At 33.8% G+C, this 71333-nt stretch overlaps 6 protein-coding genes and 2 long non-coding RNA genes across 13 annotated transcripts; 4 read left to right on the top strand and 4 right to left on the bottom strand.

Moving 5' to 3' along the window:
• The first annotated feature begins 5022 nt into the window (after nucleotides 1-5022).
• On the top strand, nucleotides 5023-5448 carry LOC112292123 (uncharacterized). Its single transcript, XM_024540273.1, has one exon. It carries the CDS (start codon nucleotides 5023-5025, stop codon nucleotides 5446-5448), a length of 426 nt encoding a protein of 141 aa, XP_024396041.1.
• Nucleotides 5449-5551: 103 nt separating this feature from the next.
• Nucleotides 5552-8798, bottom strand: LOC112292569 (S-adenosylmethionine decarboxylase proenzyme). Of its 2 annotated transcripts, none has more exons than XM_024541168.3 (2): nucleotides 6577-8798; nucleotides 5552-6267 (listed from the first exon to the last, which is right to left on the bottom strand). In XM_024541168.3, exons 1-2 carry the CDS (start codon nucleotides 7810-7812, stop codon nucleotides 6238-6240), a joined length of 1266 nt encoding a protein of 421 aa, XP_024396936.1. In that variant the 5' UTR covers nucleotides 7813-8798; the 3' UTR covers nucleotides 5552-6237. The 2 variants fall into 2 exon arrangements, with proteins under 2 accessions (XP_024396936.1, XP_090112600.1); XM_090256474.1 differs by having other exon boundaries at nucleotides 6430-7843.
• A 13840-nt stretch (nucleotides 8799-22638) lies between these two features.
• On the top strand, nucleotides 22639-26171 carry LOC112292822 (S-adenosylmethionine decarboxylase proenzyme). The gene is made up of 4 exons (XM_024541667.3): nucleotides 22639-23295; nucleotides 23526-23671; nucleotides 23836-25284; nucleotides 25565-26171. Exons 3-4 carry the CDS (start codon nucleotides 24049-24051, stop codon nucleotides 25565-25567), a joined length of 1239 nt encoding a protein of 412 aa, XP_024397435.1. The 5' UTR covers nucleotides 22639-23295; nucleotides 23526-23671; nucleotides 23836-24048; the 3' UTR covers nucleotides 25568-26171.
• Nucleotides 26172-42326: 16155 nt separating this feature from the next.
• Nucleotides 42327-43197, bottom strand: LOC149987753 (uncharacterized). The gene is made up of 3 exons (XR_016506738.1): nucleotides 43056-43197; nucleotides 42733-42856; nucleotides 42327-42465 (listed from the first exon to the last, which is right to left on the bottom strand). It is a non-coding gene; the product is annotated as an uncharacterized LOC149987753 (long non-coding RNA).
• A 4654-nt stretch (nucleotides 43198-47851) lies between these two features.
• On the bottom strand, nucleotides 47852-51366 carry LOC112292163 (uncharacterized). Of its 5 annotated transcripts, none has more exons than XM_024540358.3 (7): nucleotides 51061-51366; nucleotides 50513-50811; nucleotides 50077-50164; nucleotides 49492-49647; nucleotides 49078-49183; nucleotides 48702-48816; nucleotides 47852-48510 (listed from the first exon to the last, which is right to left on the bottom strand). In XM_024540358.3, exons 2-7 carry the CDS (start codon nucleotides 50669-50671, stop codon nucleotides 48487-48489), a joined length of 648 nt encoding a protein of 215 aa, XP_024396126.1. In that variant the 5' UTR covers nucleotides 50672-50811; nucleotides 51061-51366; the 3' UTR covers nucleotides 47852-48486. The 5 variants fall into 5 exon arrangements, with proteins under 5 accessions (XP_024396126.1, XP_090112597.1, XP_090112599.1 ...); XM_090256471.1 differs by having other exon boundaries at nucleotides 51105-51239; XM_090256473.1 differs by having other exon boundaries at nucleotides 50513-50826; nucleotides 51105-51217.
• A 6-nt stretch (nucleotides 51367-51372) lies between these two features.
• LOC112292600 (uncharacterized) lies at nucleotides 51373-63359 on the top strand. The gene is made up of 27 exons (XM_024541254.3): nucleotides 51373-51485; nucleotides 52963-53254; nucleotides 54108-54167; nucleotides 54323-54415; nucleotides 54796-55030; nucleotides 55178-55284; nucleotides 55598-55663; nucleotides 56270-56370; nucleotides 56543-56637; nucleotides 56900-56920; nucleotides 57266-57361; nucleotides 57464-57584; nucleotides 57699-57905; nucleotides 58056-58258; nucleotides 58384-58649; nucleotides 58886-58987; nucleotides 59098-59265; nucleotides 59595-59783; nucleotides 59915-60156; nucleotides 60350-60496; nucleotides 60816-61023; nucleotides 61222-61353; nucleotides 61460-61573; nucleotides 61671-61745; nucleotides 62170-62334; nucleotides 62597-62656; nucleotides 62917-63359. The coding sequence occupies exons 2-27, from the start codon at nucleotides 53039-53041 to the stop codon at nucleotides 62983-62985; spliced, it is 3558 nt and encodes a 1185-aa protein (XP_024397022.1). The 5' UTR covers nucleotides 51373-51485; nucleotides 52963-53038; the 3' UTR covers nucleotides 62986-63359.
• LOC149987752 (uncharacterized) lies at nucleotides 63329-64473 on the top strand. Its single transcript, XR_016506737.1, has 2 exons — nucleotides 63329-63464; nucleotides 63944-64473. It is a non-coding gene; the product is annotated as an uncharacterized LOC149987752 (long non-coding RNA).
• An 85-nt stretch (nucleotides 64474-64558) lies between these two features.
• LOC112292601 (uncharacterized) lies at nucleotides 64559-65407 on the bottom strand. Its single transcript, XM_024541255.3, has 2 exons — nucleotides 65160-65407; nucleotides 64559-64688 (listed from the first exon to the last, which is right to left on the bottom strand). The coding sequence occupies exons 1-2, from the start codon at nucleotides 65393-65395 to the stop codon at nucleotides 64595-64597; spliced, it is 330 nt and encodes a 109-aa protein (XP_024397023.1). The 5' UTR covers nucleotides 65396-65407; the 3' UTR covers nucleotides 64559-64594.
• Between the last annotated feature and the right edge of the window lie 5926 nt (nucleotides 65408-71333).

The raw sequence follows: 71333 nt of genomic DNA, 5'->3' as shown, positions 1-71333 counted from the left end.
TGAATTTGTAATGGCTTTGTAAGAGCTTTGCAAAGTTAGGATTATTTTGAGTGACCTAGTTTTTGTGAAATAATATAAGATTGATATTTAAGACAATTTTTTAATTTTTATAATAGATCTATAAGTAAAAATTTGTAGATTTGTGAGTATAATTTTGCTAAATATGTGTTATATATTTGAGCTAATAGATAGATTGAAGATTATTGAAATTCAAGTAGGTTGAAGTCTCAAAAATTGGAGTTTGAAGGTTAATGAGAGCTTCTAATATCTTGTGCAATCTATTAATTGAATTGAAGTGAAAATTATTTGTATGGATAGTTGACTTAATTTCTAACATTTGTATAAATTTTGAATAAAATTCAATGGTTTAAAAAAGAAATATTGGTATTTAGAGCTCCATATTAAGGATAGAAAAAGAAACCACTCGACACCCAAATAGATTATCTTATATTTCTTTCAATTAGTAAGTATAATTGATTTCATTTTTTTTTTTTTTGCTTGTTTGAAATTGAGTTGTTGAAAAGTATAGAAATTTTGAATTAATATCAATAATTCAATCATTAGTTGTTGAGATTTCAATCTACTATAGGATTTGTTAAGAGTTTGTTTAGGATTTATGATTTAATTAAATTCAATCTAAAATTTAAGTTTTACTTAGGATTTATTTAGGATTATCTTAAGATTTCATCATGATTTGGTTTAAGATTTTATTAAAATTTAGAATTTATTTAGGATTTAGTCTATAATTTGATTAAAATTAAATTGATATTTATTTTAAGACTTGATTAGAATTTGGTTAGGATTTGGTCTAAAATTTGATTAGGATTTTATTAGGATTTAATTTAAGATTTTTTTAGTATTTAGAATTTATTTAGGACTTAATTAAGATTGATTTAAAGCTTCATTAGGATTTAATTAGGATTCATTTAGGATTTTATTAGAATTTGGTTAAGATTTGGTTACGATTTGGTTTAAAATTTTATTAGGATTTAATCAAGATTTAGTTAGGATTTTATTAGAATTTAATCTAAGATTTGATTAGTATTTAGAACTTATTTAAGAATTAATTAGGATTGGTTTAAAGCTTCATTAGGATTTGATTAGAATTTGTTTAGGATTTCATTAAAATTTGATTAGAATTTGGTTTAAATTAATTTAGGATTTTATTAGAATTTTTTGAGAAATAATTAGGATTGGATTAGGATTTATTTAGGATTTCTACTTTTATTATTTCTTTAGAATTTTCTATTTCTAATATTTTTTTTAGTAGTTATAATTATTCTTTAAAGTTTTATTTTTATATTTTTTATTTTATTTTATTTTTCTTTGAAATTAATTTATGATTTCTTTGTGCATCTTTTGCAACTTCTTTTAAATTTATTTTAGATTGGTAGAAGTTTTATTAAGGTTATTAAGAATTACTTAAAGTTTATTTTAAAATCTATTAGACTTGATAGGATTGTTGTTATATTTCTACTTATCTTTTTTAGTCAAGTGCCTGGTGTATTCTCAAGCAAGAATACATGTAATACGACAATGTCTATGAATTTTTTAAGAAGCTTTTCTATAAGATATTATATTATTTATGAAAATTTAATTACTTCTCTTTAAATCTTCTTATTTAGATAATTATTAGTATTGATTATGTCTATAAAAAAAAAAAAAAAAGCATTAAGACAACACCAATGACACAAAGTTTAGAATTAAAAAAACTCAATGTAAAGTTTTATATATATATATTATAGTATATTTAGAAATATATAAATTAAATCATTCATTTAGAAAATATAAATTATATATTATATATTTATAAATTAATAAATTATATTATAATTTAATATTTATAAATAAAATTATATATTCATAATTTTACAATTTTATAATTTTTAATTTTTAATCTAAATATTATATATACACGTATATATATACATATATAGTTTTTTTATAATATTATGAAAAAGATAGTTGTTTTAATAAAATTTAGATATGAATTGGAAAATTAAGTATTAAAATTTTAAAGATATATACTCTTAATTTTTTATTTTATAATTATAATTATAAAAAATTATAAAATTTATTTTAAATAAAATTTAAAAAATAAATTTAAATATATGTATATATTTATATAATTAATAAAATAAATATAAAATAATATAAAATATTTTAGTCATATAAAATATAAGTATTATAATTATTTTATAATATTTAAATATAAAAATATGTATTATTTTTAATTAATAGGATTAATTTCATTCTTGAATTATATTTATTAATATTTTAGAATTACATAATATTAATCCTAAATATATAATTTCTTATTTTGGTCTTTATAATCTAATCTTTTTAAATAGTTATTTAATATAATTTATTACTATAAGATGGATAATCTAACATTGTGCTTTAGAAGAAGAAGAAAAAAAAAAAAAAAAAAAAAAAAAAAAAAAACTTGATAAAAAAAATGTTTTGCATATTTGAACATCTAGATTCTTATACCTTGAGAGTCATAAGATATCCCTTTTATGTTTCTACATAGGAACTATCCTTATTCTTATCTCAAATCCTTATAGCTCTTATTTTTGTTAAAGTCAAGGTCAAACAATTGAACCTTAAATCTATTATCAATATATTAGTTAATTTTGTTTTGTCCTCTTCAACCTAGTCTTTAAAACTTATACATTGAGAACAACTATATCTTCATGAACTTCATTTTGTCTTCATCTTCTTCAATCTAGTCTTCAAAGCTCTTGCTTCTTGCTTTTGATGAATATTTATACTTTCATGAACTTCATCTTGTCTTTGTATTCGTCAATCTAATCTTCAAAGCTCTTATATTGAGAACAACTAAATCTTCATGAACTTTATTTGGTCTTCATCTTCTTCAACTTAGTCTTCAAAGTTCTTATTTCCCTATATTGATGAACATTTGTATATTAATGAACTTTTACCTATAACTCTTACAACTTAATAATAGACCAAAAGTGTATTATGAAATGACATGCAAGTATGAAATGACATTCAATTATAATTTCTTTATTATGATTTTCTTTTGATAATTATATCATAGCTTTGAAGCTATTTATAGCTCCTTCATAGTGACTTTCTTCCAATACTATTTAAACATAGGAAAACTAATTTATTTTTAACTATCATAACTATCAAAGGTGGTTTTAACCACCTTGTCTTTTAAACACATGGATGGCTAACTCCTTTGCCTTTGTATACTCTACATTTTCCTAACCTTATTAACATTTACTTCTATAAGTTGTTTTTTTATACCAAGTTTTGTCTTTTTCTTCTTTTATACTAATCTATTTCCTTCCTATTTCTCTACTATGCACCTTCTTAACAAAATAATTTTTTTATTTCATTAATTATAATTTCTAAGGTTAGCAATATTTAATGTGGAGCCTTCTCTTCAACCAAAACCACTAAGGTACAGAATTTCAAAGACTATGTATTGTTAATTTGTTTCATTTATTTATAAATTTATAGAAATTGCTCTTGTTCTTTGATTGAGATGTCTTCAAAAATAAAAAATATAAAATAAAAATATATATTCTCAATTCAGTATAGGTTACTATTTACCACACTATGTTTATGAAGTAAAATTTACATAGAATTTCAGAGAATTACATAGAATATTTCAGAGAATGGACAAAGAATACAAAAAATAAACATTTTCCTTTTGATATATCAACTAGGGTATTTACTTAAGTTTACTGGACATGTCTATAAATTAGAGAAAACATTAGAATAAGTTCATATGATGTATCCCAGAAAACTTTAAAACAAAAATTAAGGTAATTTTACATTTTTCAAACGTCCACTGGTTCAAAATGATATCACTCACATATGCATCACACTCATCATTTCAGTCTGCCTAAGCATGGATGCAAAGAAGCCTTATACAACCTGTTTCAATTATGTGCAATCGACATGCCTCTGTGTTGTCTTCCTGTAATGTTGGTTCAACGAAGTAATGAAGCAGTGAATGCAGAATGCAGAAACAGTAGCTTTATGTGAAAAGTTTGGTCGATCGACCCAAACATCCATTTAATGTATGACATTCAAGCACGGCAACGCAAATTTCGGTACACACACTCAAAACTTCTCCAAGCGTGTTGCAAGAATGCATGGACCAGACTCGACCTTGTTACAGCTTTGCGGAAGTCCAGAGTTCATGCTGCCAAGCCTCTTTGTTTACTGGGTTGTGCATCGGTGGAGAGCAGTAGCACGCTGTGAATCTCAGTTGCACAAATCACACGGTCAGAGCATTTCCCTAATTGTCCAGGAAAAGTTTGAGCTTGGCGTTGTCAAATTTGCAGAGGATCTGAGCATTTGGATCAGGTGTCTGAGAATCTTCAAAAGCGTTGGCAACAGTCGCAATGTTTAGTGCTTAAGAAGTTAGTAGGGATTGTTTGAGATTGTGGAGTTCGCGACCTTGACGAATGATCACGAACGAAAAGGTTTCTTCATCAAAGGTGGCAGTAATTGTGCTCGTGGATGTTGTTTGATGGCCCTGGACAAGCAACAGATGAGTTGAATTTCACTAGGTAGTCTGTGCGAGAGCCCTTTCTGGCAGATGGGTGATTTTAGAGTAAGGAAGGTTGTTTTCAGCCACGAGCAGTATGCTAGTGTGGTGGAGTTCATTCCTGCATAGACTCTGAGTGGGCGATGGCGCCCCAAGAGCTACAGTGCCTTTGAGTGGTTGCTCTCTCGGCCTCGTCTCAGGGTTTGGCGGTGCGGTGCCTTCGTTCTTGTATGCCACGACAGGATGTGTACTGTCGAGACGCAGCTTTGGAGTTGATCAAGCTGCCATCCAGTCGGCTGTGTATCCCTTGAGTGTCGTAAGAGTACCCTGGAATCCTGCCCTAGCGCCCCCATGTCCACGCGACCCTTCCTGATTAGGGAAGGTTGAAGCTCTGTTCCTCTAAAGACATGACCTAGAAATTGTGGCAAGGGTTTCCACTTCGCGGGTTTTTATTTTTTGTTTCTTTTTTATATATCTAATATTTCTAGGTTATGGAGTACAAGGTTGTTTTAGGGGACTGGGATTCTCTACAGCCTCCTGCGCGCCTAGTTCGCGATGAGGTCTTTATTCAGGAACAGAAGGTCCCAGTCGAAGAGGAATGGGACGACATGGACAAGGAGTGCTTACATGCTGTTGCGTATGACAAGAACGGTGAGACTTTGGGCACTGCGAGGTTACTGCCAGATGGCCATATTGGTCGCATGGCTGTCAGGAAGATAGGTCGCGGCTTCGGCGTTGGAGGGGCAATGCTCAAGCTGTTGATTCTGCAGGCGAAAGAGCGCGGGCACAAAGAAGTGGTGCTCAGTGCACAAATCCATGCAGAAAAGTTTTACACTCGCCATGGATTCGTTCGTGAGGGTGAGGAGTACATGGATGCTGGGATTCCGCATGTACAAATGCGACATGTCTTTGTGTAATCGTGTTCGCTATGATTGCAACCATAGCATAATCTTTCAATGTACATGTATTTAGTTTCGGATCCTCTCACTTCGATTGGTATGTTTAAAAAATAACTCGGTATCTCAGCTGGCGGAATGCCTGAAATCTCCTATTAAATTACAAACTACTCAACAATGTGTAATGTGTCTTGGAATCTTGCCAAGTCCATGTCGAACGCGTCTTTCATATAAACATGCTGCACACTGCATCAGATGTGCCTAATCAAAGACCCATACGTCTCCTTTCTATTATTGTTCACCCAGTTTTACCACTAACTTGATCTGAGATCACTCTCTCCCGAGAATTCTACATATTCATACAGTCTATAAAGTGGAGTTGTATTCCATGGAGGTTGAATGAAATATCCCCCTCACTAGCAGACACTAAACAGGAGAGAACCATTTTTAATACTGCTGGGATTGTCTCGTTGTAGGTGTGAGGTGGCATGTTCCTGGCTTCAACACCGCATGACAAGGATTTCTAAGAACAGCGGACCTTCGCAGCCAAAGCAAACTTATCCTCTTTAAAAGACTGCCGGAATTTTAGCAACTAAATCGTCATCGGTGGTTGATAATGGCCAACTTCTCCACGATGACTCCGCATGAAAACTAAGCCACTTAGAGAACACGCTACAAAGCATACCACCTACAACAACTGTTGGATCCTAGTATTGAGAATCAAATCTGTTTAAGCCTCCACTAATATATCTGATTTATCAAAAATGATAACAAGACAATATCTACATGCTTTGTCACGTATAAAACTGTTCAAAAGAATCCCATCCTTGCGTGCTGTTCCTGCAAACGCACGTATAAAAACTTTAGGCCAAAGCACCAAAAATCCACAGAAACTGCAATAACCAAATTATTTTGAACGACCAATAAAAATTTGATCAATCTCAGAGTTAACATCAACTACACTTGCCACATCACACGATTCACCCGCTCGAGATTCAAGACCTGCACACTGTTCATGCATTCAGACCCATGCGACCTCGCATCAAACTCCAAATCTCCTCCAACTCCCACTCTCCCAACACCACACTCATCCTCCATCTCCCGACCTCCCAACCTCACTTCCCCAGCGCTCCCACTCCCGCTGCTCACCATCACTGACACTGCGCTCGCGCTCGTCTCCTTCTTCAGCTTTATCCCCTTTATCGACATCTTCTTCGAACTCCGCTTCTTGCTGTACGCTCCTCTCACCAGAGCCAGAGGCGTCACCGCCGCCCCTCGCCCCAGCGTCGTCGCCTCCTGGAACGTGTGGAACACCACCGCGCTCCCGCTCGCCAGCTCCTGCCGGCTGCTCCCGTTGCACACGTACCCGCGAGGGCACGCCGACGCACCCCACGACTCCGACTCCGACCCCGCCTGCCCCCTCGCCAGCCCGCTCACGTCCACGCTCATCGCGAACGCCGCGGGCTTGAACACTCCCACCACCCTCTCCACCAGCGCCCCAAGCTCCACCTGTCCTCCCCTGTACCCCATCGCCTCGAAGCTCGCGTAGCTGAACCCCTCCTCCGGCGTCACGTGGATCGTCGAGTGCGCCGCTCCCTCGATCCCGTTCATCGAGTACCCGCACGGCTCGAACGCGAAGTCGCAGATCCGCGACTCCGGCAGCAGGCTCTGGATGTTCGCGCCTGCCGTCATCTCCTCCCCGCTCTCCCGCCCCGCTCCCTTCCAGAACTGCCCCGCCGACCGCCTGCCCAGCTTCGTCATGCACATCTCCACCGTATACACGCACTCCTCCTCCTCCTCCTCCTTCCCCGCGCCCCCACTCGCGTCTGCATTCTGCTCGCACGCCGTGTAGATGTGCCAATTCGGGAACTTGCCCCGGTTCCCCATCACGTACGCTCTGCCACCGCTCCCAATCCCCCCGAAGTACTTCTCCAGGTATCCCACCTCCTCCGAGAAGCTCCCGTGCGGATACGGCTGCACCGCCGGAAACATGAACGTCCCGCGCGTGTACTTCACTCGCCTCACCTTCATCGCCAGCCGCGCCACCACCTCCAGCAGCACCGGCACGATGCACAGCAGCTTCGTGGTGCCGCACGTCTTGATGATGATGCGCTGCGGATACACGAACAGGCTCGATTCCGACAGCACGTACGAGTCCACCTCGGCATTGCTCAGCTGCGCCACGATCGTACACTCCGCCACACACAGCATGCTATCCAATTCCGACCTCGTCAAGTCTCTCAGCCCGCGCCCATTGGGGTCCCTGAACACAGGTGCGGGCTGGAACTCGATCTCCAGGCGCTTCTCGAACCCTTCGAACCCCGGGCTGGTCCCCAAGGCGCCACATACCGGCGCCACCTCCGACACACACGCCGTGGCTCCCATATTTGATAGCCGGTTTTGTACACGAGTTTAGTTCTACCATATCTCCCTACAGAGTGTATCTACAGTTCAGGGAGAACAGCTTACTCGAGAGAAAGGAAATGGACAACAACAGTCTTCGTTCTGAAGGAAACTAGTAATTCTATCAAGGACTAATTAGTTGAATGAAGGGAATAATTTTATTCTGCAACTTCCATGGAAAGCCTCTAATTTTTAGGCAAGATTGCCCTGCAGTCGCATGTTTTCTCCAGTAGAGCGTTTGACTGGAGTTCAGCTTCTAATCATCCTACACCGCTCCTTACTGTGTTGTGCCAATCTGCGTGTGAGTAGAGTAGAATAGAACTGCGATCTCAGCATTGCAACTTCAATTGGTCGGAGTTGTAATATTAGGAAAAGGCCCAAACAATGACTTCACTCAGTGACGATCCAGTTGAATTTTCTCACAAAAATGGCACGGGTTTCGAGCAAGTTCGACTCTTCCAAAGGTAATGGAGGTTGTGCCTCCAGACTCTCTCTTGACGCAGGGCATGCATGAGATCAAATTTACTTCAAATTGGTGACGTTGCAAAGTGGGTATCTAGAATGCATAGACTTGATTGACAAACCTTGGTGGGATCAAAATCTCACTAATGGAGTCGGATTTTACCGTCGTAGGAAAAGGATATCACCAGCTGCTCTCAAATCGGTCGCTCTCAAAGCAGCTGGAAAAGGTCGCAGCCATCCCTGTGACGATTATCATCCCAAAGCATCCTCACCTATCACAATTTCAGTCACCTGGCACTGATCATGTCGAATCCACCCGTTCTTGCAAACTCTATCTGCAGATGGATGCACCACGGCGCACAAGCCACGATCACACGGTTGCTGCTCCATCCCAGCATGTTCCATCCGACAAAATTTTGAAAGTTGATTGTGACTAGCTGCAAGTAGCTAGCAAAGACTTTTCTCTCAGCACTACTGAAATTTATCGCCCCCAAACATGATAATAGGTTTGCAACTGAGCACTCCTACGGCTCCAATGTGCCGATCTACACTTGTTTCTAGACGGTCGACTGGGGCTTAGGTTATGTCTGATCGGATTTTTTAAATTAAGTTCACAAAGAGTCCCGAACAATCTCTGTGTATATACAGTGTCGGCGAAAAATTCGACGACATTCGGGACATTACCAATTTTCGACTCCTAACACCTCATGACTAATGTACAAGACTCAACGGAATTATGACTATGCTGTTCGGTAATGGATGCAGTCGACAATGAAAGTGCAGCAGGGGGGAAATGATCTATCGATACGAACGTGGCATTCCAACGTGCTCATCACAACGCAGACAAGTGGCCAGCCTAAACGAGAACAGTACCGAATCAGCCGGGTGTCACGCAGTACAAAAAGTTTCTTTAAAATATAAACTAAAATAAGTGGAAGGAAGGAAGAAGACGATATCGTATGTATCTTCTAAATCTGTAGTATATCACTCAACTTCGGCTTCAGGATTATGTATATCGTAGATTTATGCTTTGAGAGATAAGGGCAGAATTTCCTGCCTCGCATCTATTCGACCGTAGAATTACTTGTGGTAACTGTCATTGTGGGTCTGAACTTGACTTGCGTGTCCTGTTGAATGATCCATAGAAAGTCTGTGAACAAGATTAATTTCGGGCTAGTCTCATCGTCTCCCCGTTTCCCGACACATTTTGCCAAGGTTCCTGACCATGGTCTTTACTCAACCTCGACTCCACCCACCTGGTTATTGTCACTAGTTACACGCCAAAGTATTCGTTGGTGATTTTCTGATTTGCCGCCACTCGTGCGGTACCTGTGTTAATCGAGAGACCGATAGATTCCGGTGCAATGAAGGCCGAAACTGAAGCGCGTAAAAATACAATCGACGACGCGATAGCCGTGATGTGGTGATCGACCGATTCTGATCCATGGGGCTGGAGCGTTGGTGTGGTGAAGTAGCTGCTGTGGGACCATCTCAGCAATGACATAACGGAGCCTGGGAAAGAAAGCGGAAACTTCAATTGGAACGACTTACCATGCGCCGTGAGAAGGGGGTGATGCCTTTTCCACTAAATGGGGTCCCAGATCTTTGCGAGGAATCGCCATGGATCTTCCGGAGATGGCGTGTGCACCTGGCTTTCGCAATGCAGCGGTTGTTCACAACCTCCCACGCTTGCTGGGCCCGGACTGCAATCGTCATGCTTTTCTTCTTCTTCTGCCTCGGTTCTCACTCATATGATTGCACAGCCCCGTGCTCCGCCATCGATCCTCGCGACCCTACCTGGACTTGCCACTTCGAGAACCGCGACCTAGCACTCGCTCCCCTCGACACGCATCTCCTCACCCACCTGCAAGTGGCACATGAACTCTTACAGAACACCCCAGCGAAATCATCGGCTGTGGTATATTTCCCCAGCCGATCCTTTTGCGATCCCGAGCCTTGACGAGACCTCGTGACCAATCGGGATGCGCCCATTTTCAGTTTCTCCAGCTGCCCCTTCGCTCTCCCCACGCACAACTTCACGAAGCTCGGGGCGAGTGAGAGAGGGAGTGAGCGACGAAGGGAAGCGCAACCATGGTCACGCGCGATTCCCAAGGCAGGCTTTTGAAATAAACCCACGCCCTCCCTTCCCCACCCCCCCGCGGTGATGCTTGCTCCGCCGCTGGCAGTCCTTCACATATAACAAAAGCAAAGTATGTGGGCACAAAACGGATATAATTTGAACCCGGCGCCTTGCAGATAGATAGATGCACAGGATAATGTGGCAGTGTAAAATCAAGGGGATTGGTAGAGAGTGTTGGATGTGCAGTTGGAGGTGTCTGTGTGGGATATCCCATTAGTGTCGCTGCTGCTGCTCGGTATCCTGCTCTGCCATGGTTGCTAGCGAGCGAGCGAGTGAGGGAGCTTTTGACCCAACTTGGCGAGCTCCTTTTAAGTGCTTTCTGTCGCAAAGCTCATCCTTTTGTCACCAATGGCTGCATAAAGGCCATTTCTCCTTTTTGGTGAAAGTTAAAAAGTGAGGCCCATATCTGGACTTAAGATGTGGGAACAAACTAAAAAGGAAAAGGCCTTCTTGTGTGTGTGGGGGGGGGGATGACCGGGGAATCTGGTGAAAATCTGGCGTGGCTCTCTCCTACTTTGTATAAATCTGCAGCTGAGGGAAGCAACCATTGTTGGCACCAACCCTGCCTGGTACAAATCCAAATTGGAATGTGGTTTGATGACCCCCCCACCCCCCCGTGGGCCTGTTCTCTCTCTTGCTATGAAAACCCACAAACATCACATCATGCAGTATTTATATACACATATATATATAGATATAGATATATATGTATAAACAATCCTTTTCTTTCTTTCTTCCAGCAGTATTCTCATTGGAGGTGTGAATAGCAATAGTTGAACACGAATGTTGCTAAATTTCCTTGACAGTTTCAATGTTGATATATATTTACAAGTACTAAAAAAAGAATATTAGAAGAGTATATGATAGAATGAATTGTATGATATGCAGTAAACCAGTAAATTCATGAAAATAATAAATGATGTAATTATAACATGTTAAGCATGCCCACTTGTATGAACTATTTTAAAACACAATTGATCTTGTGATTTTCTTTAATTTTACTTTTTTAAAGTATTAAAAAAATTAATTTTAGAAATAATTTTATACTTATTTATATAACAATTAAAAATATATTAACATAGTTTTAATTAAATGAAGATAATAGCATTTTTCATCAAAAAAATATGATTTAGTCATACATTTCAACTATTCTATGTGAGACTTATTTGCATTCAAAATTGTAAAGGAAATAAAAGATATAACAGAAAAATAATAAATAAATAGATAAATAAATTGAAACATACACATTCCCAAAGGATCTAGACATGAGGAGAGATGCCTTACATCACTTAACAAAAAAATTGAATTCCATTTCATGTGTTGGTTTTTCTTTCTAAAAAAGGATTTATTTTGAAAGAAAAAATTTTAACACCTTCAAATTCAAATAAATAAATAAATAAATAAATAAAACTAAAACCCTTAAAGAAAGAATAAAATGAGAGAAGACAAATACTAAAAAAACATTGAGAAAAGCAGGGAAGAAAAAGAACACCTACCAAGAAAAGGCTATTGTAATATCTTTAAAATAAGTCTTGTAGATGGTGTTTTGTTGATTTTAGGATAAAAGTGAATAAAAGGTTGTATCTTTTTCATTTTATTTCATTTTATTTCATTTTTCAATTAAAAGAATCATTATGTAAAGTCAAGAAAATTACTTTAAAAATGCAATCAAATACTTTGTCCTTATTTTTTTTGTTTTTTAATTTATTTGAACTTGTGTTTTCTGTTACTGTTTGAACCAGTAACAAGCTTATAAACATTTTAAATTGAGAAATTTCCTATAAAAAAGGGTAAAAAGTACAAAAGAAAAATACCACCATTTATTACTTTTGATAAAATTAGTTGATAACTTATAAAATATAAAACTTATGCATAATCTATCTCGAAATTCTAAAATAAGTATTTATATTTAAAAAATATCCATACAAATACATAAATAAATAAAAATACATCTTCTAAATTTTTCTACACGGTTGATTCAATATAATCAAACAAATCGTTGATTAAGTTAGTCAAGAAACATATATCCCTTCATTTTTCTCTCTCTCTCTCTCTCTCTCTCTCTCTCTCTCTCTCTCTATATATATATATATATATATATATATCAAGGTAGTTACAATCGTCCATACAACAAATCAAATAATAATTTCATCAAATTAAAAAAGCAATGGTAAAAATAAAATAAATCAAAAAAATATAACACTTTACATATTTTTGGATATTTGGTTCAATAAAGTTTGAAATATAATATTATGTGCTAAATTAAATATTTTCTTATAATTTATTTTTTTTCTTATATAATAAACGAAATATACTAAACATTTTCACTTGATCAAATCAAACAATGAATATATTATGTAGATACAATAAAATTTGATACTCATATTTGAATCTATATTTAATAATAATGAAATAATGGATAAAAATTATAATTTATTTATTTGATCTTGAAAAATATATTTTTTTTCATATTAACATATATAAAGAGATAAAAATAATTAATTCATAAATAGATTAAAATCAAATTTTAATTTAAATAATAAATAAAAACATTTTTTTGATCATCTATATTACCATAATCTTACAATAATTGTTTTAAAATAAACGAATACTAGTTAAAATTTAAAAATTAATAATATTTTCTTAGATTAAAATTAATATTATTTAAGAAGTTTTTGGATCTACCAAAAGTGTAGATCTGCATTGTCTTTGGCAAACAAGCATTTGTATAAAAAAACTAAAAAGAATCTAATAAAAATAATAGTAATATAATAGTGTTCACACAAAAATTATGAAGTTATTATTTGCAAAATATTTGAATCTATATGTATTATTTATATATATGTTGAAAGAGAGAGAATGAACTTGCAATTATTTTACATCAAAACAGTTATTTGATGGTTTATTCTTTATTCTATTTTACTTATTTTAACTGCATTTCATCTAAAATAATTTAAACTGTAAAATCTCTAATGAAAGATATGATACAAATTAACAAAGAAACATACTTTTAACAAATTATAATTATTCTTGACCATATATTTAGCATGTAATATTTTGAAATTGACTCTCTTCCAACATACATATTTGTGTGTATATAATCAGAAATATTTGTGTACTTTGTTTACAACAACAACACAAACAAACAAAAATTATAAAAAAAAATTAATAATATAATTCGATATTAAAGTCTGCACACGTTTTTTATTTTAAAAAATAATAATCTTAATAATAATTTCATAAACTTTTAACTCAAAAAAATTGTCTGACCATTATTTTGACTAATACCAAGTTGTTTTAACAAGACTCGGACAAATTAATTCTAGCAAATTTTTTTTAGTCTTGCATTAGTATTGAATTTTTAAAAATATAATACTTTTTACTAATTAATGTATTCTTAAAATTAAATTTTATTATAATTTTTTATTAAATCTATGTTATGTTTTTATTTTTAGTTAATACTTTAATGAATAGAATATGTCTACCATGTGTATGTATGTATGTATATATATATATATATATATATAGTTAGTGCTGCTACTACCACCACAACTCTATAAATATCCCAATCAAATTTTAGTCCAACTTTTTTTTCTACTTCTACCACAATCTATTCATCATGGTTTTACATATATTTCAAATATTAACAAAATATTTAATTGCAATGATAAATCATTAAAGTAATATATTTTTAGGTGGAATTTTCAATATCTTAAATCTATATTTAAATATATTTTTTAAAAGTCAACAAGGACAAATATACATAAAAAATTTCTTTTTCTTTAAAAAATTATTATGAATTATTTTTTGACTATTTTCTTAAGATTTTGATTTATGCCAAATCAAAGCTTTTTCCAATCAATGTTGAATAAGACGTATCAACTTCTTTACCTAATAATAAACAATAAAACCTTCTATGAATTTTAAAATACAAATTAAATTAGCTATGTATCATGAATTTAAAGATTTTTTGAAACTTTTCATTTCTAATTCTATAGATATAGGAATAATTTTTAGTTTATTATATATCAACTATTCTTTATTCGAATGGATATTTATAAATCTTTTAGCTTTTTCAAATATAATTTTTATTTTCAAAAATTAATAGTTATATCAAAACTACATTTAACCACATTGAATATAGTAACTAACAAAAAGGCATAAAGAAGTTGCTTAGGAACCATGAGACTTATGAGCAAGATATCTAAGTTATATGACACTTCTTTAGTTGTTTCTTAAAGATAATAACTTTTAGAATAAATTTTTGTACATTTAAGAAATATCTAAAAGAATGTATAGTTTTAAATTGTGTCTAAGAAGTTTTGATTGTGTTTCTTAAATAAGATATGATCTACTTAATATAATTTTACTTGCTTCTATTCATTTAAATAATGTAAATATTTATTATATTATTCCTTTTTTTCTTTTTCTAATAGAGAAGAAAATACATAATTTTTATTTTATATATATATATATAATTTTTTATTATATAAAAATATTATAATATTACATGATCATGTTTCAAAATGTTTTGCTTGTATATATGTTTTGGGTATCTATAGATTCAATAATATATCTCTAAATTCAAATTTTAAAGAAATACTATCTTGTTGATTATTATTAATTAAGATTAAATCTAAATTAACAACTTTTCTTTAATTTTGAGATACTTAAAATCTAGATTATGTTTATGTGTCTAAGAAGAGACACGTCCTAGTAAAGGCACTCTGTGACAATAATTATAGTTTTCTACATTACAAATATCCTTGTCTCAAACTTGGTTGGTAAAGCCACCTTTACATTAGTTCTTAAGCCAATTTATCAATTGAATTTCCATTATTTTAGGAAATTGAATCTTTTCTTTGGCTTCTTCCATCATACTGAGATCATGGATTACCAAATCAAGTGAGTTAGTTCAAAGATTTTGATTTCACTCAAATTTTTTGAGTAGATAAATATTGATTTAAAAATGTGTTCTCCTCAATATCTAGAACAAGAGTTGGTATTATGTTATTCAATAGTAAAGGAAATTTTATGACCCAATTTAGCTTTCATTCTTGCCTTGGTTAATTTGGAGTCCATATTCTCCCTCTATGTGTCTTTGTCAAGTAAGTTGCACTTATTTTCAAACTTGAACTAAGCCTTATATTTAGCTTTTAAAAGACTTGCTTGTCTATATAGACCATATGGTGAAACCATGAAGAGTTTCAGTAAGCTCTTTTTTTAATCAAGCATAAAATCAAAGAATAATAATCAGAAAAGGCCTTTTTCATGTCAAATCTAAATTTCAACTGATGGAATGCCTAAGTATATGGTGAGCAAGTATTTCATTCAGATCCTAATCAAGGGATGTTAGGGAAACATGGAGACCAGTAGCACAATTTTGTGCTCAGAAAATGCATTCCAAGACCGATGAATAGATATGTATGGATGAAATGAAAACACCAGGTGCAGGTTTTTGCAAACATATTTTAAACAGGAGGAAAATAAGTGAAATAAAAGCTTTACTGAGCATAGCCTTGCATGCATCTGTTTTTATTTACATCTATCCACCTATCTTTCTTTGCAATTAAGTATAAAAACCAAATAATTCTTGTAATGCAACCATACAATGACATTGCTGTTCAATACAAATTCTGATTTGTGTTCTAAATACTATACAAATATAGATAGATGAATTGATGGCAGATGGGCAAGTCAGTATGTAGATAGACTGGAAGCAAATAAGGAAGGAAAATAAAGAATTTGATCTTTCAAGTGGAAGCACACATAGAAATGAACAAATAAACTTAAAAGTCTTAACATGACAATCATCATCATCATTTGTTATTGTAATCACTGTTAAAATATAAGTTATTATTTGTGTATTTTGTATGCAGATAGATCTCATTCATGGTCATTTTCCGTGTGTTCACATTGTGCAAAGGTATCTTTAATCCTGGAGTTAGCCCATCCACTTGTATAAATGTAGACAAGCATTGTCACATGGGTTGAGTGTTTACAGCCCCAGGAATTAGACTAATTAAAATTAAATTATTGATGGCTCGATCCTAATAGAATAGTCCATGAACATGAAGAGCCCAGATATTGCTCCATAATCAGCTGAATGAAAACACCCGAATGTATTCGTTTCACACTTACCTTATCATCATGCTTTTGGCAATTGTTTTATTTAAGTTTGTGCTATTTCTTTATTAAGAATAATACACAGTAATTAAAAAGTAAAAAAATTGAAGTCAATTCATTGGGCTGATTACTGTACATAAGATTCTTATTCATTAAGTGTCCTCTATTTGTGTAGACATTGAAACATATTTTTTGGGACACATTTTTGTTGCAGAATGTATCTATCTATGTGAGTGTGTATATGGAGAGAGAAAGAGAGAGAGAGGCAAATCATGGGAGATTGTGATGACTCTTTTCACTGTTTTGGTTAATTTACGAAAAGACGAACTAAACCTGGGAAATTTAACCACTTTTCTCGTACTCTTTTTAATTGGATAAAACTTACCTTCAATCCATACATTTTTGGTTCATATGTACATTCATTATAACTAAAATTAACATAAAATTCGACAAAATTTTAATACCATATATATATATATATATAAACATTGATGGTGCTTGTGTGGGGGGGGGGTTGTTGAAGTTCCCCGTGAGGGAGCTTGCTCATGAAGTTCCCTGTGAGGAACAGGGCAGGTGCAGCATGTCAAGATGAAGAACTCCCTTGTCTTGAGGAGGTATCTGCCCGTTTCCTCGTCTGCCCGACTGTCCGATCCCCCCCCGCCTGCCCCTGGTCTGTCATAATGTGCAGGCGTGGCATTGTGGATAGGGCAGTTGCGTTCCCTTCATCCAAATCATCATTCAAGTACAATTTCAACTACAAAATGAGGTTCAACAAATACCACGCTTTTTTATTATTCTAACATAAATGATGATCATAATATAAAAAAATGGTGTGAAAGTGCACACAGAAGAAGAAAATGATTCTTTTCAGTAACTGCGGAAATAATTGAAAAAAATCTTTGACACCACTCCAGTTTTTTTGATTCAATCTTTATGTAATTTATGGTGTCACACAAACACAACCATATTTTAATCCATCAATGAATGATTTTATAAGAACGAGAGTGCACACTAAATTGAACGAAATAGTGTGGGTTGCCCATTATTCATGACTGTTTTGCCACATTTGCTTTGCAGCTGACAGCCCTTTGTTTTGGTTTGGAACCAGACCAAGCCCAAGCCTGGTCTTGTGCTAGGCATGGGAAGGGTCCCAGCATTGTTGTAGGCAAGGGTAGACTCGGGGCTTAACGAGGCTCATGTGGATGAAAGTGAAATATGTTAAATTACTTGTGTCCAAATTCAAGACCATCTTGAACGAGTCAATGTGAAGGATAGTGTTTATTTTTGTGTATACACACACACACACACACACACACACACACACATATATATATATATATATATATATATACATATGATTAGCTATTTCATCCTAAGGACCATAAACTAATTTCACACAAACTATATTTGAATTCTCAAAAAAAAAAAACATTTTGTTGAGAAAACTACAAAGTTTCAATTGCATGATCATATTCTATTTATAAAAAACGTTAATAAGGTTATACTTATACATGTATTATTTTTTCATTTTTTTTATATATTTTTAGATGAGACTTTTGTGGAATTTTTTACAAAATAAGTTTTTTTCACTAATTGTATGCTTGATCATGACTTATCATTTGAAAATAATTGTTGAGTAAAAAACGTCATTGAGAAACAATTCTTTAAGATAAGAAGCCGGTTCAAGTGCAATGGTTCTCCATTGTAGCATGTCATCTCAAATTCAAACTTTGGTAGAAACATTATATCATATTTTACTTTTTATGATTGCTTTCTATTCATGCATGGTAAGCCAACACTTTTACCATGGAAAGTAATTGGGAATGAAATCAAGGGTTTCTAGTATATCAGGTTTTTAATAGTCTGTAACGTATTAATTAAAAATGACTGAATAAATAAATAATGCATTTAAATTGAATTAGTGATGACATTAGGGAATGTGCTACTTGATGAATACCAAATTTAAAGTAGAAGTTGTATGTTTTACCATCTGAAGACAAGACTCATATTTTAGCAGATTGTAAAGCCCCAATCAAGTCGAATAGCTAATAATTGATCCCAAATGGACTTGTTAATATGAGGTGTAAGATTGGATATGACAATGACATTATTGACATAGTTGATAATTGCATGAAATGAAATTCATCATTGAAATTTAATTGCAGAGTCAGAAGGATTGTGTATTTTATACAAATTCATTTAACTAGTAATATTTACAACTTAAAAATACTTATAATTTTATAATTTAAACACATATAAATATATACGAAAAATAAAAAAATAAAAAGAGATAGAGTTGAAGAGAATATTCCACTTATACACAGATAAGATAATCAGGTTTGGTGACAACCAATGAAATAAAATATCTGAGTTACAAAAGCAGTTTGATGCTAAGAGAATCTCTTTAAAAAATTAGTTGTAAGAAGTAACCTAAGAATGAGGTGAAAAATTCATGTAACGAAAAAAATATTAACTTGAATTTGAGATTGTTAAGTAATTAAAGTTGAGAAAATGCACTACCAGCATCAAAAACACTGTCTATTTATTATTTTTAATCTGATAATATTATGTCTAATTTTTCTGTGAACATGTTTTGGATTTAAAAGCTAACAACAGGAAATCATAGTAGTTTCATTGCATTAAGTAAAATCAAATATTTATAAAAATTGATTGGTTTTTGTTTTTTCTTTTTGTTTTTTTGTTTTGTTTTTTTTTTTTTTGGAACAAGAAAATGTATGGATTAGTTTAATACCTTGATATTTTAAATTATTGTTCACTATTATAATATTGATGTTATTTTACCAAGGTTATTAAGAAAAAAATTGATAAAAATTTTAAGACGTTCATTTAATATGTATTTATATACATAGAATTTCAATTTCATGTGTACTATCACAAGAGGAATGCCTACAAGAATTTGGTAAATAAAGGTAAAACATATATTCTATTCCTGCAAAAGCTGTGTAATAAAGTTCATGCAAAAGCGCACAAGTTGATCTATAATCATTCATAAAATCAGCTATAAATCTTTTATATTCATTTATCAATAATTTATTATTTTATGTCACTATTTTCATCATTGGGAAATTTCTTTGAGATTGTTACAACCTTTTTTTAAATATTTTTTCTCTGCTTCTATCTCACATAATTAAATACGTAAGTTTGCCACATTAAAAAGATAGTGTTTTCTAATTTGATTTGTTTGTCTTGGAATACACATGTTACACAAGAATCTAACTTAGCCCACATTTCAAACTGCTCAAATAATCACCGGTTATTTCTGCTAATCATTGTTTAATTCTAGCACGAACACCTGCTGTTGCAAAAGACAAGGAAGAAAAAGAGATCGAAACAGAATAGAGTCTTAACAACTTTTGAACAACATCAGAGAGTCACATGCTGGTAGAAGCAATATATATATATATATATATATATATTGCAAAGAAATGCCCAGTCCCATGCACATTTCTTTTTGTCTTGAATATCACTGCAAACCACCACTCCCACACAAAAGCTTCAAGGCTGGAGTCCATGCTCAGGTGGAATCTCCACCCACAAGTTTAAATAGTTTTTGGAAAAATGGGTTGTTCTCACAGTTCTGGTTTGGTAATAATACATGCCCCATGACCCAACAAATAAGATACCCTCGCTCTCAAGTTCCCAAGTCCGGGAGCTTGTAATAATAATAAAAATAAAAAACCCCCAAAGATGGAATGACGAAGAGGAAAACAGGGTGGGTGGGGGTGAACTGGGGGCAATGTTGACTTGGAACCAAATGAATGGATCTGAATGCACAAGAGAGGCAGGAAAGGAGAATGGTGGGTGATTGAGTTTGTGGTGAGACGAAGGAAGGAATCTCATGAATCCAGGAGTATAAGAAGCAGCAGCAATGGAATAAATAAATAATTTAATTAATTAATAAGAAGAAAGGGAAAGAAAAGACTTATAATCAACCATCGAGACTTCACAATGCCTTCAATTCCAACCCACTTAAAGCTCCCTTCATCCTCTCTCTTTCTCCTACCCTCTCATCCCTTCTATTGTTCTAATCAGGAGCTTTTTTCTTAATTAATGCTTTCATTAGTACTTATCACTTACCCGCAGAAAAAGCGGCGTTTGTTGTGTGCCTAAACAGTCAGTGAGTGCTCCAGACAGTTTCTTGTTTGAAATTAAGTTAATATTTCACTTACACTATTCACATGACATTCGTGTAAATTTTTGCTGCTAGTAAATCATTTCCTTGTGGAAAATCAGCTTGTGTGTATATGGGTACAGTGTTTTAGGGACTTTTCTTGTAAACATAATCTATATATATATATATATATATATAATTGCTAAAACAAAAAACAATAAACAAAAAAACACACCTTGACCTACATATATACTAGTTTGTTTATTCATTACTTGTTTATCATTTACCATTCTTTCATTCCTTGACATGTGTTTTCTTCCATAACTTTTGCGACATGTTTTTTGTATTATTTTTAGAAAGTGGTTGGAGTACTGCAGGCAGTTTATAGAAGAAAAATTATGGCTTTTATATTTATTTTGGAAGAACAGGTTTAGACTCTCCATGATTGGCCTAATTATCACCAAAGTGTTGTCTATTATGATTCCGGACAAGCTAGAGATTAGGCTGAGCACATGTCAGTTTTCTGAAGAGTGAAACTTGGTATAGAAGCTTCAAAAAATTAAAACTAATGATCATAGAATAAGAGGAAAAAAAAAAAGAAAAAAATGATAGCTGCTTCTTACTTTACCCCAGTGTGGATTCGGATATTTTTAATTAAAAAACAATAAAAGTTGTCACTTCGTCTACGTGAATCCAAACATGTGTTGGCGAAATACACAATATTTTATCCATTCGGAATAGCAAGTGTTTTAAGATGCGTCACCGAAAAAGTAAAGAGCAGCACATAGAAACATTTTCCTGTCCCTATAGTTGAGATCCTCACTACTTTTTTCTGTTTTTTTCCTCGCATGAACCGCATATTATATAGGAGACTTTTAACTGTGAAGAACTCAGCGAATCTGAAGCCAACATAAATTGGGTCAATACTGGCTGCAACAGAAAAGGACCATAGCTTTAAATGCACCAGTCATTGCTTAATAACAAATCCCAAGGGTTAACTGCATTAAAGAGCTGTCTTCAGACGCTTGATGGTTTGATGAGTCTGTTTTTTTGTCTTTAATAGAATTGGAAGCACAAAAAGCCCCTCATGGCAATCATGAAGTAAAAGACACCCTCCTTTCACGACGCGCATTTTAATCAATCCCCGTAAGGCACTTTTGCCGGCTCTTCCAAAGCTTTTTTGGCAAATTGTAAAACTGTGGCAATTGGCTTAGTACATTAATGGGCCTGTTGTTTTAGCTAAGAGGGGCTTCAAAATCTTTTATACTCACTGGGGCTTCAGGGGCTCTTGGCATCTATCTCCCCAAAACCCTAAACTCCATATCGCCAATGTCACCACTTCCATCAAAACCACAGCAACAGGCCACAGAGGCATGTTCTATGTACCTGGACCTCTTTTCATCTCATAACCCCAGTATTTATACAACTAAAAAAAGAAAAGAAAAAAAAAATGGCAGCATCAGATACATAGATTTGTCATTATTCTGGAGGTATCTGGATTGGATGCCCTCTCACGGATGAACAGCAGGTATACCTCACCAGTTAGAATTTCAGTTTCTAATCATTTGCTAAAAGCTTAGCATCAAAGGATAGAATACATCAAAGATGGAATAATAAAATAAAAATAAACAAATAAAAAAAAAACATCAAGGTCTCAGTCACAGCCCATCCACTATAACCCTTACAGCAAAGTCTCACCTTGGGAGAAGATTGTGGTGAAAAAGGCAAGTTACAGGGCTCTTTTGTTTTGATTCTTTTGGAGCGGTAACTTTGGCAGTACCAGCCATTCAATGGGGTGGCTTGCATGAGAAACACAGGCCCTAGAGATGGAGTAATACGCACAAGGGATGAGAGAATGGAGGAGCGGGTGTGGGAAATGGTCCCTGGTTTCAGTGCCAGGACCACATTCAGGGCCATGAAGATTCCCCCCTTCCTTTCGCCACTAGCGGGTAATGGTTGGTTAGATGGCCCGAGAGGAGGAATCGCAGCTAGGTGGTGAGGTAGGACCGACAGCTACGGCAACCTCATGCGCTTGTAGGGTTCAAGCTCTCACTCCCTCGTGAAGGAAAGCAATGGCTATATAACCTCTTCGCCTGTAACCTTCAAAATCCTCAAGCTGTGAATGTATCACTGTCGCTCTCCCTCCCTGCCCTCCTCCCCACTTCTGTGAGTGTGAGTGTGTGAGAGAGAGTGTGTGTATCCTCGTTTCCTCCCTTCGCGTTTGCAATCTCTTTCTCATGTGCCCACAAGGGCTCTCTCCCAGTCTCGTCTCCAGTTCCTTCTTCCATCGCTAGTGCCTCCTCAGTCCACGCAAGCCTAAGTGATTTGCTGCCTCTGGCAGCACTTGTGGGTTGTAGTGTTGATCAAGGAATCGGGGTGTCGTTTAAATTGTACCAGGTATCGCTGTTTTACAGTTAGCTCAGGACTGCTCCCTACCCTGGGTCGTGTTAATGTCGGGTGGCTGATTGCTCGCTGGGTGCGACGTTGTCTATCCTCGCCAAGGAACACCACACCGTGTGAGTTGTGGGGAAAGGAGTGGGGTGGGGTGCATCCTGGCGTGCTTTCATCGCAGGTGTAATCAATCAGTCACCACGACGAAGTCTGTGTAAGTATTGGGAGGTGTAACCGAGAGTATATGATGTGCCTGGGTTGTTGCTTCTTGGCGCATTAGCTGATTGTGAGCGACGACGAGGATTGCGTTTTATTTTTATATTCATTTTTTATTTTTTGCTGCTTGTCGCGTGAACACTTGGCTTGGGTTTTGTGTGAATATTGGATTGAGCTTGTGTTTGAGCTTCACTGAACCAGGTTCATGATCGCCTGTGATTGTTGCAGAGTCTCTGCATGTGACAATGGGAGCCAGCACTGGTAAAAAGTCCTGCGTCAATTTTGTTCAATACGAGAGTCCTCTCGGCTACGTGATTGAAGACGTGCGCCCCCACGGTGGTAGCAAGAAGTACCGTAGTGCTGTGTACTCCAACGTAAGATTTCCTAAACCACTGCATACGATTGCAGATGCTCGTCACTCTGTCGATGCGGGCTATCTGAAGGCTTCAATTTCCTATTGCGGCGATACTCTTTTCAGCTTGCAAATCGAGATTTTGTGGACCTAAATTTGGACCCCTCTGTACCTCGCAATGTGCAGTGTATGCGGAAGCCTTCCTGATATTACCTACTGCAAAATTACGCCGTCTTCAATAGGTTATTTGTATTGTGAAATTGTCTGAGCGACGCTGACTAAAATACAGACCAGCTTTGGCCCGTTCCCGCTCGAGTAGACTGTCCTCCCTGCGCTGAAGATACACTCTGCAGGGAGATATTGTAGAACTAAACTCGTGTACAAAACCGGCTATCAAATATGGGAGCCACGGCGTGTGTGTCGGAGGTGGCGCCGGTATGTGGCGCCTTGGGGACCAGCCCGGGGTTCGAAGGGTTCGAGAAGCGCCTGGAGATCGAGTTCCAGCCCGCACCTGTGTTCAGGGACCCCAATGGGCGCGGGCTGAGAGACTTGACGAGGTCGGAATTGGATAGCATGCTGTGTGTGGCGGAGTGTACGATCGTGGCGCAGCTGAGCAATGCCGAGGTGGACTCGTACGTGCTGTCGGAATCGAGCCTGTTCGTGTATCCGCAGCGCATCATCATCAAGACGTGCGGCACCACGAAGCTGCTGTGCATCGTGCCGGTGCTGCTGGAGGTGGTGGCGCGGCTGGCGATGAAGGTGAGGCGAGTGAAGTACACGCGCGGGACGTTCATGTTTCCGGCGGTGCAGCCGTATCCGCACGGGAGCTTCTCGGAGGAGGTGGGATACCTGGAGAAGTACTTCGGGGGGATTGGGAGCGGTGGCAGAGCGTACGTGATGGGGAACCGGGGCAAGTTCCCGAATTGGCACATCTACACGGCGTGCGAGCAGAATGCAGACGCGAGTGGGGGCGCGGGGAAGGAGGAGGAGGAGGAGGAGTGCGTGTATACGGTGGAGATGTGCATGACGAAGCTGGGCAGGCGGTCGGCGGGGCAGTTCTGGAAGGGAGCGGGGCGGGAGAGCGGGGAGGAGATGACGGCAGGCGCGAACATCCAGAGCCTGCTGCCGGAGTCGCGGATCTGCGACTTCGCGTTCGAGCCGTGCGGGTACTCGATGAACGGGATCGAGGGAGCGGCGCACTCGACGATCCACGTGACGCCGGAGGAGGGGTTCAGCTACGCGAGCTTCGAGGCGATGGGGTACAGGGGAGGACAGGTGGAGCTTGGGGCGCTGGTGGAGAGGGTGGTGGGAGTGTTCAAGCCCGCGGCGTTCGCGATGAGCGTGGACGTGAGCGGGCTGGCGAGGGGGCAGGCGGGGTCGGAGTCGGAGTCGTGGGGTGCGTCGGCGTGCCCTCGCGGGTACGTGTGCAACGGGAGCAGCCGGCAGGAGCTGGCGAGCGGGAGCGCGGTGGTGTTCCACACGTTCCAGGAGGCGACGACGCTGGGGCGAGGGGCGGCGGTGACGCCTCTGGCTCTGGTGAGAGGAGCGTACAGCAAGAAGCGGAGTTCGAAGAAGATGTCGATAAAGGGGATAAAGCTGAAGAAGGAGACGAGCGCGAGCGCAGTGTCAGTGATGGTGAGCAGCGGGAGTGGGAGCGCTGGGGAAGTGAGGTTGGGAGGTCGGGAGATGGAGGATGAGTGTGGTGTTGGGAGAGTGGGAGTTGGAGGAGATTTGGAGTTTGATGCGAGGTCGCATGGGTCTGAATGCATGAACAGTGTGCAGGTCTTGAATCTGGATTGGGCAGGTTGTGTGACGTCTTTGAGAGTTGCTCCAAGAGTTATTGGTATGAGCATTTGTTTTTGGTTGCTGTTGATGGTGGTATTGTGCTCTGAACTTGATGTCTTTTTGGTTGCAGTAAAGCTTACTATGGGTCTAATGGTTTCGAAAGTTCGGTAGTATCTCATGGGCGAGGGGGATTGTCGCTATTTTTGGAAGCATCAGATGGATTCAACTACTTTTGAAGCTGATTTCTGCTCACGAAGCCGGACCCTGCATTCAACATTTTTTTAGGATCACCTTTTAACGTGGGGCGCTCGTATAAGCCTCCCAAGATTCGGAAAAAGGAAGTCGGGCATTTGTGGGCCTTTTTGGATAGGCAGAAGGACTTGTGTTATGTTGCTAGGTCATCCGCTCGACTCTCAACATTACAACAATATAGGTTTAGTTCATCCTTCGTTAGGTTTACTGGAAGGCAAAGTGCATGCTGTCTTTAGTGATGGATTGGCATTTGCTGCAGTCTTGCAGTAAGTAGGAAGTATGAGTAGCTGGAGTCAGTGGTGGAACTGGATGTGCGTTTATGAAAGAGGAAGTATTAGTTCTCGATTTAGCATCGCTGATACATTGTACATCATTATGTTGTAAACAAGGGCATTTTGGACAATTGCATGTTGACAAGTCTTTCTGTAACACTGATGTCGAGTTTCACTTCGACGTCTTTCAAAGCATTTTTCTTTTTTGCATAATTTACTGTCAGCTTTCTCTTGAGATGTACAGCATCGATCTGGAAAGATTTTTTTTGTTTGATTTACTCTCGGTGTTGTAGCGTCTGATATCTGTGTATTCGGTGTCATTTGCAGGAGTAGTAACAGATTTGTGAATTGTTCAACAGTGGTTATAATGGTATGTGAATGTTATCACAGATGTGCTAATTCATTGATGTATTGAAACTTCATTCCGTTGCTCATAAGGGATCGCGCTTATTCTGCCACAGTTGCTACGGGTAGTCTTTTCTGATGACCTAGCTTATCGTGTAGTGGGAATGTGCAAGTGTGTCAGATATTGCTCTAGCTGACTTGTCTACTGATATCCCTCGCAGTTCGCAGAAGAAAAGGCTCAAAGCCGTTTGTCAGCGTTTTCATCACTTTCACGGAAATGGACTACAGAATCTCTCGATCGATACACAAATTGTTGTCTCATGTCACATGCTGACTTTGTATTTTCGATTATGTCATAAAGACACCTTACAAGCTGTCGTACCATGCCTGTGGCGTTTTCAGTTGAAGAACGATAAAATCATCCTAGAAAGTAGCAGGGATTAAAATATGTTAAATGTCTGGTAGCACTCTGCCAATGAATCGTGTCCTGGCAAAGTGCTGTGTGACCCACGTATAGCTTTGTGCCACTGTAAAGCTATGGTGAAGCATGTGCAATAATCTTTTCCTGAGGAGAATCTCTTTTACGGCACCAGGATTCAGTTATCAAGCTCATCGCAAAGTTCAAACTGTAACGGATCATGTAACAATATTCCGATTCCCGTGAACCTTGGCTGAGGATGAACATGGAATGTGTGCACACGGACTGTCGCATGATTTTTTGTAGATTTCTTCAGGCTGCATGCACACCACCTACTGACAACAAAGTTCATTCCGAAGTAACCGACTGTGCAGTTACTGTAAGAAAGTAAATATTTTACAGACGCCACTGGAATCTCGTCGCAGTCATCCCTTGTGGCTTGAAATAGGAATGCCGCTGGCACTGGATCACTCCGTCCATCCCCTCCGTACCCCCTGTTCACGGAATTTTCCTGGACGCGTGGTGCTTTGGATTGGCTTGGCAGATCAGGAAACCTGTCGAGTGGGGAGCTATTGTTATGGTCCACGTCTCGTCTCTTAAGCGGTCACCCGGGCTGTGACTAGTTAGAATCAGTTGCCATTCGTCCACTCATTCGGAGCATAAGAGTTCTGGTGTAGTTGAAGCTCGATTCAGACAAAACGGGCAAGCTGTCGTATTAGCGTTGCGATGGGAGTTAGGGGACCATTCTGGTTGCTCAAGTTGGCGTTTAGCAGGATCCACTTGTCATATTGATTCTGTGAGATCTGGGTGCGTCGTGGGTGCTTCGCAGCACTCATTTCCACAGCGTCACAACACACATTGTACCTTGGAATTTGAGAGGTGGAGAAAATCTCATGTCTCTCGGGATTAAGAGTCAGGATATCTGCTCTCTCTGTCTCTCTACTCTAGCCTGTCATATTACCTGATTTAGAGGTTCAGTAGATGCAGGTATGAAGGGTAAGGGCATCCATAATGCCCTTGTCAGATCCCTGCCCTCTAAGGCTGGGTCTCACAAGTGATGCAGTACTTGGGAATTTATACAGGAACATTTTTACTATTAATAACCATAATGTTTTACTCCATCTAGATAGAGAAACTACCCTTCGATTGGAAGCTGAAGAGGGTGGGTGGATATTTTTAGGCGATGTTCATCTATATAAATACAAAGTGTACAGGTGAGTTTAAGTGAAGACACTTCATATTAAAAAAAGTCTTCTGAATAATTATCTTTGAAATGGTATTTGATTATAGAGTTGAAGTTGATGGTTGTAATATGTGTCGTGTAAGATTGGTTCTGTAATTTGTCCTTTTACAACAACCTAAATATAAATTTAAGTTCAATTTTTCACATGGATTATTTATTATTAGTATTATTATGAGGGTATTTATGTTTAGAAGATGAAGTGAGAGGCTACAATTTTCAAATTCTTGGATTGATCAAAATTGAGAAGCCTCATGGAAGTGGATTTATATTTGGAGATATTAGTCTTAAGGTTATGAAAGGAAAAGATAAGAAAAAATGATTTTTTTTACTTTCTCATCATGAGCAATATTATTAGGTGTATCAAAATTTCTACATACAGCCATTAAAAATTAATTTTTAAAATCTTTTTATGCTTCTTATGATTTTTAGAATTAAGATAGGAGTTGATATAAATAGACTTGTAATAAAAAAAATGATTTGGTTTATTTCACAACCTCTTCTTATTTTATACTATATGCAAAGGCCAAGGCATCTAAGTGTGAGGTTTTTTCATCAACCAAGGAATCTCGATAAGGATTTTAAATTGTGATCTTTTAGAGTAGATTTTTAGTTATAACGACTTCTTAAATACTTCAAAATCTTAAAGTCATAATACTATAAAAATTATCAAGAGATAAAATAAAGAATGTAAAAAATCTAGATCTAAAATAAGTTTGGTAGTAAGATCAAGAAAAGAATAAAAACTCTCTCCATGATCTATTAATATAATTATTAGATTTTAAAAAATCTAAATGGATTTCAACTTCTTGTCTATAAAATGTAAATATTGTCTACAATTATACATAGCATCAGAAATTAAAAAATAATAGGGATTTTTTAAAAAAATCAAAAACTAATTAAAAAAGACAATACAATATAAAATATAACATGAAACTAAATATGCTTACATTGAATTTGTGCATATAAAAGACATGAATTCTACAAAAATTCTAATTGGATTCAAGTTCTTAGACAATAAATCTAGGAAATTGCTAAAACCACACTTCCATATTCTTAAAGCTATACCTCCACACTATTAAAGCTACACCCTGAAAATGTATTGTTATTGCTTGCATTGGAATTCCTTTTGGGATTACACTTTATAATTCCTTTTTGAATGATTTTGGAGAAGGTCAGTTTGAATACCAACTCATATTTGGGAAGAGGAAGCATTGGAAGTATATACAGAAGTAGAGAATAACATAAGAGAGCATAATTAGACATGAGTAAAGATCAACAAGGAAGAGCTAGAGTAGACTTAAGAAGAGAGCAGCATTGAGGGGTGAGTGATAAGAGAAGATAGTGGTGGGAGAGAGTGCTTTGAGAGTGAGAGTTGATAGAAGAGAGGGAATGTACTCACTTGGGGTGTAGCTTTAATAATATGGAGGTGTAGCTTTAGCAACTTCCTAAATCTATATTTATAATTTTATAAAATAAAATAAAATAAAATAAAATTATAATAATAAATATAATTTAATTACCACATTTTAAAAATAACATCTATAAAATAATTAAATAGAATTGATTCATTGCATTACAAACTTTTTAGTCATTAATTAATCATAATAATACATTTTAAAATATTAATTTATATATATATATATATATATATTTTATAAAATAGCTATAAATACCTTTGTCTAAAATAAAAATTGAAGCATATAATAAAGTATTTTTTTCCAAATTATCTCAAAAGTAAGTTGATAAAATATATAAAAATAGAATCTTTAAGAATAATAAGCAAAATTAAGACAAAATCAATAAATCGTAAAACTAAATTATTTTATTTTAGCAAAATAAAATATTTTTAAGTTTTAAAAAATATATTTGTAACTAAGAAATTTCTATCTTTAAAGTATATGTCTTGATGCAACTTCTATTATTAATATTATCAAAATTAAGCTACTTTTGCATTTTAAGTCTTCCCAATTGCTAATGTTATTTACATAGGTGTAGTGCCCTAATAAAGGTTGATAAAAGAAAAAATTAAAATTAATTGTTGATAAAGAAAAAAAATAAGAAGAACAAAGAGATCTTCAAGAAAAAAATATCAAAAGTAGTATAAAACTATTTATAAGAAATAATATGCTTCACAATATCAATAATATAAATCAAGAAAAAAAATAATAAAATAAAAATCTAAGAATAATATAAATAATATAAAAAACATAAAAATAAAATATATCAGTAAAATAAATATATTAAAATTTCTATTAAAAAATCAAAAAAACATATATTTACCATAATACATCCAAAAATATGATATTTTTTAAATACTAAAAAAAACTCAAAAAATTTATGTAACTATAATATAATAATTTTAATTATAAAAAGAAGAAAATACATTTAAAAAATTAAAAAATATATGCAACTATTTTTTAGTAGGCATGTTTCATTTATTTATTTATTTATTTTTATGGCTAATTAATAAACTATACCAACTTCATAAATTCTCCTCCAAAGTAACATTCTAAGTTACAAAAAATTAAGAATTATAATTTGACATAATGTATGAACACATATATTCAATAAATATACATTCTATAAAATAACATAATTAAGGAACTATCACCTAAGAATACAAAAAAAACTATTATGTGAATTATTCCAAAAGAACATCCAACCTTGTGAATGGAAGTAAACCACTAAAATAGACAACATGGATGAAATAAAAAAATTAAATGTTTACAAATTTGGTCTTATAAGTTAGCCAATATTTTAAATTTTTTAATGAGTTATAATCATATTCTTGTATATTATACATTTTTTTCTAATAATATTTATTTATTTATTATATGAAATGAATTCTATCAAGTTGTTATAACAAGAGAATAAAAGAATGATAAATATTGCAAAATAAACTAATGCAAGAGATTCACATAGATGCTAATAGAACCTTTCTATGTTTCAATAATTATACAACTTTTAACTTTAATATCATATATATATATATATATATATATATGTGCCATTTTTTTTTTTTAAATAAGGTAGTCAATCCATTCTTGACCATCTTTTTATTTTTTGCCTATAGAGTGGTATATTTTCAATCAACTTGATATGATAATACTAATCAATTCTAACACCTTTTGATTTCATATTACTTAATTTGTATTTTGCTTCAATTCTATAGCACTATTGGATAAGAAATTACAATTCATGATGCCATTGGATAAAAAATCAAGTATTTCATACCAGCTCAAAAAAATTGACTAGAATCAAGCATTTTCAATTTTGCAACAAATCACTCATTGGAATTAGTTTGACATGTATGTTTGATTTGGGTTGAAGAGAATCCTTAGTTAAAATACTTTTATAAATTTTATTTTTGAACAAAATTATATAAAAATACTGAAAATTAATTTGATTTCTATTTCCCTATATATGCATGTTTATATATATATATATATATATATATATACATACTTACAGCAGATATGCTAAAATGCTTAAATTATTAGAAATAAGTCAACTACCTTATATGAGATCATAGGGCTTGCCAAATGAGGTTTAATTAATGTACATCCATCTGACATCTCAATTTTGATTTAATAGGGTGGAAGCGGCCCTGTTCGATTTTCTAACTACATGTAATTAATAATAGCAAATAGTACTTATGGATTAACATGTAACAAATTAATAAGTTTAATTCTAAACTTTTGACTTTAGTAGGTAATATTGCCCATATTAAAGGCTTCAACAAAGCTGCCAAGTAAACATGTAACTTGAGAATATTAAAAGAGGTATTCAGAAGTAAGGCTCTGCAGAGCCTACACAAAGGGCATCCATGAATACTTCACAACTTGAAACATTATCTTCTACTCTTTCAGCTCCAATACTCCTACAAGCAACAATATTGTTGCAAAGTCGCCTACATTTTAATGAGATTTTTTACTTTAGAAGCCATCAAAAATATCAAAATAAATCACAAGAATAAAGTCATAAGCAAGCTCTTTTATTACAAAATATATGCAATAGAAAAGAAAAGAAAAAAAAAGAAAAAAAAATTCACTGTGAAAAAAATTCAAGACTACAAAAACAATACCATTCTAAAGAGCTTTGTTGCATAGTACATGGAAGTGCCAAGAATAGTATAAAGAATACACATTTTTTCTATTGATCAATAAAAGTTCAATTGCAAAAATAGTGGTAGAGTTATTAACTTGATTGATCCTTATCACATCATTAGCAAAAAAGTATTACTATGATAGAATTGTTTTGCAAAGTAGAATTATTATTTTAAAATTATTCAAGTATTTTCATATCTCATAATATAAATGATAGGGAATCAAAATGATTATGGCATTATAGGCGGATGTACTTAGGTGATGATTAGTACATGTGCCGATAGTACCTATAGTGTTGGAGATTAGTTACACGATAGAATAAGCAAAGAATGAAGACCAAGTTGATTTAGAGCTAATTGTAGCCACAACCAATTTAAGTAAATATGTGGCCATCAACCCAACTTGTACTTCAATTAGTAAAAAACTTCTTGAAGACTTAACATGCAGTTGTACTGGCTTCTTGTTAAACACCAAAGTTATTGAGGTCTGATTAAATGAAGATAAAATTAAAAAAAATAGACTATTTGCAACAATGTATAATTATTACCTATTTTGTTGGTAAGAGATTGTCATTGAAACAAGTGCAAAGTTAGCTTGAGCAATTGAAGTCAGAAGTACAAGATGAAATACAACTTGGGCATGACTTTTACATGATTTTTTTTAATTAATATACAAAGACAAAGCTACACCCTAAAGGATCATGATATAAACCCTCCACATATCAAAATAGAAAACCTCCATCATCTGATCATGGATGGCAGAGCTCAATTCAAGCAGACCAGTTGGCATGAAAATATTGATCTCAGTGACACTTAAAGTAATACTCAATGAGATGTTAGGAATACTCAAGGCTTAGCACAAAGTCTTAGTATACTGCTAGGGTGGAATAGAAAGAATATGAATGAAGTAGATTAGAAATTTTGTGTAGTTTTAATCAATGACAATCCATATTATCTCACAATCAGGATTATAAATCCAATAATGGAAAAAACAATGCATATCTAAGTAGACTATAATCACCTCCTCATCAAATGTAGGTATTGCTTGTCAACTTCATACCTAATTAAGAAATATATAACAATCTTTGGTACAAAAAGAATAGCATTCAAGAATGGATCACCATCATTAAAGTTGAATAATCAGCATAGTATTCCATAAATAGTAAATTCTTTCAAGAATAGAAGGAATCAATGAATGTCGACTATCAAGGAGATCTTTACATTTTGCACAATAAAGAAGCAATGAAGGTAGATCCAATGGGACCTTTCGATTTCCAAGCACATTAATCAAAACAACAAAAAGAAGTAATAATAAAATCTTATCATATTTAGCATCCTTGTTTAATGAATGATTTAGAGATCAAAGAATCGCAAACGACCTCTTAAATTCTACTGCCTAAAACAAAATGTCAAAAAATTCAATAATATAAAGAAATCAACAAATAAAAATTTCAAGGTGATGTTATTCTATTTGACTTAGACAATAATATGAATATGCTTGATTCCTTAAAAAAATGAAGGAAACAACTCTTAAGGTTAAATTCCTTCTACCTCTTCTTTTATGCAATGAAAATTGAAATTCTAACTTAGAACTTATAAGGATTAAACGATCTTATAAAAGTTAAAATTATTTAAAATTATTTTTAAAAATATCTCCAAAACATAGATTTTCTTTGCATACAAGTATATAAATTATATAGTATTAAATTATTGACAATTAAAAAATACAATTTGAGTCAAGGCCAACTTTTTTAGACAAGAGACAATTGTAGCATATAATTACATGCCTCATAGCATTTGGGTTGGTAGTAGAGGACTGTGCATGTAGATTATCTCTTACATGACAAGTTTAATCTAGTCTGATGGATTCTTAAGGTCTAGCCGAGCACAATGGGTCCGGATCAAAAGAAATGTAAAAATACATCTAGTAGTATTGAATGTTTATGCACTACGCATTACATGAAAAAGATACAAATTACAGAATGAACTTCTAAAATGTTTATCTATGAACTACCATTAGATTATAATTGGCAATTGGGATAGTGTAGAAAAAAAGTATGATAAGTCAAATGTGTAAGGAACAATCATTATAAAAGATAAACATACAACCTTTGTTCTGCTAAAAAATTTGTTGTAAATTAAAGATGATTATCTAGCCATAAATACCATTCACTATAGCTAGAATAATAAGATAAAAGATGGCTCTTTTTTGGATGAAATCTCTTTTTTGGACCACTTGGCAATGTAGAAACAAATCTTGATCTATCAACAATGCAACGAAAGTTGGTATATATCATGAATATCTAGTACTTAATTAACAAAATAATTTAAACTCAAATATAAAGAATATGACAATTGCACATATAGCTGCTATTCTTCAAAAAGCTTTATTAGTGTGTCAAGTTTTATTACATCTTTTATATCAATAAAGACGTGGAGCAAAAGAAAAAAGAAGAGTAGCTATGTAAGCAATTATCAAAGATTGTAATTGCACTTTAGTAGGATTCAAAGGAATGTAAGCAATTATCAAAGATTGTTGCATGTGAGATTTTTTTTAAGTCAACAAATAAAGTTGAATGGCATCTTTCATTATTGAACTTACATACAACAATAAATAAATCCACTAGTAGCCAAATAACATAGCTAGCATCTAAAAAGAATTCTATGAACATTTATATTGCATATAACTAGCTAAAGTAATCATGAATGAGATCAACTAATAAGAAATAAACAATATTTTGGGCAAAGTGGAGGCAACAATAATAGATGAATTCATAAGGTTTCTATCTCTTGAAGAAGTCACCAAAGTGTTGTTGTGATGTAATACAGCTAGTAAATAAAAGAGAGAAGAAAAAGTTATATTATAGAAGATCTTATTTTAAAATATTATAACAAATTGTCTAATAAAATAGGTAATAGTCAAAAAGATAATAAATTTAAAGGATTCTATTATTTCTTTTTTATAAAATATGCTTATACTTATTTTATAGAGCCATAAATAAGGCAAATAAAGTAGATTGATAAATTAAATAATATAGGCATGTGTAGAAAAGAATTATGAGTAGATTTTAGCAAAATTTATCTCAAGAAGCCAAAAATTGATACCCAAAGAGGATTGGTTGTTAATCTGGGTCAAAATCAAACCATGAGGTGCAAAATTGTACACCTATAGTGACTTTGGGCTCCTCTGATAGATCAAAGAGTGGAATTTGAGAGCAGACTTGTAAAGAGATTTTTGGACATTGGTTTTATATCAATCAAGTTAATATTGAATTTTGAAGAAATTTTCAAAGTTAGTAATATTCTTGGCTAGTTTAGATTTTGAGAAATAAAATTGTATTTATATATTTAAGGACTTTTTGAGTTCTATGGTAAATATTTAAGGACTTTTTGAGTTCTATGGCAAATATCCTAAATTGTATATAGAATTTATTTAAGATTTATTTAAGATTTATTTAAGATTTATTTAAGATTTATTTAAGATTTCATTTGATTAAAATAATATTTATAGATTCAAGGATATAAATTAAGATAAATAGAATATTATAAAAATCTTTTGTGATAAAAAATGAGGTATAACAAGGTTGCTTATTGGCCTTATGTTTATTTATCATTGTGATAGAAGTACTAAATGCAATAATAACCAAAGAGACTAGAAATAAATTCACTTAAAAAATTGAACTATCTATGCTACAAAAACAATAGATTATGATCCAGATTGCTCTTAATAAACTATCATATGAAGTCTTCTTTCAAATTTCATTCTTTGATTTGCAAAAAAATCCCAGAATTGCTATAGGTGAGCAATTTTATGCCTTAGGGTCTAAATTCAATCCAAGTTAACAACCAATCTTCCTTAATGTCATGATGTAACATGGTTAATAAATGAAAGAGAGAAAAAGTATTATATTATAGAAGATCTTATTTTAAAATATTATGGCAAATTATCTTAAAAATATAGATAATAGTCAAAAATATAAGAAAATTAAAAGGTGTTAATGCTACTTTTTTATAAAATAGGCTTATACTTATTTTATAGGGCCATAAATAAAGAAAAAAAGTAGATTAGAAAATTTAATAATGTAGGCATGTGTAGAAGGAAATTAAGAATAGATTTTAGTAAAATTTATCTAAAGAAGCTAAGAATTGAAACCTAGAGAGGACAGGTGTCAACCTAGATTGAAATCACATCCAAAAGCACAAAACCACATACATACAATGTTGTATTATATAATATTAAAGAAATTACAAAAGAAACAATAAGAAATCTTAAAAGAATTGAAAGAAAATCTATAATAAATCTTAAAAGAATCTTTAAGAAGTCCTAAAAATATTAAAATAATCACAAATATGTCTTAAATAATTGTCAACTAAGTTCTAATTTAATTCTAGTTAAATCCTAATGGACTTCAATCTAATCCTAATCAAATCTTAATTCCTAAACTAAACTTTAGATCAAATCTTAGATCAAATCCTAGACCCTAAATCAAATCTTAAATTGAATCTTAGACAAATCCTAAATCCTAAATTAAATCCTAAATAAATCTTAAATCTTGAACTGAATCTTAGAATAAATCCTAGATCCAAAACCAAATCCTAAATCAAACTTTAGATAAATCCTAAATCCTAAACCAAATCCTAGATGAAATCTTAGATCCTAAACCAAATCCTAAATCAAACATTAGATAAATCCTAAATCCTAAACTAAATTCTAGATGAAATCTTATATCCTCAATCAAACCCTAAATCAAACCTTAGACAAAACCTAAATCCTAAATCAAATCCTAGATCAAATCTTAAATTCTAAACCAAATTTGAAATCAAATCCTAGATAAATCCTATATCTTAAACTAAATCTTAAGTCAAATCCTAGAAAAATCTTAAATCCTAAACCAAATCCTAAATCAAACCTTAGACAAATCCTAAATCTTAAATCAAATCCTAAATCAAATCTTAAATCCTAAATCAAATCCTAAATCAAACCTTAGACAAATCTTAAATCCTAAATCAAATCCTAGAAAAATCCTAAAACCTAAACCAAACCCTACATCAAACCCTAGATCTTAAACCAAATTCTAACCCTATTCAATCTAATCCTAATGTAGTTTAGAACCTTAATATCTATGAATTGAACCATTGATCTTGTTTAAAAATTTACATTCTTTTTAATAATAAAGTTGGCAACAAGCACACAAAATTTTAAGATAACTATACTTATCAAATAGAAGAAAAATCTTAAATTCTACTTAGGTGTTGGCCAGCCTCCTATTCTAATCTAAATATTGAACTTCTAGTATCAATATCTCCTTATCAAACCATTCAATTGTTCTCAAATATCACATGTGTGTAGAAAATCAAGTCTTTTATCTTTAAATATAAATTTTACTCCAATCCAACTACTAGATTTTTGAAGATCTTAGAAATCCTAACTACCTCTCAAAGTTCAATTTTTGAGACCTCAACCTATTTGAAATTCAATAGCCTTCAATTCAACTATTTGATCAAGTTCAAACTCAGAACATACACTTCAAATAATTCTTTTCATAAAAAATCAAATTTTGAACCATAGATCTACTACCAAATTCATGAAATTTTCTAAAATGTAATACCCTTTTTATTTCACAAATTCTAGCATCATCTAAACAACTGTGACTTTGCAAAGCTTTTGTAAAGTTATTACATACTCAATTTCTTTAAAATCAATGCTCAAAGAAATCATATTAAGTTCACTTACAAATCCTATTGTTTAATCTACAAAAAAAATCCTTGAATTGCCATATGTGCCCGATTTTGTGCCTTGGGGTCTGATTTCGACCCAAGTTGATAACCAATCCTTTTCACGTACCAAATTTTTATCTTTTTGAGTTAATTTTGATTCCAATCAACTTCTAACTTTTTTCTTCTGTAGCTCATATTCTTTATTTTTCTAATCTACCTTTTTTTGCCTTATTTATGGCCTTGCAAAGTAAATAGAAGCCTGCTTTATGAAAAGGTAGCATTTAAATCTTTAATTCTATTTTTTTGTGAACTATTGTCTATTTTCTAAGATAATTTGCTACAATATTTGAAGTAAGATCTTTTATAATATAATAGATTCTTCACTTCTTTCACCTATTAGTTATGTTACATCACAACAATGGTGACTTTGAGGTTCTTTGATAGATCAAAGAGTGGAATATGAAAGAAAACTTAAGAGAAGATTTTTAAGGATTAGTTTTATATCAATTGAATCAATATTGAGTTTTTGAAGAATTTTCAAAATTAGTGATGTTCTTGATTGATTTAGATTTTAAAAAATAAAAATATGTTTACAAATTTGAGGATTTCTTAAGTTTTGTGATGTGTATATCATTAAATTTTGGGCACTATTTTGGTGTGCTAGTTTTTAATGTAAGTACAAATTTTGAAGTTAATCAAATAGTTAGATCAAAGTATGTAAAGGTTTTTGTAGGTTGAGGCCTCAAAAATTGGAGTTTGAAGGTTAGTAAGCGTTTCTAAGATCTTTAGTAATTTGTCAATTGGATTGAAAAGAATTTTTTTCGTATGAATATTAGATTTGATTTTTAAGATTTAGGTGAAATTTGAGAGCAATTCAACAATTTAAAAAGAAGATATTGACACTAGAAGTTTAACATTCAGATTGGAGTAGCAGGCTGTCTAATACCTAATCAAATTATCTTGCTTTTCTATCAATTGATATGTGCAATTAATTTCATCTTTCTTGCACTTATTTATAACTAAAATATTAAAAAAATATAAGAATTTTGAGTTGATATTAATGGTTTGATTATTAGTTTTTGAGGTTTCAATTTGCTATTTGATTTGATATAGGATTTGTCTACGGTTTGGTTACAACTTAAGATTTAGTCTAGAATTTTATTAGGATTAGGATTTGTCTTGAATTTAGAATTTTATTAGGAATTCATTAAGATTTGAGATAGAATTTGGTTAATATTTAATTAAGATTTCAATTAGGATTATATTGTAATTTCTATTTTTAATATTTCTTTAAGCTTCTTTATTTTTTTTAAAATTTTCTATTTATAATATTTCTTTAAGATTATTTTTCTTTCTTTAAAGATTTATTTTAATATTTCTTTAAGATTTCTTGTTATTTGTTTTTGAGATTAATTTTGAACTTCTTTGTGTTTCTTTTATAAATTCTTTTAAATTTATTTTGGATTGATTAAGGCTCAATTAGGATTATTAAGGTCTACTTAAGGATATTTAAGATTTTATTAGAATTGATAGGATTTTTCTTGTATTTCTATTCACCTTCCACAATTAGGTCCTTAGTGCATTCTCAAGCAAGAATACATGTAATACAATATTGGATATCAATTTTTGGTAATTTGATATAAGTTTTGTTTTGACTTATTGTTAACTTTCTTCTAAATGTCTATATTAATTTCTTATTTCATTTACTTTGATTTGGCTCATTTATACTTCTAAAAAGTATATAAAATTTATTTTCAAAAAAATAATATTAAAACTAAACTTATATTATCTTTATATAATTTATTATTATTTCTATATTACATCTTTTTATTAGGCTCTCCGATAACAACATCCATTTTTTTTTCTACCATATTGTTGTGTTATCATACAAAAATACAACATACTTGTATTAAAGTGGCATGGTTCTTATATTGTCAATCTATTCACAAAGGCTAAATCAACTTCATCAAACTAATTGATGCAACAATTACCCTATTAGTTAAATGGTTTGTGAAAGCATTAGAGCTAAATAATTCTAACCTTGACATCATAATACAACACTACTTTAGCCAAATGTAACCCTACTTGAGAAGAAGATGGCTCTCAAGCCTTGAATTTTGCACAATTAAGAAATACCAAAGTAAAAAAAGATCACTAGTATAAAATAGGATAGCTAAAATATAGAAATCATTGCTCTCTGAGCTAACAACCATCCCTCCATCTTATTGTGAAGAATAAGGTTGATACAATCTATGACACTACTTTGACCTCACAACCATTATTACAAGATTCTAAATAAATAAATAAATAAATAAAATAATTGAATGATATACAAGAGGCTTATGGGTCTATCAAGACATATAACAAAATATAAGCTTTTAATGCTTTGTAAAAGCTTAGGAATGGTGTGGTCTAAAGAAAGCAAAACAAAGAGTGCGGATGGTACTAATAGCTATCCTAAACCAATATTAACAACTATTACTCACTACCATAGACACAACATTAAAAGAAGCTAAATGGATAGGATTATTTAGAAACAAAAACAAATCCACATCAATGCTAATTTGACAAAGAATGTTAAGTTACTAGGTAGACACAAGTACCAAAGAAGTTTGGATTCTAGTACAAATCAAGATCTTTACAATGAATCCCAAAATTAATAGCCTAGTCAAAATATTATAAGCATGGTATTTCCAATAATACTAATGACATAAGAAGGGGATATATTAAGCAATGTATGCTATCAAACTACTCAAAAGAATTAAGATATTACAAGCAACAAAGGAGTTTGGAAAAGAGATTATTTGATGGTATCATAGAAGAATTGATGAACTTATTTGGAATTTAGGATGGTACCAATAGATAGGGTGAATTCTTTATTTATAATAAATATTAAAGGTAGATTGTAAACTATTCTAACAACAACATTTAATACCAAATGTTATTGTACAAAAATAGAAAAGTTTACTTCTTTTGAACTTTAAATTCAAGTAATTGAATATTTAAAATAAAGAGCTTATCTAGAAAGAAGCAAGTTTATTGTGGCTAATATGGCACTAGGAAGTAGTAGTGAATGCATGGTAAAGGCACCTTGTTATATTATATATATTCTTACTTGAAAATGCACCAAATACTAAATTATAGAAGATAAGTAGGAATGCAATAATAAAATCCTATTAAATATAATAGAATCTTAAATAAACTTTAAGTAATCTTTAACAATCATAATTAAACTTTAACCAATTTAAAAGAAATTTAAAAGAAGTTATAAAAGAAAAAAATACAAGGAAGCTCTAAATTAATCTTAAAAAAATATAAAAAAATATAAAAATAAAATCTTAAAGAAATAATAATAATCTTTAAAATATACTAAAAATATAAACTTATAAAATAACAAAGAATATTAAAAAAATATTAAAATAAAATTCTAAATAAATCTTAAATAAATCCTAATCAAATCCTAATGAACCTTAATCAAATTTAAAGTAAAATATTAATCAAATTCTTTTGAAATCCTAATAAATTTTAACCAAATTTAAGATCAAATTCTAATCAAATACTAATAAATTTAAACTCTAATAAAATCCTAATCAAATCTTAAATTCTAATTAAATCTTAAACTAACCTTAATAAAATCTTAACCAAATATTAATCAAATTCTAAATTAATTTTATTCAAATATCAGGTCAAATCCTAATTAAAACTCTAATGAATCTTAACCAAATCTTATGTCAAACCTTAATGAAATCTTAGTGAAATTCTAATATCTAATCAAATCTTAAATCTTAGATCAATCCTAATGAAATCTTAACAAAAATCTAATCAAATTCTAAAATAATACTAATCAAATCTTAAATCTAACTAATAGATATTGTCAGATCACAAAATCCCTCCTTGATTCTAAATTTTTAATTATCCAAGACCATAATCTACAAAAATTCTCATATTCTTCAATCTAAGTATTTAATTGACCTCAAATTTCTCACATACGTTTATAACAAGTACAATAATAAGTTGCCAAATTAGCATCCTTAAATATGCTATGAAATTCAAAAAATCTTCAAATTTATAAACTTATTTTTATTTTTCAAAATCTAAATCCATTGAATACATCATTAACTTTGAAAATCCTTCAAAATCCTAATATTAATCTAAATTATATGATACCATTTCTCAAAAATCTCTTTATAAGTTTACTCTCTAATTCCACTCTTCAATTGACAAAAGAACCTTGTAGTCACCTTAGGTGCATGGTTATGAGCCTTAGGATCTGATTTCAACCGAGGTTCTCATGTAATCTTATTTGGATATCAATTTTTAGTAATTTGAGGTAGTTTTTGCTTAAATCTATTGTTAATTCTTTATTAAAGATGCTTACATTATTTACTTATGTCATTTACTTTGATTTGAGGCATTTATGCCCCTATAAAGTAAATAGAAGTCTCTTCTATAAAAAGTAGTATTAAGACTAAAAATTTTACTACCTTCCTATTATTTATTCTTATTTTTCTACTATATCTTTCTAGTAGGCTCTTCTATAATAACATCCATATATTTATTTTTTACCATATAGTTGTGTTACCATATAATAGTATTTGTAGAAACATAGACCACTGTTGTCTTGTTTGCTTAGCAGATATGCAAGAAATAACTTTCCACAGATTTTGGGAGTGCCCATCTACAATGAGAGTATGGCAATGGGGCGCTCATATTCTCCAATAGATCATACAACAAAAACGGGACCAATACAGAATCATATGCACTACTTATTAGTAATTCAAATCACATTAGTACAAGAACAAGACAACAAAGGTAGCTAGATAATGCAAAGAGGGAGTCACAACCAAGGAATGCGACTTAGGCAATTCCACCCCTCCTGGAAACACCACATATTTGCAAATTGCATTCCTTGTAGATTCAAAAAAATCAAGTAGGATCTGGCTACCTCTTCGTAGCATAGTAATGTGGGTTCTTTGGATCAAAAGAACTGATGCATCTTTTAATGGCCTATACTGGCCTCCGGAAAAAAATTACCAAAAATTATGAACTCATCGACTGCAGCTCATCGACTACGACATGAACACGTGGATTAAAACTCAATGACAAATGAAGCAAACTCCACTCAAGAAGAGCGAGTTCATTAGTCAGTTCATGTCACAGTGGTGTCAAAATGATACCATAGCGATGTGGAGTAGCCATAAGCCTGAATGGAAACTAACAGGCCTAAGAAATAGCTTTGTTTTTAGTCAGTAGTTTACGGGTACGTACCTGGCCGGACCTGGCTGGGTAACTTTTTGTAAATTCATTTTCTGCAATTGAGAAATCTCTATTTGTGTCAAATAAATAAATAAAAATAAAATAAAATGCACCATGCCACTGATATGAACCACATCGTTGATAAGCTACCAATTGGGTGTTCGAAGCAGAGCTGGGGACAAATTTGTGATGCTCTCCCATCAATGAGCTAGTTCAAACGACGACTCCACCGGGCACGACTCGGTGGTTGCAAGAGAACCTCGTTCATGCCAAAGAGACGCACCGCACCACTAGTCGCCACGTCACAAATCACGTTCAACAGAGAGTTTTGAGGCGCTTCCGTGTCCATTAATGGATGCCTTAATTTCAATCAGAATGTTTTTAATATCTTCACAATTGTGAAAAAAGTGCACTACTGCCTTGGCCAGTTGGGATTACCCAATTTAGCAGAAGCTATTCTCAACTATTGCATTGTTACAAGTTTTAATTTTAAAAATTAATTGATTTGGTGGTGCTGAAGCAGCCTTATGTTTGCTTCTTGCAATACAAGGATAGTTGAAATCCGAGCATGAATGAAATTGGGGTGGCTGCTTGAATGAAGGCCCTCTATCCTTGTCTTAGCATAGTCAAAGGTATGAGCGTCCTATTTTTCTTTGTTGCATAATTCCATTATTGTTTACACCACATGATCTAGTATTTTTTGGAACTGGTTTAGTTAAGGATCCAGTCACCCTGCAGATCAAATTTGATTTCACTATTAATTATTTTCATTCACACTCAATTTAATTGTTGTCTTAACTGATTTTATTTGTTTTTGTTTTTGTTTGTTTGTTTGTTTTGTTTTGTTTTGTTTTTTTTTCCAAGTTGGGTTCTAATTTTTATAATTTGATTTTTATTCATGGATAATTGCATTATTACAAGTTTTTGTAATTTAGTAGAAGCTATTCTCAACTATTGCATTGTTACATTATTTATCTTTTTTATTTATTTATTTATAAACGTTGATTGTTTCTACCTTTTGTAATTCTTGTGATTTGTTTTTAGCTCTCTTGCAATCTATTAAGAATTCAAAAAAATTTACATTTTGTTACACAAGTAGTCACAAGATAGAAGAGCTGATGCACAATTGAAATCCATTTATAAACTTTGTTTTGTTTATTAGACATATAATATGAATAGTTAAATTTAGTATTAAAAATATAATATCATGATATTACTATATATTGATAGTTTAGTGTTAAAATGTAAGTTCTTTCTATACAACTTTTATTTTAAAAGTATAAATCAAAGGTTGAAAAAAGATGTGTATTAATCATGTAAATTAAATTGGATCTTTTAAAATGTTGGTAGATAATCACATGTGATTATATCATGAGTATATATGTGATAAATTATTTAAACTGATAGAGTTTTTTTTGGACAATGTTTTTTGAAATTATAATTTGAGAACATTTAGTATGAAAAAGAAAAGTCTTTTGATGCAAAGCAATGTAAGAATTTGATACTAAAGTTAGAAAAAACAAAAAAATAAGATCTAATACTCATATTTGTTCAACCAATATTAGAAGATTTATTTTGAATTTTTGTGAAGACAAAGGCAGTGATCACAAGTTGTTTAGGAGATTGACAATAAATTATTTTAATGTAAAGATTGAATAAAGAAACGTATATATATATATATATATATATATATATACATACATCTGTTTTGAAGTTTGAATGGTTTTATTACATAATCTTGTGATTATTACTTTAAACTAATAAACTTTAAGAAAAAAAAAAAAAATGTTTTAGAAAAATATGATAGAAGTTATAAAAAATTGTTCTTTCATGATACTTTTAAAGTCATCATTTGTAAAACATTTGACATGATGCTAAAAATTGCTTGTAAAATGTGTTATTTCCATAACATGAAGATAGCTCGTTGTCACTTAGATTGGTTTAAAGCAAATGTTTATAGATTTAGAATGTATCATATTATTTTGATAAATACAAATAGAAATGTTTATAGATTTAGAATGTATCATATGATTTTAATAATACAAATATTTTATAAAATATGAAAAAATTTAATGATGATTTTACAAAATATTAATTGCAACAATAAACTTATAAAAATCAATTAAGTGTATTTAGTTGTTGAAATTCCTTCAAGAAGAATTATATTTTTTAAATTCACAAGATATCAAAAAAGTAAAGAAATAGGGTATTCAAAAATTATATTAAAGGTATTGATTTATATCTAATTTAAAAGTATACAAATAAAATAACATTTTTTAAACTTTTATTTAAATGCCGCAAATATAAAACATGCATCAAATTTGGATAAATTTTGTGATTGAATACAGACACAATGAGAAACACAATTACAATTATTCAAATGTAAGTTTCATTCATTTATATGTCATAAGATTAAATAGTATTATATTCATTTCTATATGAATTATTTATATGTATTAAATAAATATAAAAATAAAATTTTATTTATTCTTTAAATTATTTTTTAAAAATTTTAAAAATATTTATGTATAAATTTATAGTAATTTGAAAAACTCCCAATCAATTTTAAAAATTTGAATTATAGAGTTAGGAAAGTGCTTTCCACTAACCATGTAATTAGAATGATTAGAATACATGAAATATGAAAGATCACATTAATAAGGGTTTTTTAAATTTATAATGATAATTTTAAAAAAATAATCCTCACTCTAAAAAATAATTATTATAAAAGAAATATCTTTTGATTGTATATATTTTTTATAAACTAAAATAAAATAAAATGGAACTTTAGAAAAGAATATTGATTTTTTTTAAAATAATTTAAAATATTTAAATATAAAATTATAACCAAGGATTTTATAGTAGGAAAAACTTTATTAGGAAAGAAATGTTAAGACAAGAATTTTTTTTTGATTCTTGTACCTATTTTTGAAATTTTATAAAAAATAATACATATTATAATTTTTAATAGAAAAAAAAGAAAACTACTAGTTATTATTTGCAAGTATATTGTTTTAAAAAACTACTTAATTGAAGGAGGTAAAATAAAATTATTTTTATTAAATATAATTGAAGCCATGGAAATAGTTTCCAAAAACACATTCTAAGATGGATGTTCCATTATGACATATCTATACAAAGTATCTACAGAGGTGGTCATAGCTTGTATATAAAATTCTATGAATTTAGAAATTGAATGGACAGAGAAGAATTTGTAAATATGAGCAAGTTTTACAATAATTGAAAAGAGAAACAATATATTACAATTCAGATGACATTTAGACAAGATTGATGATTTATTTTGATGGCTTTAGTAATGATCAGAATATATATATTTTTAATAAAGATATATAATAAAACATTATTCCAAAACATGCAATCATCTATTTCTACAAAATTGAGATTGCATATCCTAAAAATTTTGTTTTAAGCCTCAAAGATAAATTACTTATTAAAATTGATGAATATTAATTATAAACTTTTATGATTTGTAATGTGACATGGATCAAAGAGTGGTTAGAGAAGACTTGAATAGAATTAGAAGATAGATTGAAATTAGTAAAAAAAAATTCATGCAACATTCTTTCTGAAAAGAACAATAATTATTATTATTCAAAAGATGTGAGACTTTTGAAGAAATGCATGTAGGATTATAAAAAAAACTAAAAATAAAAGAAAGTAAGTTTGTAAAATTATAAGATGATAAAAATTGCACATCATGGATTTAAAGCCTCAACATCATTATATGTCTTAGATATGAATGGATGTGAGTAATTGGATGTAGTTTCAAGAAGGTTTGAGAACTTAATGCCATGCATGTTTTTAAGATCTTTATTTTCAAAATTGCATCAACTTAAAGAAACTAGATGCTAACTTTGATGGTATAAAGAAACAAAGATTTCATGTTTTAAAAGATATGATTTTTTAAAAAAGATGCCCTTATAATTAAACAAACTATTAAAGTTGAAAAAATTGACTTTTAGAAATTGCACAAATATGAGGATTGAATGTGATTAAATAAAAGAATTGACATTCTTAAATGTATTACATATGAATGGATGTGAGAAATTGGATGTGGTGCCAACAAGATTTGGTCACCTTATATGTCTTCAAGACCTGCATCTTGTAGGAGATGAAAAGTTATGTATGAGATATGAGATTTTAGAAGAGATGCTCTTAGGATTTAATAAATTATCAAAATTAGAAAAGTTGGCAATACCTCCAATTTGAAAAAGTGGGTTAATGAAATGTAGATCAGAAAACTACCTCACAATTTGAACTATGTAAAAAGGAATTCATCATATATTTATTACTTTATCATTTTGTATTAAAAAAAATGAATTATAATATTCCTTTTTTGTGACATGCTCAATTTAAGCACTCATGTTTTTATTTTTATTACTATTTTTATAAATTACAAGAATAAATTGAGTCCTATGAAATAAATTGCAGTGAGTAATTAAAAGACCCTCAATGCACTTGTATGTATGAATATAATATTCTTCTTATTAATTTTTTGTTCAAGATAATTCTTAAAACTAATACTACATTTGCTGTATAATTGTACACCACTTGTTGATTCAAATAAACTAATATAAATATGCAATCATAATAGAGCTCCAACAAAAAAAAAATGATCAGATTAAAATTTCATCTACTGAATCACAATGTTTTCTCAACCAAAAAGTAATGAAAATAGTTTACAAATAATTTTTCAACAAAATATAACTCTCAAATAGATACAGCACATTCCACATCAAAGACAAAATACGATATTTTACAAGCGCTATCCCAACATAGATGAAATATGTTTGCATGTTTGGTTGTATTTATTTCAATATTTTGATTGTAGTGCTTCAGTTTGTATTTTACTAAGTTTCATCATGTGAACTATTTACATACCACAAGAAACCTATTCTGGATATGCAAGCACGGAGCTAGCAAGCTGCAAAAAATTCTTCTGCATGTTACCAAAACTGAAAATCTAAGTTAAGGTAAACAATTCGTCAATTTTAGCACTTGCAAATCTGACGCTGAAAGTGAGCAAGAGGGATGTTAAAGTAATGGAAATAGAGAATGGTGGTTCAAATATTCAAACTTCACCCGCGTACAAAAGTGACTGCTGGTACTTGTGGTTCCATTATAATTCAGATGCTGTGATGAGGTAGAACCAACCATTAGTGTTGGGATCCTACGAGTAATATAAATCATGCTGAATGAAGATATACAAAAACGCACCATGTACCAGAATTCCTGGTGCCAACACTGCCAAAAACTGCAAAATATGGTACATTGTGCACCAGTGCGCCTTCGTTTGACAGCCATTTAGGTTCTTCATTTCTGACAGAGGATGCCTGTCGTAGCCAAAAGACGATGGTTGATCTTTGAAATGTCCGCTGGAATGGAAATGAAAAGTACAACTGTTGCTCATAATCTATCATCTCTAATTTTCAGCATTGTTTACAAGCTGCACAAGCACACAAGAAAGATTACAAGCAATTCAAACCAGAGCAAATCAAATTTAAACTAACATCTGCTACACCCCGTCCGAAAATACAGGTTAATCTCTATAGAACTAACGTTTAGAGTACAAGGTGACACGCACAGTTGGGCACACAAATTAACATCAATAACGACCAAGGTTAAGGATCACCGTACATTTTGAATGAAGGTATGCACCTCTTTTTTAAAGATTTCATCGAGCGCTCTCTCCGCTAAGTCAAGCACCCATACATCACCTTCACTACTGGAAACTTTCTCCTTACGAATATATCTGAGCAATGAACAACAGATGCACAGTTACCCTATAAACAGTTACGTGTTTCATTAGAATAGGGTTTCAGAATACCATACTCGTCATATGCGCAAGGTTTTAGTTTGCCATTTCTATAAAATTTACGACAAGAAATACAGAAAACACGCAAATCTGAAGTAAAACACAAGAAACTTCACTTTAATGGCGCAGGGTACAAGAAACAAGAAAGACTAAGAAAGAAGCACGTTGAAAATCTGTGACCAAAGTACAGGAATATACCGCTGTTTGACTAGTGTTTGTATATTTTCCTTAATGTTGCCAAACACTGGGTGACTGTTGTCAAACTCGTCGATTCCCATTCGTTTTAATTGTGTCCACAGTGTACCTGCCCGTACCAAAGAGCGCCCCTTCAATTCAATTAATGGGCAGACTCACCACGGCTATGTTTCATGACACACTTCAGCAATCATCCCAGATCTCGCTTGAGCCCTAGCTAAGGTCGATAAACCATACAATATAAATGTAATATCAATTCGGGTGGGAACATATATTTAAGTGTATTTTTGGAGGTTCTAATAAAATGTTGCAACTGCAGATGACATCATCATAGGACAGAAAGACTGATGTAATGCATATAGGAACCATTTTTTAATTTATTGAACTGAGATAATTTTCTTGTAATCAACACGTTACCTTCTGGAACTTTGTCTCCGGCAAGTTGAAGAACACCAACCACAACAACTGCAAAACCCATAGGAGCAGCGATGTCTTTGGTTTCTATGAATCTCTTGGCCAGCTCCTCCGGTACAAGGCTCTTCAGCACATATACCTTGACATCACCAGCCGGTGCTGTATCATCCATTCACATAATATTCACCGCAATTGTATGACATCCAGATAAAAGCATCACCGTGAACTCATAAAAAGATGATGGCTGGTATATTTATATATATAAAATTCAAACTTGAGTATTTGCTAAATTATGTATGCCTTGAAATCTACAAATAAAACAGAGGATTTATCATAGACCCTAGAAGTCGAATAGGGCGACAAAAGAGAACACAAACAGATCGCAATCTAATATCCTAGAAGAAGCTCTAGCATACCTATGTGCTGAAAGACGGTTGCACAAGATACTATGGGGAAAGGCATACTTTAAAGCAGATGAAGGACTTTAACTATTGAAATATCCACATGAATCTAAAGAAAAACAATGCTTCTAATTTTCAGGCACAGATAAAGCAAGAAAGAAATGAAGGGGATGCACATTTATCTCACCCTGAGATGCGGCATTCTTCGATGCCTTAGTCTGTCGCGAAAGATGGACTTCGACCATTTCCAGACCAAATATAGACTTCAGTCTCGCCTACAAGTTTCCAAAAACTAACATCAATATTTGAAGGTGGAGCAACTTCTGACGACACATTCCAGTAAACTTCACCACATGAAAGAAAGTGCATACCATAAGTGCATTTCGCCTTAATTACAATACAATCGCTGCATGCTCATGAACTCAAGGTGACGGCATGCTTGATGAACAAAAATTCTTGTTCAAAAGGAAGAAAGGAGAGAAAAATTCATGCGTGCTATACATACTCAACCAGTATGAACCCTGTTATATGACGGCTTGAGAACAAATACATTGCGCGTGCTTTTCTACAGACAGTCGTGATGAGCCATGAACAGCTCTCTCTTCACAAAACATGCTGTTTACCTGCGCATTTGCAATGACAGTACCAGGCAAACTGCGCTGCTTGTAATTCTCCGTGATAAGCTGTGCCAGTTCCTCCCTTTTCACTGGTACATTCGGCTGCTTGTGTGACTTGAACAGCATAAACCGCACCACCTCAGCGGTCAGCTTGTCAATCTCCATCGATGCGAGATATTTTTCCCTGGTTCGTGGCCGTTCAAGAAAACACTAAAAATAGGACACGAGCCACTTGCCAGCGAGAATTCAACACAGGCCACGATCGCTTATATCGAAATCCCTAGCTCCGTTGGAACCATCAAAACCTGCCAACAGAGAAACTGAGTCTAAAACCTTAATTCCTTGAACTTCCACTCACCCAGCCTCCCGCGATACATCCAAACTCCAAGAGCCAATCTACCTTTGCACTGATAACTCCGATCACCACCCCCCGTTCCAAAAACATTCGAATTTCAAGCAGTTCATGAAACCGCAATCCTTCTCCCTTGCTTACACGCTCATATCACCCCCTAAGCCACCAATTCAGCAACTCAAAACCTGCGAAACGATCTCACCTTCCCAAAGTCCAGATACAAGCCCCTCTGCGACTGAAATTCACCTGAAATCAATGCGCATCAGATACCAAAACCTGCCTCCGTAACAAGCAACAGGCTCCAGAAACCAGCAGCACCATGAATGAATAACACAAACAAAATTCAAAGCCTCGGCCCGGGGAAGAGCCAGAGAAGAAAACCTCGAAATACGTAGGTACAGAACAAAATGTACTCTGTATAATATATTCTCCAAATACAATATTGTTCCCGAGGATAGGAACTTCGGGGAACGTGAACGAAGGGAACAAGAGCTCGCAAGAACCCGACTCCAATGACTCAACCCCTGTTTCACAATTTTGTTTGCTCTCGGGGGCCTTCAGATCGATTGCGCGACTTTGGTGTTCGATTTCCAAGCCCGCGCGCGATCGAAGTAGTGCTCCTCACAGGTTAGATCATGTCCTCCGCTTTCACTTGAGCCATTCTATTTCCGATGCAACTCAGAATCGAGCATTTTGGCTATCGGTTCCGATTTCGTATGGTATTTTAGACTCTCTAGAGTGAGCGTCTTCTCGATCTTGCGTTTAGATGCGGTTTCCTTCGGTACGCACGTTGCGGTGCCACGTTGTTTGGCTTCGTACTGAGGTTTGATCTTCCATGCGCGGCTTAGTTCGTGGCTCTGTTGTGGATCCACCCTGTCGCGATAGTTCGTGTAAATATCTAGATCGTTGTGTTGTGTAGCCTGCGGATTGTCTTATTCTAGGCTTTCCGATGCCGGAACTGTGATCTTTTTGGAACTGCTCGAAGTGTCTTTCTTCTAAGAATCTGAGTCTGGCTCGCGTTGTTACATTTCTTAATGAGTATTTTGTTTTTAGGGTTCTAGCTGACATTGTTTAGGAACAATGTGGATTGTACTACGTTACCGCATTGGATTTAATTACGGTTGTCTTTGTAGTTGCGCAGTCTGTAGTCCAATGCTATGCTGTTGTACATTAGTTGTAGTCTTAGCTTGCCCAGGGCGTCCGAAGGCCAGCTGGGACCTACAGGTGGCACTTCGAATTCGTTTTCTAGCATCAATTTACTTTTCCAACTTGTTAGTGAACTAATGCACTTAAATTTTAGTGTCTTTTCATATTCGCATCGCAGCTGGTTGCTGGACATTTACTGGCTGTGGTATTATCATCAAATTATCCATTCCTTGGGAAGGGTCATAGTATGTCATTTTATTATCCATTAGTTTGGATATGGTCCTTTTCTGCAGATGTTGATATCGCTACATTTGTCATAGGTCTTAAAAGATCAATTTTTCTTTGTGCACAATTTTATTCAGTTTTGCTTAAAAGTGCATGTAGGCTCCTTTTTCTAATTATTGATTCTTAGTGAAAGTAGGATGCAATCATTGCCTTCAGTGATTTTATCAAGATTGCGAAGTTGTCGCCATGGAAATAATTGTGTCACTGATTTCCAATTGGTTCAATGTGAAGCACGGTCACAGCCCAATCATCTCATAGTCTAATTACCAGATTATTAGTTATCACTTACCAGGCTGTAAGATTTACTTCGTTAAGGAGATTGTGGTCTAGAGCTGATACACAAATGCTAAGAAGTTTGACGTATATTCAATCGAAGTAACTCAACGACTGAACCGAAGTACGTTTCTGTTGTTGTATTGCTTGAGAGCCACATCCACGAAAATGTGCAAGTTTATGAGGTCATCCTTACTTTAGGCTGTATGGTGGTTCCTATGTTTTGTGCATGTATTTGACACGTTTCGATAAGAAGCGATCGGTGCACGCGGTTTCTTATCAGCTTCCTCGTATTGACAATTTCTCAAGGAATGGGATTTTCCAGCTATTTCTTTATTTTAAGCACTGTATCAATCTTTTCTGCAGATTTAGTAACTAAGAATATACGTGGATATTGCAGGTTAATTTGCATACGATTGATTCTATGCGTTGTTTGTGAAAAAAGCCTGAACTTTGGGACCTGAAAGAGGATCAAGATGGCGCAAGAGCCTGGTGCATCGCTCATGGATCTGATTACATCAGATCCTCCACCACCTGGTAACCCAACATTTCCTCCTCTTGGAAAGCCAGAGCGATCCTCTAAGAACGTTCCTCCCCGGAAGTCAAATGTGCAGATGACACCAGAGTTGCTATCATCAATCAAAACCTCAGTGCCTGGAAAGACTGGTCTCGGTCTTCCAAAACAAAAGAAGGTATTCTTTTCCCTTCTTTCCTTTTGCAAATGCTGGTACTCCTCAGAATGGATTTAATTTCCGTTGACATTGGTTTCTCATTGATGGGATTGGGCGTTAGAAATAGGGTGAGTATGATACAACACAAAAAGCACGTGCGATCTGTTGACTTTATTTATATCTATATATATACCCAGATATAGTTTGTCCCCCTTATAATTAATCCCCCGAAAACTAATAACCCCCAATAATTAATCAAAGTTTTGGGAACCGACTCCAGCTTGAATCTAGTTATCTAGTGTTCATTATTTGTTGTTCTGATAATTAGTAACCTCTGATAATTAACCTGCCCAACTCCTTAAGTTCTAGGTTTCAATAGTTTCCTTGTTAGGTCAATATCTTTTTGCCTTCATTGTCTGCTTAGCTTTCCAGCTATCTAGTGGATTACTTTCCTTGCAACTATGTTTTTCGTGGAGTCAATATTTTAGCGTGCTTAAAGTCTGCTATCTCATATTGTTTCTTTTGAATGTGTTTTGAACTTGTTCTATCAGCTTTCTGTTTATAAACTAAGCTAGGTATTGAGACTGCTCTGAGCATAATGTTTCGTGGGTAGTTGTGATGGGATCACTAAATTTCATCATAGCTTTTTCAGGACATAACGGAAGAGATTTAGTTTAGATTAGAAATCTATCAGCTGAAGTCGTGCACGACTTCTGTTCTCCTCATTTGCTAAATTTATGATTTTCTTGTTACCCCGCATATTTTGAACTTAATGACGTAGCTGTGAAGTGGTCCTCAACTTTAGTAGTAATGATTTTCTGCATCATGTCCAATTGATAATTTGCTATCTTTTAAATTTTCTATGTATTTGCAGCCAGTATCCTACTCTCATCTTGCCAGGTCTCTCCAAGAACTTTCTACTTCCGCTGATCAGGTCTGTATACAATGAACTTGTTATTCTTTTTACCAAGTATTGCGTAGTATGGTTTCAGTATTCTGTCGCCTTCATGTACTTTTCCGTGTAGCAAGTTGGGGGAATATTGATTATGAGACGAGCCAACGGTATTGTTTTCTTTTTTCCTTTTTTAGAAAGCCGCTGCAAAGCAGCTCGTTCACCAAGTGTTTCCCAAGCTTGCCGTTTACAGCTCCGTTGATCCCTCATTGGCTCCCGCCCTGCTTGCGGTATGTTATCCCTTCCTGTTATCATTTTAGTGTTAGAACTAGGCCTATTTTATGCTCCAGTTCAGTTGAAGACATTCTTGCAGTCTCCTGCTTTTGCATGAGGTCTTCTGTTGCTCGATTTCACTTTTTGTAATTGCTCATGTTTGTGTGCTTGTGTGCGTGCCCTCTGGTGTACATATTGTATATATCTTTGATAGTGTCCATAATTGAAATGTATGGTTTCGCGGGTTTCGTCGTATTTGGAAATTATCACGGTCAATTTATTTGGGTTTCCCCTCCTGCTTAACTTGGTTGACAGTGGCTCCTGAATGACATTGCCTTTGATCGTTTGAAGCGGACACTCAATGATTTCAAGGTTGACTTTCCTATTCAATGTGCAGCTTCATAAATCATCTGAGGATAGAAGTGTACTACGCTATGTCTATTATTTCTTCGCTAGATTACTGGCAGAGAGTGGTGCCCAAGGTGTTACCTCTGGAGGGGGATTACCAACTCCCAACTGGGATGCTTTGGCAGACTTGAACCTTGCTGGAGGGACTGTGGTAACACGAGCAGAAGTTGTGCCACAAATTATTGCTCAACTCACGGCTGAAGCTGCAATGTCAGATCCTCTGTGTAAGTAATAATCCTGAGATTCATTCCAATTCAGTCACAAACGTTGTCTCTTTCTAGACTGTGAGAGTATCTTAATTTTGTTCAATAGGGAATGTTGGAAACTGTACACAACGACAATTTCTAACCTTGATTCGATGTCCCATGCAGTGCATCCTCGTCGCATCGCAGCTCTTAAGGCTCTCAGTTTCGCTCCCACATCCAGCAACGATGTGTTGGCCAATTTGTACGGGATTGTATTTGGTATTCTGGACAAGGTTTGTATCTATTCACTATGCTATTGTTCATCTGTTGTGGTAGTTCAACTATGCGTGCGAGGACTGGTGCTTTGAATTTTCTTTTGACTCTACGAGTCCTTCCTTAGACATTTTCTTCTTTTTATTCATGGTACTTTTTGAAGTACATGATGGCGGTTGAATCACACAAGCAGACATACCAGTTTTGGTGACTACGAATGAATTCTTTGATTTTCGTATCTTGAGCCAGCGCTGGGAAGGGTCTAATATACGATCGTATGTAGATCTGTCCATTATTATTTTTTCAATATGAATGTGACAGTACTCTATGCAGGTTGCTGATGCAGGTAAGCTGAAGAGGAAGAAGGGCATGTTTGGGAGGCAGAGTGTGGACAAAGAGGTGATTTTCAATAAAATATTCTAGCTTTTTTTTGGCTCCTAACCCACCAACAACAGTTGTTTATCCTCAGTGCGGTGTGGTTGGTCTGGTGATACTTTTGATTTTAAAAAGAATATTTGATTTTCATGCTTGAGGTTAAATTATTTCATAAGAGTGTGGAGCTCCTGTAACTTACTCACATTTGCGGATTTCGAGCATTTGATCTTTCAGAAATACTAATGTTCAGAAACCTCCGGGTTTGAAAAATAGTGAAGTTGATTTTGTATTTTTTGGGCATCTTTCATTATTCAAGATATTTGTTATCAGAGTTACTTTTGAAGAAATTTCTTTATTTTATTTTTTTCGATACTTTCAATTAAACAAATTTCAATCAGCGGATATCATCCAATATTTGTTCAATGATTGCTGCTACTATTAGGTCAAAGCTGAAACCCGAAGTAGCGTGAAGTTCAAGCTTTTAGTTTGAAAGGAATTGGTCCTCATTATTTGATAGGGTTGTTGGTATTGTGTTGTTAATGATTCGTTGTGAAGGTGAGTGTCGTGAAGGTTGTTACTATTTTTAAAATTATGTATTTTATTCTGAACTTCAAATGGTTATGTTGGCAGTCTGCGTTACGAAGCAACTTGCAATATGCCGCATTGAGTACTTTGCGAAGATTACCGTTGGATTCTGGGAACCCTGCCTTTCTTCACAGAGCCGTTCAAGGGTATGTGAAGACTTTGGTCTTCTGATTTTCGAGCTTGTTTTAACCATCATTGTTGAATTCATGTATTTTAACGTTTTTCTCCAAGAAATCCTGCATGGCGGAGCCCTGCAAAGAGGAATATTTAAAGTTAGAGCAGAGGAAGCTATTAACATGTGAAGGATTCCACGTGCAGAATTGCATGTGCAGATCCAGTGGGAGTGAGGCATGCGTTGTCAGTGGTGACAGAGTTGGCTACGAAGGATACCACTGCAGTGGCTATGGCAGTTGGTGAGTGGTTTCATTGTTGTAGCTGAAACAATACTTTATGATCGAAGTAATAAGTGAAATTTTCTATTTGATAACATGGTAGAAACACTAAAAATATGTTTTTATTGTTACTTTTTTGATATTCCTTCTGGGCTGACCCTCGCTTTGGGTCATGTTTGAATGTGTTCATTACTTTGAAATTATGGTTCGCAACGATGTTATTTTATTTCTTCTACTAACAATGATTTGTGGGTTGATTTGTTTGCTCTATTCACTTCTGCAGCTAAGGTTTCTCTTAATGGAGGTAATTGATCTCTTATATTCTTATCCAAGCTTTGTTTAGCAATACAAGGCTCCTCCGAACCTTGAGCCACTTCTAAAAATCATGGGGGTTCTATGCATATAAGCATAAGTAGAGCTTAAAGACTCCACTGGTATATGGAAGGAGCCTTTGCTTACGTATGTTTTCTAAAGAATAGAGTAGTTATGTAATTTGGCATGTTGATGATGGGATTGTGTACTGTAGATTATGATTCACCCTCCTATATTTATTTATAGTATATATTGTTGTGCCAGCGGGCCTTGGAGTCATTTTGATTGGTTATTTCTACCTTCGATTTTAATGGGTTCCTTGGCAAAGTGCGTTCAGGTTCATTGCAAGAAGTGCTGCAGATTCACGATGTGCTTGCCCGTGTTTATCTTGCTCGACTTTGTTACATTCTTTCTCGAGCAAAAGTTCTGGATGGTATGTTTTCTATTCAATTCTTTTCAAACGTGTGATAGATTGCCACTCCAACTTATTCATTGCCTGTCGGTTATATGCTGAAACGAATGCTGATTCTCGCAGAAAGACCAGAAGTGAGGACTCAGTTTACAACTATTTTATACCAACTTCTCCTTGATCCAAGTGAGAGGGTGTGCTTTGAAGCCGTCAGTTGTATTTTGGGCAAGTTTGATGCTTCTGAAAGGTGTGTATTTATTATGATGATTTTTCACTCTCCATTTTAATCCTTACAATATCTAAAGGAAGCGGGCCATAATTTGAGATTTTGATTCAAATTTAATTGCTTGCATCCATGTAGCCTTGAAGACCGTGCCGTTGGTTGGGTTTTACTCACAACTGCCATACTCAAATTTCCCGAGCCACCTTCTCTGCCAGCCAAGGATTCGAGTGGGGCAGCTGGAAAGGATGGTGCCACCAAAGAAGGGATACCACCTAGAGGGCCAAAAGATCGTCAGGCCCCTAGACCACGCAGGCCCCAACCCCTTATTAAGTTAGTGATGCGAAGGTAAGATAAATTCGTCTTGCCTGTGCGGATTGTTTAAAACTCACTATTATTGTTTGAGCTGGTCTTAAAATTTAAGGTCGAGTATTTCAGAGCCAAGTGAATTATTCTGTGACTGCATTGTTTTGATGTATTTGTACTTGGGTTCCGTAGGTTGGAGGCCGCATTACGGAGCTCGTCAAGACCTGTGCTTCACGGAGCTGTGCGCATTGTTCAGGAGCTTGGAAAAAGTAGGGCATCTGCAGTGGCCATCCGTGGATATACTGTTGATGAGATGGCTCAACAAGACGAATCAATGATTAATCCTACTGCTGATGCCATGAAGGGAGAGGATGAGGCTGGAGATGCTGAAGCAGGTAGTGTAATTGAACGAAAATGGATTGCTAGAAACTCTAACATCTTCGCTTCATTCTGGCGGACTTAATTGTTGTATCATTTTCCTGTCATTTTTGGGGACTAAATTTCAATTTTTTCAATGCAGGTCATCGCAGAACTGTGTCTGTGTCAGCTGGTGGTAAGGAATCGATTGCCAGCATGGTTGCAAGTCTTGTAGAGGGCGTTCGAACGACTACTGCATGTGAGTGTGTGTATGTCCGAGCTGCAGCCATCAAAGCTCTGATCTGGATGCAAAGTCCCTATGAACCTGTTGAAGAGCTGAAGGCCATTGTTAATGGTGAATTGGCTGATCCAAACTGGCCTTCAGCATTGCTGAACGATATACTGCTCACTTTGCACGCACGGTTTAAGGTCTGTGTCTTTCCTGTTTTTAGTACTTACTCTTGAAAAGTTGCACTTTCCGTTATGAGCTCAAGGACTTTTTAAACAGGCGAAATTATTGTAGTCATGTGTCTTTATGGGGTATCCTTTTATCTTTCTGTAGTGGCTCAAGATAACTGCGCTAGCAGATTTTTTCTGTGGTAACTAATACTAAGCTTATAGTCACCTCTTCTGATTTTGATTGAAATCGACGATCATCGTTGCAGGCCACTCCGGAGATGGCTGTGATATTACTGGACATATCTAGGCTATTTGCCACGAAGGTACCTGGGAAAATTGACTCAGATGTGCTACAACTTTTATGGAAGGTACCCGCCTACATATTCTCACATGATACTGAGATTTTTACCCTCGAGCTTTTCGTCTGGTGTTGCTGACATTTTCATCCGTACTAGCTAACTTAGTACTTTATGCGCAGACATGTCTTGTAGGGTCAGGCCCTGATGGAAAGCATAATGCGTTGGAGGCAGTTACAGTTGTGCTTGATCTCCCTCCTCCACAGCCACTACAGATGGTTGGAGGAAGAGCAACAGAGCGTGCTGATCCAAAATCAGCAATTGCTCTGCAGCGGCTCGTGCAAGCTGCTGTATGTCTTACTAATCAAGCTTGGTTTTGTCTGAATCTTCATGTCTCATTTTTTAGAGGAATTTTAGAAACCTGAAAGATCGTCTTAATGTGTTAACAGTGCTGTGTTGATCACACAATTCAACTTATGTTATTCTGTATTATTAATATGCCATCCCAGTTCTCTTCTTCTTTATACAGCCTTGATTTTTGCTTGACGTTTGAAGGATTTTGAAGTGCCATATATGCATTTGGCTTTGAAATTGCAGTAAGAAATTACTGCTATTTTGAAATTTGTTTATTCGTAAGTTCAAATCCACTTTGGTATTATTAACAATTGAAAATTATCAGGTGTGGTTTCTTGGAGAGAATGCAAATTATGCGGCAGGAGAGTATGCTTGGGAATCAGCTACTTCTCCTAGTACAGCTCTTATGATGCTTGATGGTGATAAAATGGTGGCTGCTGCAAGCTCTAGAAATCCGACTCTTGCAGGAGCTATTACTCGTCTTCAACGATGTGCTATCAGTGGCAGCTGGGAGGTATCAACGTGCAACCTTGCAATCATACACTTTGCAGTATCGCTCGCTTGACGCGGTGACTTGTATCCTATGACAGTATTATTGTCTATCCAGTGTTGAATAGTTTTACTTACCAAGACCTTATGTGCCAGGTGCGCATCATTGCAGCACAAGCTCTTGTAACTGTAGCGATCAGATCTGGTGAACCATATAGGATTCAGATCTACGAGTTTATGCATACCCTTGCTCAGGGAAGGACAAGAGAAAAGGTCGTAGGTGCAGAAGCTACTAATGGAGAGGATCAAGGTGCCAGTGGAACTGGTCTCAGCTCTATAATTGCACCAATGTTGAGAGTTTTGGATGAGATTTACAAGGGTCAGGATCAATTTGTCAAGTACGTGCTCTGTTCTCTCTAATTCTCCTCAGTTCATTATAGAGCAACAAATTGTTCTCTGTTGTCTTCATTAAATAGAAGAATTTACTGATTGTAGTTTTATCCGCTTAGTGCGGATAGTACATTATCCACACCCTACATCATCTACTTCATCCAGTTTATCAATCATTGAATTGATGCACTTGGGATGCAGGGATACACGGGAACATGACAACGCTAAACGGGAGTGGTCCGACGATGACCTGAAGAAACTCTATGATACTCATGAAAAACTTTTGGATCTTGTGTCACTCTATTGTTTTGTTCCTCGCTCGAAGTATCTACCGCTTGGGCCTACTAGGTAATGGTTGGATCACTTCTACTCATCCTTGTCGAATGATTCCATGACCTGAATAGAAATTGGATATTTATGAGACGAAAGGGATCTAAGTTTTTATGTGAGATGCTAGTGGATAGACTGATGAAGACAACAAATTTTTCTCTGCTTAGTATTTGTGAGCACTGAACGCTTGTGGATATATTTGAACATTTGTACAGCTCCACTTCGTTTTGGTCATCATTTTAATCCTTCAGACACTAGGCTCTTGTTGGAAGGAACTTGTGTCACCTGTAGACAATTTTTTTTCTAATGACAGTATTGTATGTTCACTTTGGTGCAGTGCGAAGCTAATCAACTTATATCGTAATGAGCACCGGATCGATGCATCTGCTGGTTATAATGACCCAGCAGTAGCTACTGGAATATCAGATCTACTTGACTACGGAGCAAGAGGAGGTGGTGTACAATATCCTCCTGTTAATATCGAGACTGGAGATGACTTGAATGTCACCTCAGAATGGGGGAATAATCAACCTGGCGTGGATAGGGTACGACCATATTTTAAGCTGTTGCTTTATCTGTTAGCTTTTCCGGCCCGGATTATTTGCTGAATGCGACTTGAAGATAGACCCAGCAAGGTTCAACTGAGGCATTTTCTGGTTGTGCATTGGACAACTACATGTGCTTTGATACAATTATTGAATTGTTATAATATACGGATATTTACTTGGATTGAGTGATCACAGGTAAACGCGTTCATGAAAGGTGGAGGTACTGATGCTCCAGAAGATGACGCAGAAGAAGAAGAGGAAGCGCGACCTTCTATTTCGTATGATGACATGTGGGCTAAGACACTTTTGGATGGCTCTGACAGCTCGGTAATGATGACCACTATGACCAACTTGACTGAGTTGTACTGATTTAAGCTTCTCATGCTATTTAATAGTTATTTCTTACCCATACGATTATTTGCATGTAACATAGGACGACGAAGGTGGATCATCTGGGTCATCGTCACCAACATCAGCCGCATCATCAAGGCATGGCAGCACTCGCTTTCCTGGAGGATTGTTTACTGGAGGCCAGGCTTCGCGGCGGGTATGCTATCTTGACATTTTTCATGCGACAGTGAAACACGGTTGCTCAACTACTCGACATTACATTGATACGTTTCCTTGTTTTATTTCTCTTGTAGGAGGATCCTTTTAAATACCCCTCTACGGCTACTTCTGGCATGAAAGATATGTCGACGAAATCAGAGTCACCTAAGGTAGCATCATTTTTGCTATTTTTCCATTTGCTTGTTCACCTTATTGTCGCACTTTAATCGTTTCGCTCTTGACATTTTTGGTTTTTCCATATCCTCGTCATGGATTTTTTTTGCCATAGTTCGCCCGCACCACTATGGATTGACTGTTTGGTTAGGAATGTCGAGTTTCTCTGATTGGAAGTTTGAGTCTTAATGTCGATTGATGTTCATTTGCAAGTTGTAGATTTTTGCATTAGGAATTCTTCGCAACCGTCCTAAAAATTACTAAAAATTGTACATCGCCAATTTTTGTGCTTCTGCACTGTTTTGGTTGTTATGTCTGTTGCTATGTCGGGTCAAACCATATGAAGTTTCTCCTTTTTGACTTCTGAGTTGATATATTCTTGTTGGTTATTTGATTGTGAAATTCTGGCATCTGATTCAGACATCTGGACGGAAGTTTACTACATCGGCAAGGAATGATTCAATGAACTCGGATAGTACTACTCGAGATTCTCCTCGAATGAGTTTCGATGCGGGTAGTGATGATCGTCAAGAGCCTCAGTTCGGCAAAGCACTCTACGATTTTACTGCTGGTGGCGATGAAGAGGTTCTCTTTTGTGTTTCTCTCCTGTTCCCTTTTTTATTCTGAATCTATGAAACCAAAGTGGGAAACTATCATACTTTACATCTATAAAATGATGACCTAGAAGCTTCTTTGATTTTTTAGTGAGCAACGGAGTTGTGCACTTGTACGTCCACATCAAGTCGGCGGATTGTGGCACTTTCCATGATGTAGAAATGCACAGATCTTGCTACTATTTATCCCAATGTTCGGTATTCATTTTGTTTGGTCCTCTTTGTGAGTTCAGCTCAACCTCACAGCGGGAGAAGAACTTGAGATTGAATACGAAGTGGATGGTTGGTTCATGGTATGTCATCCACCCTTACAGTGATGCATGCAGAGACAACACCATGTAACCCCCTGTTGTGTGACATGTTTGAGAAGACGGAGGAGAGACGCCAACTTTCATGATAGTGCTTGGCTTATGAATTTGCTCAGAGTATCCTAGAATGCGAGCTTTTAATGCAACTTGCTTTTGATTTGTTCTGTTTACTTTGCTTTTGTATAAGAGAGGAGTACGTTGTTTGGAATAGGATGCGTACCAATATGTGTTGTGGCTTGCTACAGGTGAAGAAAAAAAGACCAGGGCGCGATGGAAAGTCGCAGGGGCTTGTTCCAGTTCTTTATGTGTCTTAGTATTCATTAGCCCTCTAATTGAGTTTCCTCTGTTCAAGCAGACAATAGAGTATTATGCCTGGTCTTTGGGGACTAGCGACATGCATGCTCTTCACACTGTTTTTGCAACTATTGAGACACTTTCTCTTGAAAGAAAACAGTATTTACAAGAACCCAACAAAGACGTAGTCAGTCAATAAGTCTTTGCCCATCCGGCAATGTTATGCTTTGCTGACTGGTCTGTACTCGGTTGAAGGTCTTGGCTACATTCTAGCTTTAGTTTTAATGCTTGTCGAGATGGAAGGGTTTTGGTAATCATGCCTACTGATGGTATGTACTTGTTTGAGCAGCCAACAGGAATAATTAGGGAACGTGTACTTATGGCATCAGCGCAACTGTTTGTCGGAATTGTGATGATATGGTATGCTTTGTAGTTTCAATGCCTGCGAAAAGCTGTTACAGGTTGCTCCCTAAAGAGGAAAACTTCCAAAATGTCGACGGTAAGTTGGAATCGAAATCACTTCCCCAACTGGTTCCAGTTCGTTCCAGATCTTATTCCCAAGCTTATTCCTATCAGGACGTAAAAGCGTAGCGTAGAACCTTTTATCTGTATGTTCTGCAATTCTCAACCGCGAGGCTCAAGAACAATGGAATTTGAATCTGATGGGCTGAAGTGCTTTGTTTCTTCTCTTCGAAGTTCGTTGCTGTTTAGATTTTGTTCAAGTCAACGAATGTGTTCTCTCACGGAAACAGTCCTATTACAGCATTGTATTGGGTTTGCTGTGCTCAAGTCTACGAATTGAATCTTTTCCGCACTTGATTTCCTTGACTGATTACCTCGAGATGTTTTATGTCTTCGCCATGCAAGTTGGATAGTAACTGCAGCCCACATGCGCCAAGTTGTCGAGTAGTATCTGGTAGTCCACTTCAGCTGTTCACTGAAGATTCTATCTCTGAAGTGGTCCGTGATGAACTTCAGGTCGTTCGCCTTCAATGTGAAGGCTTCAGTCATCTCTTTGTCGTTAACGTTGCAGTGGAGAATGGCAACCGTCTCTCTGATTTGTGGAGACGCCAAGAAATGATTTCGTCGCCGAAGAAATCTCCTGGACAAAGCTTGCAGGTACTTCGATTACAGACTCTAATTTACCACATTGAGGATTGGAGTAAGGGTAGCGGCACCTTAACGTCATGACCCCCCAGAAAAGGGGATACAGAAAACACTGGCTGTATCTGGATGCGAAAAAAATTGCTGTCAATTACAGCCAGTGTTTTTTTCGCATCCCAGACCAGGTCTCCCCGACCAATCACCAACGATTCTCTGAAAACATAAGCAGTTCACAGCTGCAGCCAGATCTGGTTGGGACAAACCCCGGTATCAGAATGAATGTAGATTTTCTAATCTGGTTTTAAAGGATCTTCTAATTCCTGGAGAATCAGACTGATAACAGACGAGATGCAATTTAGTGTTCGGTATTAGATCCTGTTTTTGAATGTTGGGTATTTTTCTTTTTCTTTTTCTTTTAAAAAAAAACATTACATAAATACCTGTGTTACGTATCCGCAATCGACCAAAGCCCTCATCGTTGTCAGTCCAATCAGGTTCCCTTTTTGCACTTAAAGACACGATAAGCTAGCATTGATTGAGAACCCGGAGAGGAACATGGGGTCCAAGGCAGTGCCGAGAGCAGACGATCCATTTGTTGGCCACTCCACGATGATGAGCACTGCTATCACAGTACGGTAACTTAATAGAACCCAACTTTGGAAGTACTAGAACGTATCTTTTTGCTGTATTCGAGACATGATTCATCATGTGACACAAGAATGTGTGGACCTGAACGGCTTCGGGCTGGACGACAACAATCCAGCAACTGAATCTTCACAAGAGGGACCTATTCTCCCACCGGACCGATCCAGTCCCATACATGTTCAATAGGAATCACAGCCCTCTATGCTTCGACCAGAGGCAATGCTCCAAGAAAATACAGAATCTAGAGAGTTTGTCTCCTGAGCTAAGAAACTGTCACGTAGCCAGAATCCAATACATTTATGTGAAAATTCTTGGCAACTCAAAGTGAATCCAACAACAGATAGAGCAATTTATATTTATAATTATGTATTTTCTTTTGTTTTCAAAGTAAATACCATGAAAGCAAAGAAATATGAATGCAACGATGAGGGTTGGAAATTGTCACCTTTGCCCCCGAGTAATTTCTGGTCGTTTTGAGGCGCTTGATGAGCTCATGGTGCTCATGTGCACCCGCTTGAACACACTCGAGACCTGGGTTGTTGAAAGTGCCGGACGGTGTGGAAACGCCTCTCCCCAGGGCAATCTCATGTAGGAAGTTGAGATAAAACGCAGCATTATAATCAAACTTAGAACACTCATTCCCCGCAACAGCGATGGTGTCATTCTGAAGGATGAAAACATCACTGTCTCCTTGTTACTTTCCTAGCAGGCCTTGTGGTCAGTGGTATCTAACTAATAGTTCCATACTACGTCAACATTTCCTTTCCTTATCCTCTCATGATGCCGTCTGACTGCAGCGAAGGTGTGAGCGAAAGGCAGTGATGACGCCCAGGTCATGTCAGGACTGGGTATTGACTAGAAGTGACAATTCGAATGGTTTTGATGATGTGCTGCTACAGAATCATGCAGTGTCGTGCTAAGTTGCATGTTCAGACGGAGCATTGACCAGAATACCATCACCCATGGTTAGAGTTCTATCTATGTTGTATCAATCGACTCTCCATCCTGCTTTTGAGCCAAGTTGCAACATATATTCTGGTTTCTTCTGGCCGAACTTCACGTTTGACAAATGACATGGAAATGGTGCTTAGTTGATGCAACTCCTGGGTGTTTGTAGCAAAACTACAAGTTTTTTGTGGATCTGAAATGAATTTTCTCTTTCTGTTCAACATGGTCCTTTTAACAATCTTGTGACTAACAATTTATCAAACAAAAATATGTATATCAACGTCGAACTTTTCTTAGGTGGATAAAATATTGGAATTCAAAGTAAAATATCCTCTTACATTTATTGTTATTCTTTGAAGATATTTGAATGAGGAATAAAATTTTTAGTTACAAATATAGTCTTTGAATACAATATTTACTAAGCTTAGATTTCTATTGTGAAAAAAAGATCTTAAAGTACTTTTAATAGATTGACATCCTTCTCAAGATTAGCAATATAATTCTATAAGAATATAAAAGGTTTGCAAAGATAAATAGATTATTGAGGTAATAAATGCCTCTAGGCTATGAGTTGTGAAGAAGGAAATTTCTTGTGTTGTTGATATATACATATTAAAAGAAAGTATTATATTTGAAGAAACTAAAAAAAGTTTTGGAGATGGAGCAATGAATTGAGATGCAAATTATAGTTTATTTGATTGTGTTGATATTGAAGTTAAAATTTTCTATAGATATGAAAAATTTAAGACAATCTTGATGAGATTTGAATGGACAAATGGAATAAAAGATTTGTCAATCATGATATTTCAAGATGAGTATCTAGTTAGTCTCTAAAAAGTAGCATTTGTATCTTTTTTTGCATTTATCATAGCTTGAAAGTATGCAGTGGAAAAAAATATATATCTATATATATATATATATATATATATATATCAAGAAGAAATTGGAATAGTTATTTCCAAGGACAAAGAAACTAGAAACTCTTGAAATTAGACTAAAAACAAAAAAACAAATTGGCAAGAGTATAAAAGGTCTTATTCTTATATTTATATATACTATCTATCTAAAAATTATGTGGAAATGTTCTATAAGAGCTCCAACACATGTCTATATTATAGAACACAAGTATCTGATTTGTAAGACAAGCTTCTTATATAAGCGTCATATATTCAACTTGTATGACAAGTGGCCAATATGTGCAATACGTGGCCAATTTTTTGACCAAGTTTTTCACCTATCAATCACCTATAGACACATATAAAAATAAAATTGCATCTATAAACCTTCTAAAATACTTTTTTATAAGATATTATCAATTTTATCTATTCTTACCTACTTCTACTTATTTATATTATCTAAAATATTATTAAAATAAGTATATATATATATATATATATATATATATTTGTGATATTATTCTTTTTTAGATAAGTGTTCCATGAAAAGCTAAAAATAATATGTTAAAAAAGTCTAAGATGCAAAAAATTATAATTGCTACATATCCTCATTTTTGTTCTCTTTGAAGATAATTAATACATTGTTTCAACTATTGATAGTGTTATAAACTAGGATAAAAAGACTACATTGATATTTTATTATTATTTTATTGATAAGGCTATGACAATGTCTCATTTGATAATTTAGCAAACAATAGGTCTTGAGTTGAATCTATTGGCTATTTATTCTGTATCTTTTTAATGCCACAAGTACAAAAAAATCACAAGTAAGAATAAAAGATAGAATACAAGCTTTACTAAACTTTGTTTTTTTTATAGCAAAAAATTGTTTGAGTCTTTATCTTTGGTTTGATGGATGTTGTTGATAAAAAGTTTGACCTTTTATATTGTGTTAGCAAGATTTTTAGATGTGTATTTACTAATATTATATTTTATCAATGTAGAATATATTTTAATATATTTTTGGCACTGCCTTAAATCTAAGACTTCTTTAATCTTAAATTTTTTATTATTGATTATTTTTATAAAATATAGTGGAATTTTTCTTTTTTTCAAAATATTCACTATCTTGTATGATTCAAGAAGAAATACATGGAATATATAATAGATCTTTATAGATTCTAATTGATGTAATCAATAAGCAATTATATTGATTTTTTCATTAATAAAAAATAGTCCAAGTTTATTGTAATCCAACTTATTACAAAGGCTGTTAGTTTTGATATTATAATGAAATAATCATATCTTCTTGTCTAAGTAGAATTAAAATTGGTCTTTGTAATAGACATCTATGGTAATCTTTTTTTATTCTTTAGCTTCTTTTAATTATACCTTTATTGTTGCATTTATCTCTAATAAATACTTCTTCCAATATTTTATCAAAAGATTATCAATTTTTGAAAAGTCAAAAGTATCAAATTATAGATGATAATTATAATTAATAAAAAAATATTTTTTGAATAAAAAAATTATTATATTATTATAAAAAAAACTCTATCAGTGACAAAACAGTTGTTTAATTATCTTTATGGTAGTTAATAATACATCTTAGATAATATTCTAAAATTTTATTAATGTATTCTATTTTTTACATTAATTTAAAGATAAAAAATCAAAGATAATTTTATGTCCATCTTTAATACATTGAAAAGAACTTTTTGAAACCTTGATACAAATTAGATCCTTCTTTTGGATATAATATTCCTTGAAAATCCATAATAATAATAATAAATATTATCAAAAATGTTTAGCTACTTCTTCATCTATAATAGATTTTGTACATAATAAAAATATACCATTTTAGTAAAATGATCTACTTTAAAAAAATATAAAGACTTAAAAACATGAAATTGGAAGATTCATGATAAAATTATTAGAAACAAAAGACCATAGTTGTGTTGGTATAGGTAGTGGTTGAAAAAATCCATAAAGTTGATGTTAAGGAGTTTTTGATCTTAAATAAATATCACATGATTGTAAAAAGACTTTAATTGTCTTTCTCATTTAACACTATCATATTACATGAAGTCTTGCTTAAGAATGTATTAAGCTCTTGGCTTTGGAAGATAAAACAAAAATTATAATAATAAGATGCTAAAAACTGTAATAGAATTCTAAATAAATTCCAATTAAATCTCAATAATGTTAATCAAGCTTTAATCAAATCCAAAAGAAATATTTAAGAAATTACAAAAGAAACATGAAGAAATCTTTAAAAAATATTAAAAAAAACCTTAAATAAATCTTAAATAAATCTTAAATAAATCTTAAATAAATCTTAATAAAATCTTATTTGAATCCTAATTAAAATTTTAATGGACTTTAGCTAAACCTTAGGTCAAATCATAACTAAACTCTAACTCTTAAACCAAATCCTAAACAAATCCTAAATCCTAAATCCTAAATCAAATATTAGATAAATCCTAATTCTTAAACAAATCCTAAATCCTAAACCAAATCCTAGAAAAACTTCAAATCCTAAATCCTAAATCAAACCCTAACCAAATACTAACCAACTCAAATCAATCCTAATGTAGATTAGAATCCCAATATCTACTGATTAAAGTATTGGATTTGCTCAAAAATTTATACATCTCTTAATCTCTTAGTTAAAAATAAGAATAAAAAATTTGAAGATAATTTCACTTATCAAATAAAAAATAAAAAAATCCTAAAATTTGCTTAGATATTGGCTAGCCTCCTACTCCAATCTAAATATTGAACTTCCAATGCTAATATCTCCTTTTTGAACTATTGAATTTCTCTAAAATTCCCTTAAATTATTAGAAATCAAGTCTAGTTTCTATACAAAAAAAATTCTTTTCAATCCAATCTACACATTGCTAAAAATCTTAAAAATATTCATTATCCTTTAAACTCTAATTTCTGAGACCTCAATCCACAAAAACCTTCACATACTTCGATCCAACCATTTGATTGATCTCAAAATTTGCACACACATTTAAAACTAGCACACCAACACTCTATCTAAAATTTATTCATATACATACTACAAAATTCAAGGAACCCTTAAATATATAAATATAATTTTATTTCTCAAAATCTAAATCAATTGAGAATATTATTAAATTTGAAAATTCTTTCAAAACTGAATATTAACTCAATTGACATAAATCCATGCCCAATAATCTCTTTGCAAGTCTGCTCTCAAACTCCACTGTCCAATCTACCAAAGAACTCTAAAGTTGCTATAGGTCTGTGGTTTTGTACCTTAGGATTTGATTTTGATCCAGATTTACAATTGATACTCTTTGGGTATCAATTTTTGGCTTCTTAAGATAATTTTTACTAAAATCTACTCTTAACTTTCTTTTATATATGCTTATACTATTTAATTTTCCAATCTACTTTGTTTTGTATTATTTATGGCCCTACAAAATAAGTAGAAGCTTATTTTGCAAAAGGACAACATTATCACTCCTTTGTTTACTATCTTTTGACTATTATCTATATTTATAAGATAATTTTTTCTTTGTATTTTTCTTTGTATCAAAGACATGAATGTCAAAGAACTTAAAAATCTTAAGTCACTTAAAAAGGCTAAAAAATCATTCAAAGATGGTAAGATATTAAATTAGAATGGCTATTGCTAAAGGTAAGAAGACTAAAAAATCTTAAAATAAGACTAAGGATTAAAAAGATATTGACAAGAATAAAGAAGAATTTATTCTTATTTCCATATATACTATTTAATTAGTAGCTACATGTCAACATTCTATAGGACCTTCAACATGCATCCAATTTACAAGACATATGTCTTAACTTACAAAAAAAGTTTTTTAAACATACACCACATAATTAGCATATACCACAAGCTATCAATATGTATAATATGTGGCTAACTTGTTGGCTAAGTTTCTAACCTATTAATCACTTATAAACATGTATAAAGATAAAATATCATCTTTGAAGCTTCTAAAAAGCTTTCCTATAAGATATTATCAAATTAACTTATTTTTATCTATTCATAATATTTAAATAAATATTGAAATAAATAAATATATCCTTAATGGTATTCTTTTTTTTAGAAATGAGTTCCATGAAAAGCAATGATTATATATTGAGGACATCTAAGATACATCGAATTGTATTTGCTACATATTTTGATTTTTGTTTCTTTCAAATATAGTTTATAGGTCCTCTCAGCCATAGATAATGTCTCATTCTAAAGCAAAAAGACAATCATGTTATTTGATCATTGTTGAAGACTTCGTAACTTTTTTCAAATAAAACATTTATAATACCATCAAGAATTGTTTCTACCTCTAATAAAATCACCAAATATTAAGAATTGCTTCCAAGGTGGTGATATCAAATATATTATATCTTTCCATCTATTTAAAGAAAAATATGTAGTTCTTGAAGGCCTTTATTTCAATTATGTTGTCTTAAAAGCTGGAATAATTGCAATGTCTTGTTCAATAAATTAGCAAATGATGGATTCCAAGTTGAATTTAATGACTATTGATTCTCTATCTTCTTAATACTACAAATATATAAAATTTATAAACAAGGATAAAAAAATCAAATGCAATCTTTTTTAAACTCCAATTCTTTTATAGCAGAGATTTACATTTCTTCATCTTGATTTTGATGGATATCATCAATAAAAAAAATATCAACCTTTGTTATTGTATTTGCAAGATTTTTTGCTAGCTCACATGTATATTCATGAATATCATATTTGTACCAAT

This window comes from Physcomitrium patens, chromosome 15, assembly GCF_059467195.1.
Source record: "Physcomitrium patens ecotype Gransden chromosome 15, ASM5946719v1, whole genome shotgun sequence".
Taxonomy (NCBI): domain Eukaryota; kingdom Viridiplantae; phylum Streptophyta; class Bryopsida; order Funariales; family Funariaceae; genus Physcomitrium; species Physcomitrium patens.
The sequence above is the reverse complement of the archived record's forward strand: the minus strand, read 5'-3'. Positions and strand labels throughout refer to the sequence as shown.

What these genes read in the sequence shown, in the direction of transcription:
- LOC112292569 (XM_090256474.1), bottom strand. Translation starts at nt 7,812, where the DNA reads ATGGGAGCCACGGCGTGTGTGTCGGAGGTGGCGCCGGTATGTGGCGCC. An exon ending in AATGCATGAACAGTGTGCAG is followed by an intron (nt 6,268 to 6,429) that starts GTCTTGAATCTC and finishes GTGCGTTTGCAG; the next exon opens with GAACAGCACGCAAGGATGGG.
- LOC112292123 (XM_024540273.1), top strand. Translation starts at nt 5,023, where the DNA reads ATGGAGTACAAGGTTGTTTTAGGGGACTGGGATTCTCTACAGCCTCCT.
- LOC112292822 (XM_024541667.3), top strand. Translation starts at nt 24,049, where the DNA reads ATGGGAGCCACGGCGTGTGTGTCGGAGGTGGCGCCGGTATGTGGCGCC.
- LOC112292600 (XM_024541254.3), top strand. Translation starts at nt 53,039, where the DNA reads ATGGCGCAAGAGCCTGGTGCATCGCTCATGGATCTGATTACATCAGAT. An exon ending in GTCTTCCAAAACAAAAGAAG is followed by an intron (nt 53,255 to 54,107) that starts GTATTCTTTTCC and finishes ATGTATTTGCAG; the next exon opens with CCAGTATCCTACTCTCATCT. An exon ending in AGCGGCTCGTGCAAGCTGCT is followed by an intron (nt 59,266 to 59,594) that starts GTATGTCTTACT and finishes GAAAATTATCAG; the next exon opens with GTGTGGTTTCTTGGAGAGAA.
- LOC112292163 (XM_024540358.3), bottom strand. Translation starts at nt 50,671, where the DNA reads ATGGAGATTGACAAGCTGACCGCTGAGGTGGTGCGGTTTATGCTGTTC. An exon ending in CGGAGACAAAGTTCCAGAAG is followed by an intron (nt 49,184 to 49,491) that starts GTAACGTGTTGA and finishes TGGTACGGGCAG; the next exon opens with GTACACTGTGGACACAATTA. An exon ending in CAAACACTAGTCAAACAGCG is followed by an intron (nt 48,817 to 49,077) that starts GTATATTCCTGT and finishes TTCATTGCTCAG; the next exon opens with ATATATTCGTAAGGAGAAAG.
- LOC112292601 (XM_024541255.3), bottom strand. Translation starts at nt 65,395, where the DNA reads ATGTTTTCATCCTTCAGAATGACACCATCGCTGTTGCGGGGAATGAGT. An exon ending in GAAATTACTCGGGGGCAAAG is followed by an intron (nt 64,689 to 65,159) that starts GTGACAATTTCC and finishes CTGTGATAGCAG; the next exon opens with TGCTCATCATCGTGGAGTGG.